The sequence below is a fragment of the Sapajus apella genome, unplaced genomic scaffold (genome assembly GCF_009761245.1).
Source record: "Sapajus apella isolate SASKATOON/1434 unplaced genomic scaffold, GSC_monkey_1.0 scaffold37, whole genome shotgun sequence".
NCBI classification, from domain to species: domain Eukaryota; kingdom Metazoa; phylum Chordata; class Mammalia; order Primates; family Cebidae; genus Sapajus; species Sapajus apella.
Genome location: NW_022436977.1, coordinates 3305990 through 3366937, shown reverse-complemented (window position 1 = coordinate 3366937; position 60948 = coordinate 3305990). Strand labels below are relative to the sequence as shown.

The following is a 60948-nucleotide window of genomic DNA, read 5'->3' as shown; positions in this document are numbered from 1 at the left end:
CACACCATTTTGGCATATTATCAAATTTTAAGAGGATTTCAAATGTGTTTTGTGCTTTCAGAATGTTCTATAATTTACAGTTTTTACAATCATCGTAACATTTAATCTCATAATAATCTGAGAGGTAGGCATCACTGGCCCTATCTGATAAATGAGGAGCCTCAAGTTTAGTAAAGTTAAGTGACTTCTTCAAGAAATGTCACAAAGTTAATAAGGAGTATTGTTTGAAAAACCTAGAGTCCAAACCTAGACTAAAGTAAGTCTATCAGTCAGGATTGAACATGAAAACCAAATGTCCACTAACTTAGAAAGACTAATTGTTATATAACCATGCTAACAAGAAGTCACCAAAACTGGTTTTAAAACTGTTCCATTGATCAACAACTTGTTTCAGTGACTGTTTTTGCAAGCCAACCAATCATGTCAACCCTCACTTCTACAAGTCAGCCAGGCAGGGTGGACTCATTTCAATAAACATGCCTGTGAGTGCCAATCAACAACAGTCTCAGAGAGTGCTTCTACAGATGTTGTCAACACATGTATGTCTCTAAATGTCCTCCAATCCCTGAAACCCATGCTTCCCCAGAGCCTTAACAAATATTACCAGACGGTTCTGCTCAGAGGGAATGTGCCTAACACAGCTCTCCCTTTCAAAGGTAAGCAGTAAATTCACTTCCCACTCGCCCCAGACATTGAGTGCTGGTCTCATCACCCTTTGACGAGGTGGAGTCATGAAAGCAGATACCACTCTGTTATTTCAAACAAAGTTAATAGAATGAATTGTTTACCCAGGGTTGGAAGGACTGTGACAGCCCAAAGGGGACGGAGAGGAAACCCAGAGATAAATAGCTCTAGACGAGCAAAAAGCTTACAAACTACTGGTGAAATGAAAATGTGTACTCAACTCATGACAAGCCTTCTTCCAGGCACTGCTATAGAGCAAGGAACAAGACAAATGAGGTCCTAGCTTTCATGGAGTCTACATTCTAGGTGGGGTTAAAGATAGTCCAGGCTGGGCACGGGGCTCACGCCTGTAATCCCAGCACTATGGGAGGCCAAGGCGGCAGATCACCTGAAGTCAGGAGTTTGAGACCAGCCTGGTCAACACAGTGAAACCTTGTCTCTACTAAAAATACAAAAATTTTCTAGGTGTGGTTGTCCATGCCTGTAATCCCAGCTACCCAGGCTGAGGCAGTAGAATTGCTTGAATCCAGGAGGTGGAGGCTGCAGTGAGCCGAGATCATGCCATTGCACTCCAGCCTGGGTGACAAGAATGAAACTCCATCTCAACAACAACAACAAAAAGATAGTCTAAAAAATTAGATGAGGTAAATTCACATGCAATCACATGACGACAATACAAGAGAGTGAGGTGATGGAGATTGGGGGTCAAGTAAGGCCTATTTCAGCAGATGGAGCTCATGCTGAGGCAGCTGAGAGCCACCCTGCCAGGCCTGAGGGAAGAGCTTCTGGGCAGAGGAAACCATTGCTATGAATGCCCTGATCACTGGTACCAGAAAAGGGTTTGTGCTCTTCCGTCACCAGTCCTTCTGTGTCAAACTGTTAAGCCAACAGTTTCCCTTCGGGGCTTTGAAATAACATCACCCACGGTCTTACGCTGAAGTATGTTTCAGGGCCGGTGCATATGAGTACATATGAGTGGACAACACTTAGTAGGTCTGGAGGAAGATACAGAGTCAGAAGATGAAGAAGAGAAGGATTTTGCATTTTGGGTTAAAATACTTCCTATAGACTTCTTCGCTCAACATTTTTCTTCAATTTCCTCCTCAGCAAAATCATCACTAATCTCCCTTAAATAAACATTAGCTACATCTTTGTGGAAGTTTTTCTTTTTTACTTCAAATACTGGGTTTATTCCACTTGTTAATTTTGTCTTCTCACCATATCCATGTCTGACCATCACTACTGCTACAGTAACATTTCATACATACTTAAAGCCCTGAAGTGAATCAAGGGGTAAACATCACCGTTTGTTCTCTATTTTCCTCCCCAGTTTTCAGTACTAAACAGGCATTTTGGACAACACATTCTTGGCAATGGAATCCAGACATTTCTCAAACATGGTGGGGAAAGTTCTCACTCTGCATTATAAAAAAGACAGCCAGATATCAACTGTTACAGAAATGAAATAAGATGAAAAATTCTAACAACCTCTTTAAACTGTTCTCACAGAGGCTTCCCCCACTGCCAGAGACCTCGAAGTCAGTCACCTGGAAGCATTCTTCACATAATTGATGAACTTGGCTTCCACTTTGGGAAGAAAACCCCTTTATCTATTCTTGCTTGCATTTTTGCTTTAATGTCTTCTACAGAACTAGGTTCTTCTGGTGTTTTAAAAGTTTTTTTTTTTTTCTTGTTTTGAAGGATCTTGACCTTTTAATCTTGTGTTGATGGTTTGGAGTCTTTTCCAAATACTTCCTATAGATTTCTTCGCTGAAGATTTTTCTTCAGTTTCTTCCTCAGCAAAATCATCGGCATTACCACCTTCTTCTTCATCGCCATCTTCATCAGCAGCACGTTTTACTTTTTTCTGTGGAGGCTTGCTATCACCTCCGGGGGCAGATCGCTTGCCAAATATACTTAAGAGTTTCCCATCCTCCTCCTCTTCATCTTCTGACTCTGCATCTTCTTCCACAGCTGCTAAGTGTTGCGCACGCAAGTGCACTGGCCCTGAAACATACTTCAACGGTAAGACCATGGGTGGTGTTATTTCAAAGCCCCCAAGGGAAACTGTTGGCTATACAGATGTTTTCCAAGTTGCCAGTGTTACCTGAATTGGACTGCCTTCAATATTCATTGTCTCTGCTTCAGCAACATGGAATGAATCCTTTGCACCAGCCCCTAAACTGGCGGTTCTTAAAGCCAACTGGTGCTCATTTGTATCATTATCCATCTTACAGTGACAATCTCTGTCGTCCTTTAGTTCACAAGCAAAAGGATGGTTCTGGGCTTTAGGAGGCTCAAGTACACGTCTGTCAAATCTTCCATGGGGTGGCGGCACACACTCAGATGGGAGAGGAGGTGGGTGGAGTTAAAAGATTACAGCTCCAGAGAACAGCTGCACAGGTTGGAATCACACCAGTCTCTTCTTCTTTCTTGTTTAAATCCGGAAACAGGACAAAGTTCATAAAGTGTGTCTGTGACTCTGGCTGGATGATTGGCCAACTGTTTTCCCATAACATACCATAAAGGGGGAAAGAAAAGGGGAGAAAACACCTGCTGGGGAGGAAAATAGAGAACAGATGGTGATGTTTACCCCCACATTCACCTTTGCATATGTGAGAAATGCTTGCGCACTTCTAGGAACTGGGTGTTGCCAGAAGACAGAAAACACACATAAAAACTAATTAGTAGGAATAACAGCATCAATAAGCCTAATCACACCTGGGGTGGTTGAGCTGGAAATAGAAAACCCAGCTTATCACATTCTTACAAACCTGTCACTTGTGGTAAATGGAACTTAAAAAGGGAGATGGGCTTTTCCGGGTACAGTTCCTATTATTATTTCTTAACAGTGATGGTCTCGATTAGGCTAATTGTGAAATACTGCTTCTTTAAAAGCAGATGTAAAACTTTATGGCAGGAATCAGGAAAGATGTTTAGGTAAGGAGGATGAGTACGCAACAGACTGAAGAAGGCTGGACATATCAATCAGGAGAGATAGGTTATCTTTGAGTTCTGCCTTAACCAGATGTGTGTATCCTCTGGGTCCGGGCTCTCCCCATCTGCAAAAAGGGAGGATTGGACCAGAGTGGTGGTTTATAGTGATTTCCAATTTGTTACTAAATCTTTTCTTTAAGTGGTATCTTATGCAGAAGCCCTACATCAAAGATAATTTTATTTTGTTAAAGGTGGTGTCTTGCAATATTGTCCAGGCTGGGGTGCATTGTCTACTCACAGACCTGATCACAGCTCACTGCAGTCTCGACCTTCCTGGGCTTAAGCGACCTTCCTGCCTCAGGTCTCCTGAGTAGCTGGGATTGCCTGTGTGTCACTGCACCACATTCAATCTAATAGATGAAGTTGCTCTGATTGATGATGACGTGGCAGGCCCAGAAACCTATTTATTCATTCATAGATACGCCAAGACAACAATTTTTTTTGAAAATTTTTTAGTGTTCTTACTACCTAGGAAACATGCTGGGGGACAGATGATAATTAAACATAAGTCAACAAATTCTTTGACATGTTAGGAGGCAATATATATATATCAGAATAAAGAAAGTAAGCTGGGGAAGGGAAGTCCACAGTGTCCAGTTGATATTGTGACATGGTAAAAGCCCCATAAAACTGCATACCTCAATCATACCTCGGCTTTCTGCTGAAACTGCTCTCTGCAACCCTAATGTGACAGGCAAGCAGTCCAAACCCACGCCGTCTTGGCCCCTGTGACTTGTAATAAGTAATTAAGGTCTGTAATTTCCACCCTACCCAGGCAATGTGTAAACTAATGCTTATCTTGACTTCTGTGAACCACTTAAGTAACCATCGGAATGTCCAAAGTTCCCTGGCCCTTGGAATGTCCGGAGCCCCTCACCCTCATCTCTGTCCAGGAAGTGATTTATAGAATCCACTGGCCCTCAGAATGTCTGAAGCCCCTCACCCCCCCCCCCGCCCCTCACCCCCACCACCGAGATAGTTTTACAGGTATGAAAGGTCTTGACACCCTCCTTTCGGTGCCATGGGTTGAAGAGACATGAGTCCTCCATGGCCACTGGCAATAAAGACCCTGCAATTTGGCATACTTTTGTCTTGGTGTTGACTTTCTATGCTCGCTCCAGTACAACAGTATGAAGGTAAATGCTGTGGACAAGGAAGTCAGGGAGCCCTCAGGGAGAAAGTGAGGTCTGAGCAAAGACCTGGAAAGTTGGGAATGGAACTACCAAGCGCATACCTGGAAGATGACTGTCCCAGGCAGAGGATGCAGCTACAGCAAAGGCTCTCCACGTGAACACACCTGTGCACTGGAGAACAGCGGGGAAGGCAGGACGGTGGAAGTGCAATGAGCCAGGAAGTCAGTCATGGGAGATGAGTAGAGGGTCCTGGGGGCTGGATGATGCAAGGCCTTGCAGAACCTTCTCAGGGATTTGGCTTTTACTCTCAGTGACGTGGAGAACAATGCAGAGTTGTGAGCAGGGTAGAGACCTGATGTGACTTCTGTTTCACAGGCTCACTCTTGCTGCTGTATTGAGAATAGACCAGATAGTTATGAGAATGAAAGCAAAGAGGCCAGTTAGGAGGATAGCGTCTGATTCAGGACAGAAATGAGATTGTTCAGACTGGGGTAGTAGCAGTAACAGGCAGTGAGAAATGTGTCCAGGGTCTGGATATAGTTTCAAGGCCTACCCCTCAACCTCTTCCTCATTCCCATAGCTGCTTCTGGGGGCCTCCTGGAATCCCTGAGAATTCCAGGAGCACAGTTCGCAAATCCGTAGGTCTGATGACCCGCAAGTCTCCCGTCTGGTTTTGTACTCCAGTTCCAGGGGAGCCAGAGCACTAATGTTCAAGGAGCTACATGAGGGATGGTGTGATCTGCTGGGCCTAGTTTTCTTTTCCAGCCAAAACATTTACATTTTGAATAATGAGAAATAGTTTGGCTTATAAATCATCATTAGTTTCTAGACCAAGCCCACTGCCACACCAGCCATTCTGACTTCAAGTGTTTTGACTGCAGGCAAGAAGTCTAGGCCTCAAATGTGCAGTAATTTCCTTATGTGCATGTTCCACTCTATTCTCTGGATGACAGAAAGAGATCAGCATCCACTTGGAATCCCAAGACCCAAATCCCTCCACAAGATGACCTCTGTGCTATCTGCACTATGATATTCATATATTGGTATATTACACACAGTGGGTTGGTTCTCAAAGGAAATACGTAGTGTTGATTCAAATCCACGACAATAAGTCCACATAAAAACAATATTATAAACAGCAAAGTTGCAAAGAGTTGCAAGGTGGATGTATGTTTTTGTTCACTTTAGCCAAACTTTATAGGCAGCTGCTTGTGATATGATCTGATGGGAACAGAGGGCCCACCTGCATAAATTATCTCCTCCCATAATCTTCTGTTTCTGGACTCATCCAAATTTAAGCCAGGATGCTGAACGGGATTTATCTCAAATACCAAATGTAATCAGTTAGTAAAGGTTGTCTGGAACAATGTGTGGAGGATGGAAAAGCCACATCCAAATTCAGCATCAACAAAAAAGAAGTGTATTTGATTAGTAATGTCTGCTATGGGCACAGAATAAGAAAATATTGTTATACGTTTTATCCCTCTTTTAAGCTTTTATTTTATGTTAAAAGTCCCTGTATTCAGAAGGCACTAGTTAAAATACAAACATGAACAGCAAGAGTTACCCAGAATGAAGCAAGTGGAATATCCATTCACATGTTCTGTATGTCTCAAAGAGAAAACTGTTTCTTACATATGTATCTGAATCTTTCGTTGGAGGTAGCCTGGCCCAAAGCTGCTTTGTTAGGAAATAATTGTTATATGCAAATCTAGTAATATTCAACCCAACTGTTTTGTTTGCTGCCTTTCGGCATCATACAAGTTGTTTTTGAGCACCCACTATTTGCAAGGCACAATTAGGGGCTTTCCATATATTATCTCCAATTCTCACCACAATCCAGCAAGTAGGTATGATTCATCTCCATTTTCCAGAGAAGGAACTGAGATGTCACACTGCTACACGTGATAGACAGAGGTTCTGAATCCAATGCTGCCCACCTTCAACACCTGGCTCTTCTTTCCCTCTTTTGAAAATTTGCAATGGGCCATCTGAGCTCAAGCACAGCCTCCGGTAGATGGCAGATTACCTGCAAATGGATGTCACCAGCTGACGAATGATGAAGCTGTTCATCTCAAAGATTATTCTAGTCGCCTAAGCCTGGTGATCTTTGTGATTTCACTAAGTAAAGCCCTAGGGCAATTAACACTGATTCAATAAAGGCCAAAGCCCTTACCCAATCATTTGTTTGCATCTTTTCAATAAAATAGAAATGTCAGCTGGACGTGACGTGCCTCATACTGCCAGCGATATTTTGAAAGAAATGACTGTTTTCTCAGAGCTCACATTTCCTCTCCAGCCTCCTCCCTTCCCTGTTGCTCCCCAAGCCACCTCCTGTCAGAGTGGTTGCTGGGAAAAATATCAGGTTTCTAAATGCTGATTCAGCAGTGAGATGTTACCCCAGAAAACATATCAAATTTTTAGATTTGCATTTCTGATCTTTATAGGAAAGGAATATTTAGTTGCCAGTTTCCACTGGCACACATGTGATGAACTTAGGGTGTAAGGCAAAATTTCAAATAAGCATTTTTGCCTGATACAGCATTTGTAAAGCTCGCAAGAGGAGACACTGACAGGTTTCACCCACAAGTCTGTAACCCACAGTGCCTACTGTGCACACAGGGAGATCAATACAGCCTGTGTAATGAAGGAGGGCTCTATGGAGGAGGCACGAATTCCTGTGTTTGCATCTCTCTCTCACTGAAAGTTTAGAAACCTGACAAAGGCTCTCAAGTCAGACTTCCTCAGCTTGAATCCCAGCTGTACCTCTTGCTAGCTTTGTGACCTTGGACATATTTTTTTAATCTCTCTGCACTTCAGTTTCGTCAGCTATAAACTGGGCATTGTAATTGAGCCTAGAAAAATCTTGGTGTGGTTGTGAGAACAAAATATGACACTGGAGATAAAAGGTTTAGCATAGCTTAGGATTATATTGTATAAGCTCAATAAGTAGTCACTGTTATTTTTTACATTATTTACATTTGGGTATAGGATATGAACAACCGTCACCTTCACACTTGCAAGAGGGGTCCACAAGGGTATGGTCAAGCAGGACCAGAAGTTGGATTTTTCTTTTTCAGATGGAATGTCGCTCTGTCTCCAGGCTGGAATGCAGTGGTGCAATCTCGGCTTATTGCAACATCTGCCTCCCATGTTCAAGTGATTCTCCTGCCTCAGCCTCCTGAATAGCTGGGATTACAGGCATGCACCATGACACCCAGCTTATTTTTGTATTTTTAGTAGAGATGGGGCTTCACCATGTTGGCCAGGATGGTCTTGATATCTTGACCTCATGGTCCGCCCACCTCAGCCTCCCATAGTGCTGAGATTACAGGTGTGAGCCACTACACCCGGCCGGAAGTTGGATCTTGCAAACACGCTTGGCCATAGCAATTGCAGTCCCTGGTCCTCTCTATCTCCAGTCTACTATCATCAGACGTCTTCTATGAAGTGGAGGGACTAAGAGGCAGAGGCTATGCTGCAAACATTTCCAACTTATACCAAACTAGGCTAAGCAACCTCAGAGGAAAGAAAAGCAACAGAATCTCTAGGGAAGCCTCAACTGGCCCAGCTTAATCATGGGACCCTCCCAGGGCCAATCACGGTGGCAAAGGGAAGGGGGTACTTCTGTTGGCTATGCAACAGAACCTCATGGGGCAATGGAGGGTAGCCCCTCAGGGGATGGGGGTGCTGTCCTGGAAGAGAGAGGACAGGGATGCTGCCAGGACAAAAACAACAGATGTTGGTCCTCCAACACTCACCCTCAGTACATAAAAATAAGCTTCCTTGGCCACACATGAGTACATAACTTTATTAATAACCAAATAACATTCTTTGTGATTAAAAAAATTGTTACATAAACCAGCTTGGAAGCTTAAAACCAAAAGCAATGAAAAAGCATATATATATGCTTTATATATATTATGTGTATATATATATATTTTGCCAATAGGTATGAAACAAATTATATTTTAAAATGTTAATCAGATCATTGCTAATTTTCCTAGGCTTTTATTCTAAGCTTCCTAAGCTTTTATTCTAAGTTGTGGTAATGTTAAATGTTCTTGTCCTGTGGAGTTGCTCAAGTTGTTTTGTTCTTATGTGGGAAGGGAAAAAACATTCTGCTATAGATACAGGGATGCAAGTTGTCAGAAACAAAATTTGTAAAGAATATACTTCCCAAAACTCATTTCTTGGTGTATAATGCTTTCATAGCAAATTTACAAATAATTTATCTTTTTGATGATTTGGTGTAAGGTGGTAATGAAATGGAGGTGACTTGAGAGTATTTCTTGTACCCTCTGTCAAGTTTTTATTAACTGATTCCCTAAATAGTTCTTGAGGTTTTACTATGTTATTTTTACCAATTTGAATGAAAGCTGTTGGGGTAGGAAGCACAAACAAGTCAGCACTGCTCCCAGCCCTGGAACTCTGATGACTTGTTGGGTGGTCTCTTGACTTAAAACATTCCAGACCCCTGATGGCAATCAGATTGGATTTAAGCATGTCAGTAAGCCAAACAGGTGAAGTAAGACATTTAAACTGTTGATGAATAAATGACGACCTCTTCAGGGAGAGGAGAGGTAGTGTCTGGGAGGGGGAAGAGCAAGGCTTTGGGGTCCTAGCCATGTTCTATTTCTTTTCTTTTAATTTAATTAAAAAAATTATCTTACAGGCAAATTGACTTTTTTTCCTTCTTTTCTCCTTACTCTCCTTACAGTTCTATGAATTTCAACACATTTATTGATATGGTCTGGATCTGTGTCCCCGCCAAAAACTCACATCAAATAGAATCCCCAGTGTCAGAGGTAGGGTCTGGTGGGAGGTGATTGGATCATAGCAGTGGTTTTTCATGAACAGTTTAGCGCTATCCCTCTTGGTGCTATTCTTGGGATAGTGAGTGAGCTCTCATAAGATCTGGTTTTTTAAAAGTGTGTAGCACCTTGTAGGTCATTAAGAACTTGCTTTATGTATCTGAGTGCTCCTGCATTGGGTGCATATATATTTAGGACAGTTAGTTCTTCTCGTTGCATTGATCCCTTTACCATTGGCAATGCCCTTGTCTCTTTTCATCTATGTTGGTTTAAAGTGTGTTTTATCAGAGACTAGGATTGCAACCCCTGCTTTTTTTTTGCTCTCCATTTGCTTGGTAAATCTTCCTCCATCCCTTTATTTTGAGCCTATGTGTGTCTTTGCACATGAGATGGGTCTCCTGCATACAGCACACCAATGGGTCTTGACTCTTTATCCAATTTGCCAGTCTGTGTCTTTTGATTGGGGCATTTAGCCCATTTACATTTAACGTTAATATTGTTATGTGTGAATTTGATTCTGCCATTTTGATGCTAGCTGATTGTTTTGCCCATTAGTTGATGGCAGTTTCTTCACAGTGTTGATGGACTTTACAATTTGGTATGTTTTTGCAGTGGCTGGTACTGGTTGTTCCTTTCCATGTTTGGTGCTTCCTTCAGGAGCTGTTGTAAGGTAGGCCTGGTGATGATGAAATCTCTCAGTTTTGTTTGTCCATAAAGGATTTTATTTCTCCTTCACTTTTGAAGCTTAGTTTGGCTGGATATGAAATTCCAAGTTGTTGAAAATTCTTTTCTTTAAGGATATTGAGTATTGGCCCCCACTCTATTCTGGCTTGTAGGGTTTCTGCAGAGAGATCTGCTATGAGTCTGATGGGCTTCCCTTTGTGGGTAACCTGACCTTTCTCTCTGGCTTCCCTTAGCATTTTTTCCTTCATTTCAACCCTGGTGAATCTGATGATTATGTGCCTTGGGATTACTCTTCTCTAGGAATATCCTTGCGATGTTCTCTATGTTTCCTGAATTTGAATGTTGGCCTGCCTTGCTAGGTTGGGAAAGCTCCCCTGGATAATATCCTGAAGAGTGTTTTCCAACTTGGTTTCATTCTCCCCATCACATTCAGGTATGCCGATCATTTTTAGTAGATACAGGGTTTCACCATGTTGGCCAGGCTGGTCTCAAACTCCTGACCTCAGCTGATCCACTTACCTCAGCCTCCCAAAGTGCTGGGGTTACAGGTGTGAGCCACCACACCCAGCTGATCAAAGCTCTTTTGTAGCAGTTCTGGACTTACTGATGAAACTGATGTATGATCTCTTTGAGCATTATAAGTACCCAGGTGGGCTACATTCTATTCCATAACCTGAGAAATAATTAATAAAAGAGGGGCAGCCTTTGGCAGAAGTAGAGTAAATATGAATTGCATAAAGTAATACAGTGACCCATGTCCATATTAACTTTTTGATCAGTGGTGTATAATTGATCTTACAACTGCTCAGCCATTTAGGAATCAGGGAGGAAGGACTTAGGTTACCATGCAACTGACTGGATAATGTGTTTCCTGTAGGCCACTGGAGTAGAGCATAGATGTCCTTTGACATTTATGGTATTCCCCGCCTCCATTGTCATAAAAGAACAATTGGGAGGCTGAGGCAGGTGGATCATGAGGTCAGGAGATTGAGACCATCCTGACTAACACAGTGAAACCCTGTCTCTACTAAACATACAAAAAATTAGCTGGGCATGGTGGTACACCCCTGTAATCCCAGCTACTCAGAAGGCTAAGGCAGGAGAGTCCCTTGAACCAGGGAGGTAGAGGTTGCAGAGAGCCAAGGTCACACCATTGCACTCTAGCCTGGGCGACAGAGCAAGACTCCATCTCAAAAAAAAAAAAAAAAAAAGAAAAGAAAAGAAAATCTAACTAAAGTTTTTATCTATTTAAGTATGATTTTGTTTCTGAACTAATATAATGAATACCATACTTACCTCAAAATGCAAAATGAATACCATACTCACCCCAAAACGCAAAATGAATATCAAACTCATCCCAAAATGCAACAGCCTATTGAGTGGCTGTGATTTATTCAATTGAAACATCCAGATCACCTTTCTCAGCCTGCAGGCCAATGCCTACATGTTGGCTACACTAGCTTCAACTCACTTCTGTGGCCAGCCTTCTTTTGGGGATATGCAGAGGAAAGCTAATGGAGAGCACCCTAAAGAAGTCACCTCTTCAGCATCTGAAGATTGGTTTAATAGGGCAAGAGTCACTGATAGACTGGCAAGCTTCCATTCATTTGGGGGCAGGGTGGCCTGTTAGGACTGGGAGCTCATTACAAAGAGATGGAGGGAGGTGAGACACTGTTGGTGGCAACATGGGTCACTTTAAGCTCTTGACCAAGGGGAATAAAGTGATGAAAGACATAGAATGTCAATAAGAAATCCTTTGTCTCAAGTACATCTTGGCTTCTTAAGCAAGGAAAAAAAGATATTTGTTTCCAAACACAAACTCTTGGGGAAACATAGTGAAATGCACTTGGATTGTTTTCTTTTCTTTTCTTTTCTTTTTTTAAAAAAAAGGTGATGAAGATTTTAAAAGTGAGATATTAGTTAAGTAAGATAAAATATGTTTTATTTGTCTTCCTTAGTCATTCCATGAAAGAAATGAATGTTTGCCTGTCTGTAACTGCTTGGCATCTAAACTGTATTTTTATGTTTCAGAATTGCCTTGAGTCTGAGATTTAATAGGACTCAAAGCCCAGCTCTCCTCACAGAAGCTGAAAAGGCCAAATTCATTTCCCTGTTAGTAGCGCAGGAGCCCAGAACCAAGTTTGGCCAATCAAATGTCCACAGATATAAACTTAGAGAAGTAGGGACAAGGTGACAGCAGCACTGGCTCCCCATGGCAGTAGGCTCGGTGGCAGTGACACCAGGCTTAGTGCTTAATGTTAGCTGCTTCAGCATCCTCCATTCAGCAGTCAGTCACCCATGGTACTGGCTGACTGCGAAATGTGCTCTTGTTCTGACTACGTAGACTCCCTTGGTTTGCCCCATTTTCCAAGCCTGGTCCTCAAAACTTATTAGAGATTCCCATAAGAAACCAAAATCTTGTCAAGAAATTTCTTTTGTGCTTAAATGACTAGAATCAGTTTCAATTGCTTACAACCAAGAACCTTGGCCAGTACAGTTAAAGATCCCACACCAATGCTCCTAAGGGCTTTACCATGTTTTGCTCATCTTTCTATGATGGGGACAACTTTATTAGTGTACTTTAATCATGAGACTAGTGAAATGATTAAAGAGCTCCTAGAGAAAAATACGATTATTGCATTTATGTTAAAAGACTAATTAAAGCTATCCATTTTTTTCTTATTACAAGTTCATAGTCTTCCCCTGAGAAGGGCACATCCTATGTGCATTATCAGCTGAAAAATAAAAGGAGCTCACCAGGAAATTACTTGGAGAAAATGCTCAGTAGACACTCTAAAAAGTAATGTCTCTGCCAAATGGCCTCCAGACAAAATTGAGTCTCTTAAATGCAAGAGGTTACAATATCCCAGAAAGAAGCAGATTCCGAAGATGTTACGTTTTGTAGAAGGAAATAATGTAAACCTGTATTTTTTAAATGTCTAACTAAGTTGCCTGTGTCTTTCTTCAAATCCTCCTACCTCATACAATTACTGTGATACCGGTAGAAGAACAGTTAAATCCCTGTTGTAAAACCTTCTGCATTAAGGTTAGACAAGTTATCTATCCTTAAATTGTTGATGCAAAAGCAGAAATCTGGCGAACTTAAATTATGAGTTTGTCAAGTGGTCATTTCTCGATCCTTTTATATTTCCCTCTCAGTGAGGAACATAGAACCCTACATGTAATAGATGATCAATGAGTGCTCATTAATTTAATTCAGAGTTAAAATGATTAGTCCTCACTGACCAGGAGATAGCATTGGCCTAAATTATGTCATATGAACAGACATGGTCAGGGCTGTTTACGGTTGGGCAGATTGTGCAGTGGGGGAAGAGGAGTGGGGCAAGGATACTCACAGTACAGGCAGGAAAAATCTGTAGATTTCTTATGACAATATCAGTGTATTGTGGCATTTTTCTGCAGAAGTGTCTAGGATGGGATACCTTATAGTAATTCACATGAAGACACTGTCACCGCGTATGGGCCAGCAGGAACCTGGATAGCACCAAGGTAGAGGAACTGATGGACAGGCACTGAATCTTTTTTTTTTTTTTTTTTTTTTTTTAGACAGAGTCTCGCTCTGTTGCCAGGCTGGAGTGCAGTGGCATGACCTCGGCTCACTGCAACCTCCGTTCACATGACTCTCCTGCCTCAGCCTACTGAGTAGCCAGGACTACAGGCACGCATCACCACCCCTGGCTAATTTTATTTTTAGTAGAGACGGGGTTTCAACATGTTGGCCAGGATGGTCTCAATCTTTTGACCTCATGATCCACCCGCCTTGGCCTCCCAAAGTGCTGGAATTACAGGCATGAGCCACTGCGCCCAGCCCAGGCACTGAATCTTAAAGAGATCTCGAGCCCTTAAATTACTGGGAGGGGGACAGAGTAGCAAGAAAACTCCTGCTTTAAGAAACTTGTATGCTTGTGATAAAAGGTTTAGGCGTCAACATGTTACATTCAATATGTTACATCAGCTCAATGGGATACATGATAAAAACAAAACAAAAACCCCTGCTTCTTACTCTAGCTCCCATTCTTGTCAGTGGACTGGGTGCTACTTGCTACTAGGGGGAGCGGCTGGGGAGCAAGTAGACTGGTAAGGACATGCAGAACCACAGCAGCCGAGTCACGTCCCAGGAAAGCCACATCAGCAAGGCGCAGGGCAACAGCTCAGCCCCCGGGGTTGCACCTGGCCTGAGAGAATGGAGCGGAGAGGGACTCTGTATGGAACAACTGATTAGATAATGTTGTGGCTTAAAGCAATGGTTCTCAGTGGGCTGATATCCTATCTCAGAGGGCCTCTTGGCAATTTGAGGGGGAGTTTTTGGTCAGCACAGTGATTGTAGGAAGACTGCGCACATTTGGTGGGTAGACTAAGGATGCTGAACAACCTGCCATGGGTAGGTCAGTTCCATAGAGCAAAGGATTTTCTCAAGTCTGGCCTGACTTTTGAATGTTCCAGGAGGTATTCACATGGTAGAAAACCTTTTTTATAACTATTTATGAGCCTAGAATCGAACTCTGTTTTACGGATCACACAAAGCAGTTTTTGCATTGTTTTAATATAGATGCTACATTTCCAAGAATATAACTGCTATGCAAATCTAGGCAAGTAGGCTCTTTGTTCGAAAATGTATGAAGAGTTGAATCATGCTGCGTACTTTGGGCTGAACACAGCTGTGTTAGTCTGTACTTTAACTGTCCCTTGTAAAAATGTAGCACATATTTGAGACCCTTTTGGCAAATTTTTGGAGCAGATTTAGATCCAGTTATTATTAAAGTACAGACATATATTAAGTGTAAGAATCTTATTGCATTTCATTGATAAAAGCTTTTTTGGCTGGGTTCCGTGGCTCACACCTGTAATCCCAGCACTTTGGGAGGCCGAGGCGAGTGGATCACATGAGGCTAGGAGTTCAAGACCAGCCTTATCAACATGGCGAAACCCCATCTCTACTAAAAATACAAAAATTAGTCAGGTGTGGTGGTGCATGCCTGTAATCCCAGCTACTCTGCGGCTGAGGCATGAGAATTACTTGAACCTGGGAGGCAGAGGTTGTAGTGAGCCGAGGTTGCACCACTGCCCTCCAGTCCAGGACAGTCTCGTTCTGTCTCAAAAAAGAAAGCTTTTTTTATATCTAAATTTTTGCTATCACTTATTTCCAATTTTTAGAACAATGATAAGAAATCTAGCATTGAAGTCATACAGTTATTTAAGGATCGCCTGTCGTTTTTGCGTCTTATTCTACTAACAATGCCTGATGTCTACTCCATGGCCTTCTGAGTGATTGTTCTTTTCTAGCCCATCTCTAATTCTGCATAATGTACTAAAATATATATATCTGTGTATTTCAACATAGGAAGTGTGTTTTTCATAAAATTTTGTTGTTCCTTAGTCTATGTCATAATAAAGGCAATAATGGACCCTCCACTTATAAATCAGTCCCAGCTCATCAGTGAGAATATGTCATGCTTTCTATTTTCTCCACTATATCAGTATGTAGCTTATCTTGGTATGTTATCTCTCCATCAATTAAGTACTTCCCACTTTCTTGTATGATGCATAAAATAACTCTGCTTATTACTCATTTTAACACGAGTTTTCACTTTGGTGTCCTGCCTGAGTACCAGTGATGTTTCATGTTTCTCATCCTTTTTTGTTTGTTTGTTTAAAGCCCAGCTTATTTATTATGCACAGCTGCAACCATCTGACCAATGCATCATGTCTTCTAGCGAAATCATACCTTATCATTTAAATGTTGGGTTAAACTTTATCATTATTACCTTTATCTTATTTCTCCATTACGTTATAGTTGTGGTATAATATTGATTTTTAAAAAGTTGCATGTGCGTGTAGGTTTTGTTATCTATGAATTTTATTTCAGGATATGTTTCATTTGCTATAAAATAGAGACAAACTGCCAAAGGCCAGGTGAAAAATAAGACTTGGGGTGGAAACCCTGGCTGCCCTGGGTCTTTGTGCTTATCTTTCTGAGAGCCACAGCAAGACAAGACTCTTTATTTGGCCTACAGTCACTGGACAGGAATTTTTGAATATGCTGAGTGGTGGTAGAGGTTTTTCTTCCTTCCACATTTTAGTGAGGTGCAGCTAGCCCTGTGCGCTAGGCAGAGCCTGAGTTCACTGCACAGAGTCAGACCTGGAAAAGAGTCATGATGCTGCCTGAAGAAACAGATCACTCGAGATCCAGAGCCTTTATTCTATATCACAGCTGCCTGTCAGTAGCTTCTCACTGTATTGATTGTTACCCTTGCACTCCACCATAGGTATCTGTCTTCAGGTAAACACGTAGGAAGGTGTTCAGCTGCACCTAACTGGGATTCAGAAAATGGCTCTCGGCAGGTGTCCCACCACCTCACTGTATTAACCAGAGTCTAACCAGGAAAATAAAAATGACTCTGAGTCTTTAAAACCAAGAGACCTTACTGCAAGGGACAAATTACTTAGGTGTTGGGAAAGCAAGCAGCCAATAGGGTGAGAGGAGGCAACTCAGAGATTAGCAACAGCAGACAACCACTATTCTCCCTAGACCATGGACAAACTGGAAAAATCAGAACTGTGGGGGGACCTGTGCCACAGGAGCTGGAGCCATAGAGGAAATACAGCTGCTGCTGGAGATGCCCACTGACCCATCAGTAGCAACCAGCAGACGTGGAAGCCTGGGAAACACATCCTGTAGGGTCAGCTTCCCTTCCCAGTCCCCCTACGCTGATCCCTACACCCCTTCTCCCTGATACAGAGCTGTGAAGAAGAGGACCATCATGTCCAGGAAGGGTACACCTACTCTGCTATCCCGCTGCACTTGCTGATAACCATTGGGTGAAGGAGTTCTAGGAGGAGGAGGAAGAGAGGAGAATACAGTTGGATATGGCAAGTTATCAACCCTTTAATTTTCTTAATTTTTTTTGAGGCATGCATGGTCTTGCTACATTGCCCAGGCTGGCCTTGAACTCCTGGCCTTCAGCAATCCTCCCACTTCGGCCTCCCAAGTAGCTAGGACTACAGGTGTGAGCCACTGCACTCAGGAGTTTACCAGCTCTTTATGAAATGTATAAGCCAGGGAGCGGTATTTGGCTTGGGTTTTCCATGACTTGGTATTACTTTCTCAGAAAATAGAGCTATGGATTGGCCCTTTGTGAGTATATTTAACAGAATTTCCTCCAAGCCTGCAAAACAGAGGACACCTTTCTCTGGTTTGAGAGCTGGTGCAGATGGTCTGCTATTTTTGTCTTCCTTAGATCATTTGAGTTCGCTTCTGGGCAGCATGGGCAGTGGCATATCTATTCTTTTACATCTGTCTTTCCTAGTTTTCTTCCAGAAGATCCAGATCTTTGTGTGTGTAGGACAAATTTCCAAACAACTACGCTCAAAGGGCTCAAATCTCTTGCAAACCTAAATCAACAGATTTCCAAGAGCACTTTAACTATCCTTTTGTTAAAATGCTGTGCTTTTACTTTGCTAGTAAAATGCTTGGAAAAGATAGTTAGGTCTAGAGTTAGATATTTGCAACATATTTGGTATGATGATGAACATACCGATGAACAGTTTTAAACTTTAGATTCCCTGGTGCTAAAATAGAGATATTAAAGCTTACCTTGAAACAAACTATGTGAAGCCTCTTCCACCCCGTCAGGGATGTAATAAGTATCCAACAAATAGTAAGCGTTATTACCAAAATGAGCCATGAACTGTATTTAATTTTCATTGGAATATTTATGACAATTGATGAAGACACATATAGCAAAGCCTTCTTAAAAACAGAGGAGTTCTCAAACCCAGTAGCTTTTTATTTTTGTTCTTACTGTGATCCACAGTAAGTATTGCATCACAATACATCTCATATGTGAACCTAAAAAGTTACTAAAAACATTCCTTACCACTCGATAAGATGGACACTTTTTTTTTTCCTATGCCATTATGCTCCCTTTTACTTAAAAAAAATTTGGGTCATGATCCAATATACTCCATGTGAGTGGAAAATTCTAATTCATTGGTTTCTTTTTATAAAATGTGTTTAGGAGAAAGTCTGCCTAATTCATTGATGTCAGAGGAAGTCAGGCAGCCATGGGCAGCTCAAAAAGAAGTGATTGCTCTCCAGGAGCTTAAGATGAATGTAAACCCCAAACGTGGCTACATTTACGGTGTTTGACGACCAGAGCACATGTTCTAAATCATGTTTTACAACTGCTTCTCATGTGGTGACGTTTGGGAAACCTCTGAGGAGTTCCACTGACACGGACTTGTCTCTGACTGAGTCATTAAAAGTGGCATATGTCCCAACTTCTCTACTTACGACATCCGGGAGAGCATTAGTGATTTTTCTATTTTAAGCCATGAAGGATGTGCCTTTGCATTCTGAGGCTATTTCTGAGCCATCTAATTGCCGATAGGTTTGGTGCAATAGGTAGACACTTAGTGAAATTGTATTATAAAGTAAGTTACTCAAATATTTAATCAGCTGTGCATACAGTCCAGCCACATGGTTCCTCCTGTGTAGAGTTTTATCCCCCATGGCTAGGAGTTGCTATGTGTTACAGCTTTTCTGTCAAACGTGAAAAAAAACTGGGTTTGGGAGACGAAAATGGGTTCCAGAAATGGCTTCCTCTTGACATAAGACAAATTGACACATAAGATTCTTGGGCCAAGAGTTCAAAAGCCATGAATTCTTGCCATACCTGTCCTGAACAGTTTGCTGGGAAATACCATTCTTTTCCTTAGCATTATTTATTCAGAGGGAAGAGCACATACTTTGCACCAAGCATGTGCTAAGAGCTTTCATAAAGAGTAAAATAATTTTTCCAGAGACATCCAGTCGGTCAGTGAAAGAACTGAGATTCCAAACAGAAGTCTGTCTAGCTTACTTTGAGTGCCCATTATATGCCAGGCGTTGTTCGAAGAAATGCAATATAGCAAGACCTTTTGAAGTAGTTCAGTCTATTTAGGAAATAGATGTATTAATATACTCTGACAGAGACTGAGCAAAGGGTTATTGTGATTGGAATGTATAAAGTACCAAGAGAGCTCATAAGGCTGAATGGTCAAGCCTCTTTTCATGATGTCTATACATAGATGGGGATTTCATAAAGGTTTCACAAAGGTTGAAGAAGCAGAATCTATAAAAATCATAAGTCAAACACCCATCGAATATAAAATGTATTTTTTTGGTAATGAGACCCTGGTATTTTAAAACCTTGCCTTTTAAGAAGAATCTTCCTAACTCAAATATTTTATGCATTAAATGTGACTTCGAGTAGATGGGCCATTGGTTAATGTTTCTAAGTCTTTTTTATTATAGGGAGACCTAGTTGTTTTACCCTTGACTGGACCTATAATGTATTCTTAAAGGCCAAGAAACCAGATGCTTCCCCTTTCTAAGAGAATCAAACTCTGTTTTTCATGCATCTTCCTTAGTTCTCCTCTATTTCCTTTGGGGCTAAGCTTGACATCTGTCAACCTAATAATGGGACATAAATTCCTTTTCCACAAACATTACAAAGACAGCTAAATGTAGCCCAATTTTCTTCTTCTCTTCAAACCAGCTCTCATAGTCCCTTAAACACTTTTTATACTGTATCAGATCTCACATATTCTCAGGAGAGGGCAAGTATCTCTTCTCCAAAAATTTCAACAAAAGACGAATTGACTATCCTGGACTCTAAATGGATCTCATGGCCATTCTAGAACCAACTGTGGTAGCCAGCAGGGGTGCAATATATCACTGGTCTTAGGTATGGGACATGCGCTCCCACCCTGAATTTCAGAGGTCAGTCCCACTCAACTGTCTGGACTAATAATGGAGGATAAGAGGAAAGACTGAAAATACTGTCCCTTGAAATAGAATGAATAGATGCTCCAAAGTAACTATCATGAGAATAGAAGACCCTTCCTAGGAATCACAGAAATCTTGTGGAGGGTATTTTTTACATGACCTAGAGTAGGAATTTGAGCCAAAATCTCATATAGACCTTGAGAGGCATGGAGGTATCATCTAATATATAGTTTACCTAGGGGAACTACATGAAATGAGAATGAGATAAGTAGATTTATCATGAAAGTCATGAAGTCTACACTTCCCTTATTTGACAGCAATCCTAAAAATGTTACATGAAATTATCGTAAGTCATGATGCTGAGAGTTTTCTAAAGTCTAAATAACAAAAAATTTTCAATCATTCATACCAAAGGAAAGACTATCTTTTGATCCTCTCTTTAAGAAACAACATTACAAAATCATTGTCTCATAAGAATGTAAGCAAATAATACGCAGCAAAAAACATGGGAAAAGTACCACAGAGATGCGTCAGGTATTAATGTGCCATTTACCTAAATATTGTGACTTTTGTGTTATTTTTCAGCTCTTTCTAATTTGCAATTTGTTTATGACCTCTTTTCTCATTCTAATCAAATATTCACATCTGTACCTAATTTTGTATGTGTAATTCTGTGTGTTTCATTGTTGCTGTTATTTTTAGAGAGAGAACCAAAATTGTATAAGCCATAGGCCTTACAAAACCTGCATGCATCCCTGAATTCTACCTTTTTGGCAGTGCCCAGGAGGTGGCCTGAATCTTGAAGCTTACTCCTAGTGGTCTCAGCAGTTCCCAGCCATACATCCTCACACCACAAACCCAGGGTGGAGAAAGCGTCTGCGGCGCAGCATTCACAGCTTAAGTCTCAAGTTGACTCTCCTTGGACCAGCTTCATTGCTTAGCCCTTGAATCAGCCATCCTGTTAGGGAAGGGATATTTTGGAACAGATGAGCCAGTCAGGGAACTGGAGTGGGGTTGCTCCCGCAGAAGCCACATAACTAAGGAAAAAGATAGAGGGATAGTTTTCAAAGGCAACTTGGTGTACTTGGTGTACTGGGACCAGAGGGGAGCACCAGTGCTGGGTGGAAAGAATAGGTGTCTCGGAGATGGGGCTAGGGTGGGTCAAGTGAGGCTCTTGCCTCAGGTGCGGAATTTAAGAGGGCACCAAAACCTCAGCCACAAGATGAATAATATGTTGATATAATACTTCAAAAAAAACTGAAGTGACAAACTACAGCCTGCAGGTCAGCTGCCTATTTTTATAACTCATAAATTGTTATAACTTTTGTGACAATGGCTGGACTACCTCCTTTGGGAGACAGGTTCCACCCCGTCACTGTCTACAAAATTGTTGATGTTTCAGAAGAATCTGGGCCCCAAGACCTCTTTTAAGCCAGGAATTGTGACATTTTCTTATCTTATGACTCAGCTCTACATTGGCCTCCTGATCCTGTGAGGTGTGGAGAGGGCAGAGGAAGCCCCATTTCACTAACAATTAAGATCTACCATATCAATAGCACAACAGCTGACTAACAAATGATTTAGAATAGATAAGAATAGTGGCAGTCCCTGGACTCAGGCTAAGCCTCTGCCATTATGGCCAGCCTCCCATTCATGCAGCTCCACTGCAAGCTGATGAGGCCTTGCCTAGCCAACTTGCTGGGGAGGACACATGAGACCCACTGGGGACAGAGGGATGAAGAGGCAGCCCCCAGCAGTTTGCTGCCAGCCCAAGACAGCCCTTGCTATCCTGCAAGGATGTATTCTGGCTTCAGTTACTGAGCCAGGCTTTACCCTCTGTGGCAGCTGCTAAAATGTTTCAGCCTATTCTCATGCGATCAGGGGTTTGCAGTGCCTGGAAATAGCCCCAGGCATTGGTGAAAGGTGAAAGGCATCTTTCCAACTCACCTACGTGACCAGATAGCCATTATTTCATTAACAGGAGCCAGAGATAACCAAAAAAGGTGACTAGTAACTCACAGGTTATCCAAACACATTATCACATTCTTTCAATTAACAGTTTCTATATCCTTCTAAGTAGTGCATCCCTGGATTGCCAGTAAGAGCACTTGTTGGCTCTGTGACCCTGGGTGAGTCACTTGGACACCTAACTATTTGGGAGTTCAGTCTCCCCATGTGTGAGGTGAGGGGGTGGTCTTGAGTGACCATCTCTGAGGTCCTTTCCAGCTCTGGCAGGCTATTATTCCACCAACAGGGGTGGCATTTCGTCTTCTCCCATTCAGCCCCAAGACAGCTGTAGAGGGCCCAGAGGGGCAGAGCAAGGAACACATCACCCGTCTATACTGGCAAGTGGAAAATAAATCCAAAATAAATTTGGGCTTACTTCTAAAGAACTCTGTCACCTAGTATTAGAATTTATTTTTTAATAATCTCAGAAATAAATTGCATCTCCAAGTAAAATTGTTTCTTCATATTTGTGTTAGTATGGGTCCTCTGAGATGTAGATGCCAAAAGAGATTAGCACACAAGAGATTTTTGGGGGGAAACACCTGTGAGGGAGAAGGAGCAGGTATCGGGGATGCAGAGGAGGTGAAGAGACCCTTTGGATCACAATGCAGGTCGGCCACCTGTGATGGGAGAGGTGGAAGAATGGAGGGCTGCACAGGAAGAACCTCAGACTGAAGCACAGCTCTAAGATCAGTTCCATTAGGCAGTGCGTTACCCGGCTAGGGCTGCCGTAACATGGGTACACAGACTGGGTGGCCTCAACAACAGAAATGTACTTCATCGCTGTTTCAGAGGCTACACGTTCAGATCAAAGTGCTGGCAGGGCTGGTTTCCTCTCCTTGGGTGCTTCTCTCCTTGGCTTGTAGGTGGCCGTATTCTCCCTGTGTGTCTTCACATGGTCTTCCTTTTGTCTATGTCTGTGTCCCAATCCCCTTTTCTGATTAGGACACAAGTCAACTGGATTACGACCCATCTTAATGACCTTATTTTCACTTCGTCATCTCTTTAATGGCTCTATCTGTGAATCCAGGGCAGGCATACCTCATCTTACTGTGCTTCGCTTTATTGCAATTCACAGACATTGTGTTTTTGTTTTTGTTTTTTAATCCATTGAAGGTTTGTGGCAATTCTGTGTCAAGCAAATCTTTCAGCGTCATTTTTTTCCAACAGCATGTGCTCATTTCATGTCTATGTATTCAGAGCTGCAGATTAATCCTACTTTCCTTCATTTCCTCCTTGCTAGGAACTTAGTCTACACTTCTTCAGGCTAAAACAAGAGACATGACTCAGCTCAGATTGCACTAGAATACTCTGCAAAGGCCAAACCTACGTACTAAAGAGTCCAGTCTTCTAGGTCACACCTGCTGACCTCCAGGTTCCCCTGGTAACTCTCCCTCTTGGCTGAGCACACAAACCTTGTACACCATGGCAAGCACTATCCCCTTCTCCTTGTAGCAAAAGGAAGAAAGGCTATAGGCTCTGTCCTCCCCACAAGTGTGACTGTGAAGGAAAGACCAGGCTTCCAATATCAATTTGCCTTTTACTAGCCATATTGCTTTGAGTAAATAATTTAATATCTCAATGTCTCAATTTTCCTATCTTTAATTTGTAAATAAGACGAACCACCTTGCAAAGTTGTTGTGAAGACTGAGAGATCACAATGTGAGAATGTTTCCTAGCATGGCGATTTCACAGTTGGTAATCTACAGACACTGAGCCCTCCACCCCACCTCCAATTGCTAGAATATTCTTTTTCCTTACAGTCAGAACAAAAATTTTATTGTCAAAACCATTGAAGAAATTAACAAATTCCTGTTTCCATTGTCCTTGAAATTCCTCATTTCCATCCCATTTATATGCCCAGAGCCTGCCACTGAGGCCAAAACCTACTGTCTGGGAAGGTTCTACTATCAGTCTTTCCCACTTCAATATGAATTTCTACATCTCTAGACATTTCTCCCGGAAGCATGACATGGTAACTGTCCAACCTCATTGAGGAAAGAAAGACTTTACCTCTTGGTAAAGTAAACCACATCAATAGCAAGGATTCCTCTGGTGTCCCTAAATCACACCAAATAGCTATCCCCCTTTCACAAGAGTGGCTCCAGCTGAAACAGCATCTACCCAGGGGACTGCAAACATTTTCAGTAGGAGACATCTCTTCTTTCAAATTGAATTTTGTCCTGGATCCCAGTATTTATAAAATAGATAAAAATTTTATTAATATAAATTCATTTTAGTTGAAATTTATAAAGTTTGCCCATTATAACCTGAAAAAGCATAAATAAGAGATAAATAAGACAGTCTCTTGAAAATGAAACTTTACTATTTAAAAAATATAGATGATGGAATTGTTAATTAGCCTGGTTTAACCATTCTACATTGTAAACGTATATCAAAACATCACATGATACTCCAGAAATTATAATTTGTCAATTAGAAATAAAAAAGAAATGTTGACATTAGATGATGGTTAAATTTTGTATCATCTTTAGTAACATATTAAGTTGTTGCTATTGTTTCGGCAACTCAGTGTCAGGAAAAAGTTACCATACAGATAAGTAGTTCTTCCTGGTTCCCAGATTTCTAAAAAGTCTCTGTCAACGTCAGGGGACATATTGATAAAACTCATTTAAACTTGAGAGATTATATTATATGCACACACACACACACACACACACACAAAGATAATATCATATATTTGTATAAAAACACATATGTGTGTATGCATATAAATATCTGGCAATAAATCACCCAGAAAAAATACAATAATTGCTTAAATGATCTATAACATGATATTTTCACATTACAATATGTTTGGCATTTATTAGTTATTGCACAAATGAGAACTGCTCTGTAATGAGAGTGTGTGCCAAGCAGATGCCTCTGAGCTTGGCACAGCCTTTAATCTGGTGTGGCCCCAGGTACCATGCTAATGCATATGCACTACCCCGATTTTAAGACAAGACCAGTGGCAACCTTCCAGGTCAATGCACACCTATAAAAGATTTAAATATATACACAAGAGGTAACCAGATAATTTTTTTCCAAGACCACAGAATAAACTCACAAAAAATATGCTCATGTATTCTAACAGTTAAAATTGAAATACAATCTATTTGATTATTCTTGCTGTCTTTTATCAAAAATGCTTTACTTTTTCAATAAAATGCGACCCAAGAGTTTGCAGATGCCCTGAAGCATCTCTGCAGAACAGTTTGAAAGCCTGATTCCTGCTGAATTCTAGTCCAATACAGATGGAGAAACCAGGTCTAGAGAATTACAGCGTCTTGTCCTGACTCATGTAGCCCAATAGTGACAGAACCACAGTAAGAACCTTAAACCTCAGCCTCCCAGGTCAGTGCTCTGACCAGTGCCCCAGAGTGCTGGGAGACTCCTGGGCCCCACAGTATGGGTCATGACAGACATCACTTGGTAGTCTAGCATGAAATCCTTTTCCTACATGGGAGAGAAAAGTCCCGAAATGACCAGTGACCTTTATGACTCAGCCCGTGCTGAAGAGCTTGGAAAAATAATGTTTTGTTAGATTTGGTTTGGTTTTTGAGAAAGAGAGAAACCAAGGTACATCACAGTTAAGTGTTGAGGTGTTGGGCCTGCACTGGGGAAGCCCCTCAATAAACATGAGGAAAGGAGGGATGCCTGCCATGGACTAGGGTCAAAAGGAGTGGGTTTGGGGCTGGGTATGAATCTGGGCCAACAGAAGAAGGGTGAGCCAGGAGGCCTGCAACAGCAATCTCTCCATCTGCCAGACGATTGCAACAGCTATTCTAAGCACTGGCCTGGGGCCAGACTTTATTGATTTCAGCAATAAAATTACATGTTCCAGAGCTCATCTGTTTTGGACCATAAATGACAAAAAGAGCTATTACAGAATGTCAGATTTGTCCCTCTGTTTGGGATGATGTCTCCTACGTTAATACTTGCTTGGCCTCTACAAATGATTCATTTAGGGCAGCAGAATTTCTGAGTCACTGGCAGAATAATTTACTCTCGTTTCTCTCATCGTTATTGTGTGTTCTTCCTTGCTACAGCCAAATACTTATTCATGTTTCCCTTTGTTCATGTTAATATTAATGTCACCAGTGGGCTGTGCTTTCTTTCTGCCAAACAAAGACATAGTAAACATGATAATAAAATAAAAGGCATTTACAATGATGGTGAAGTCTTGTTTTGAAAGGCTACAACCACATTTTCTGATCATGGAACAACAGAATAATTATCCAACTTTGAATTAACAAACGGCTCCTCCTCCCATCCTAACGCTTACTTAAATCCCTATTTAAAACGTCTTCCTAGTGTTGCCTCAGTGAAGCCGATTTCCCCTTCCTATCCGTAGGCACTTACCTTCTGTCTAGGGCTCAGGAAGCAATGCTCTTTGCTCGAGCTCCTTCCTGCAGACTAATGCTGTCATTTTATTCCTATGTAATGTGCGGGTCTTTTTCAGGGAGAAAAGAACAGAAACCCTTCAAACTAGCTCAACAAATCACAGGGACTGTGTTGGAAGAACACGAGTGTATCTCAGAGTAAGCAAGGAAGGGCAGAAAGCGGGGCTGAGCTCACGAGGAGATGGGCATACCTGTAGGAAAAGAGTGGGTGGTCACACCCCTTGGGCTCCTTCTCTAAAGAGGTTCATTTTCTTTTTTTTTTTTCTTTTTCTCGTTTTTAATTTTTTTGATACAAGGTCTTGCGCTGTCACTCATGCTGGAGTGCAATGGTGTGATCATGGCTCACTGTAGCCTCTACCTCCTGGGCTCAAGTGATCTACCTCATCCCCCGAAGTAGATGGGACTATGGGCACAAACCATCCTGTCTGGGTAATTATTTTGTTTGTAGAGACGGGGTCTCCCTATATTGCCTAGGCTGGTCTCAAACTGCTGGGCTCAAGCAAACTTCCCACTTCGGCCTCCCAAAGCGCTAGGATTACAGGCACGAGCAACCATACCCAGCCAAGTGGTGCATTTTCAATAATTTAGGAGACAGGTTGTTAAGAAAGTTATGCCCCCTGTGTTGTAAAGTCAGAGGAAAAAGTGCAATACAGGAGTGAATGTGTCCAGCCACAACTGATATATCAAAGGTCAAACGTATGGCTTATAAAGAAGGTATGACTTACAGAGAAGGTGGTCAAACACTGGCACACACAATGTACATACACCTATCAACTAGTGTTCAGCTAATTCAGGTCCCACCCTTGGCCCGGCCCAAACTCATCCTCAGACAATGAGGGTGAGGCTCACTGATTTGTGAGGGCTCCCCAGAGTTAGACCATGGCTACAGTTTTGGCTCCGGGAACTCCCAAACAGCCTGAAATCCAATCAGCTTCTCTCTTTCCTTTTCTAAATATCTTTTCAAGTCCTGATCATTTGGGATGGGGGAAATTTTATGTCTTCGTGTACAAGTAATCTCTGCTCTACATTGCCCCCAAATGGAAGACCTGAAGGCTTGTGTAAGATGAGAAGGAAGCTTTCTGTCATTAACGCAGTGCAGATCTGTGCTGGGTTGGTGTGTTCCCTCATGCTGGCCGGATGACAACCCTTAAGTGTACCTTTTGATTTAAGGTTTTATTTCTTCATCATTTAAAAGGAGCGTTTATTTATTTTGAAAAGGGGTATATATTTTTGCAGCACCTTCCTAAAAATATAAACCTTGGATGTTTGTGAATGGAGGAGGGCAGAGCAGATCACTGCCTGTCTACTGAGCAAGAATATTCTCAGAAGAAAGGGAACACAGGAAGTACAGGGAAGTTGGTCTGCATAGTTGCTTCATAAGGAAGAGAGTCTGAAGATGCATTGGCATGGGAATAGAAAAGACAAGCAAATCTCACGGAAACTAACTCCCCTGGAGCTACAGGCGGTTTTTCCTGAGGGACAGAGTTATGAACTACAACCACGATGTTGCTGGAGACTGCATTCCATCCTTGGACAAGGGGATATGATATTCAACCCTGGAAAGAGATGGCCCTGGAAGGACAACACTAGTGGCACTGACCTGCCTGCCATGGAGCTACTGACTCCAGCCTCCCCCTCATTGTCAGGTTTTTCTACAGGAGTGTTTGCATCGACCCTGCTTAGAAACAGGGCATGGTGCCAGCTTCTGCCAGCCTATCACAGTTGAAAAAATAAGAGAAAAAGAAGAAAGGAAAACGTGAAAACAAAGGAAGGGAAAAGAGCCCATTCTAACTTCCTTTGCTGGGCACATGTTTCCCACGGGGCACCCAAGAGCCAGTTACTCCTCCCTACCACATGAGAGTTTGTATTGTTGTCCCCTTTAGACTGGAGAGGACACAGAGACTTAAGAAGTTAAATGCCTGAGGATACCTGGTTGATGAGTGACAGAGCCAGGATTTAAACCTGAGTCACTTTGGCTTCAAGGCTTATGTGCACCAGGCACTGCCTCTACGCCCCAAGGTGATCACATTTCACTTGTCTGACTGTGGAGGAGTAATGAAAATCCAACCCTTTTCCATTACTGTCATTCACACACATTAACACAAACCAAGGCCCTGCTGTCCTTTGGTCAGCAGCACTGTCTCCCTGCAGAAGTCTGTCCCCCTATTGGCCCTGTAGTACAACCCCGGACCCCGTCCATGTATCCTACCCATTCAGCCCATAAAGATGGCCAGGCCATCCCTAACATCCTGTCGTCTCCCACCCCTCTTCCTCTGGTCCCATCTTTTCTAGACTCCCAACTCTTGGCTCTACAGCCTGCCCCACAGCCTCTCACTGGCAAAACCCTCCAGACTTGGTACTTTTTCTGATCTCCCTGGAGTTCAGAGCCAATGTCTTCTCCAGACTTCAGCTTGGTCCATGCTTCTGGTCTTTGATCCTCTGCTGCCATGGAACCTGATCCTGTCATGGTTCCTGGCCAGCTCCCTGCCCTGGGAGGAGCAATGCTGCTCAGCTAAGACTCCTGGCATGCAAGCAAGTCCTCACTTCCCTGACACTCACTGTTCTCTCTTAGGTTCAGGAATCAATGGGTCCAAGAACAGATAAGCAGGCAGTAGCAAACACTAGGAGAGCCAAGGAGGCCCAGTGTTTCTACAGATGGCCAAAGAAGACAGCTGCAGGGACAAGAGATGAGCAGTGAGCAAAGCCATCAGCCTCCCCTCACCCCAGAAATCCATGGGAACTCAGGCGCAAGCCCATGGCAGGCTGGAGGAGAGCACGCAGTGAGGCAGGAGAATCACTTGAACCCAGGAGATGGATAACCAAGATCGCACCATTGCTCTCCAGCCTGGGCAACAAGAGTGTAACTCCATCTCAAAAAAAAAAAAAAAAAGAGAGAGAGAGAAAGAAATAAAGGGTATGATTTACAGTGAACTGCTGTTGGCTTCTGATGAATTTCTACTCACTGGACTGAGAGTTCAGAAAACTTTCATTTAACAGTTAGTTGTTTCTAGATTCCACCTTCTCTCTTTTTTGACAATTGGGACAGTGTTTTCCTCTCTTCTTTCCTGTTTCCCACAATTCCTTAGAAGACTGACAGGCATGCCAATCTCATTTACATGCAATTTGCCTGAACCAGGATATGAAACTATTCAAAACAATTAGGTGTTTTGTTTTATATCGTTTTGTTTGTTTTTTAGGTTTTTTGTTTGGATTTTTTGTCATTCCTTCCCATATCTTGAGCTTCAATTTCCTGGTCTCCAGGTTTTTCTCATTCTGCAAATCATTAACCTTGATAGGTAAATAAAGTTAATAAACAGTTGCGCTTTTTCTTTGTCATCCATAAACATTAATTACACCACCTACCCCAAACAATAGGCTTGCACGTTTGCAGTTCCTCCTGCTCTGAACCAAATAAAAACAGTTCTTACTACAGTTATTTTTTAAATTTGTTTTCATTTTTTAATTTTTTTGAGACAGAGTTTCACTCTTACTGCCCAGGCTGGAGTGCAATGGCGTGATCTCAGCTCACTGCAACCTCTGCCTTCTGGGGTTCAAGAGATTCTCCTTATCTCTGCCTCCCCTGTAGCTGGGATTACAGGCACCCACCACCACAACCGGCTAATTTTTGTATTTTTAGTAGAGACAGGGATTTGCCATGTTGGCCAGGCTGGTCTCGAACTCCTGACCTCAGGTGATCCACCCGCCTTGGCCTCCCAAAGTTCTGGGATTACAGCTGTGAGCCACCTTACTACAGTTTTTACAATTGTCTTTAAGTCTAAGTTTATCCTGGACTTTGGTCATCCTGACTCCATCTTTACCTATTCATTCATCCATTGGGCAAACTTTCTGTTTTTTGAGATAAAGTTTTTTAAAAAAAGAGAGAAAGACAGAGTTTCACTCTTGTTGCCCAGGCTGGAGTCTAATGGCGCAATCTCGGCTCACTGCAACCTCCGCCTCTCGGGTTCAAGAAATTCTCCTGTCTCCCAAGCCTCCCGAGTAGATGGGATTACAGGCATGTGCCACCACAACCAGCTAATTTAATATTTTTAGTAGAGATGGGGTTTCACCATGTTAGTCAGGCTGATCTCAAACTCCTGACCTCAGGTGATCCACTTGCCTTGGCCTCCCAAAGTGCTGGGATTATAGGCAGGAGCCTCTACGACCGGCCCTGGGCAAACTTGTATTAGAGAATCGGCAATGACGGCACTGGGGGTACAGAGCTGGATTAATTATAGCCCTGTTCTCAAAAAGCAAACACCTCATGGGGCGGGAAATAGATTCTTATATCTAACTTTCTCATAATTCAATCAGCATTTCCCTATCTTGTCCCCAATTAAGACAAGGAAATTGCATTCTAGTCATGTCTTCTCTTTGTGCTAAATTCTGGGTGTTTGTATATTTGCTTCCACACACCTTCTTAGCAAGCAGAGCATCACATGTCACTCCTTTGAATATGTAGTCATGCAGTGAATGACAATGTTTCGGTCAACAATGGACCACATATGCAGCAGTGGTCTCATAAGATTTTAATATGTAATTTCACTATACGTTTTCTATGTTTAGATACAGAAATACTTACTATTGTGTTACAATAGCCTATAATATTTAGCACAGTAACATGTTGTACAGTTTTGTAGCCTAGGAGCAATAGGCTATACTCTACAGCCTAGGTGTGTGGTAGGCTATACCATCTAGGCTTCTTATGCAAATACACTCTGTGTGTGCATATGTATAGGCAACAGGCTATACTATTAATATACAGCCTAGGTGTATAGTAGGCATACTACACACCTGCACTGGTGAAATCATCCAATAAAACATGTATCCAAAGCAACACGACTTTAATTAGAAAAAAAAAAGGTAGCATCCCAAGATGGCCGTTTAGGAACAGCTCGGAGTTACAGCTCCCAGTGAAAGTGCAGAGGGTGAGTGGACGCCACATTTTTATTGCCCACGGACCAGGAGATTCCGAGGCGGAGAAGCCCCATGGGTCACCAGCGCGGCTGTTTTAGCTGGCGTGGTTCTTTTGGTCGGCGCGGCTGCTTTGCCCCGGCCGGCTGCTTTGCCCCGGCCGGCTGCTTTGTCCCGGACGGCGGTTCTCCGTACAAAATACACTGGTCCAGGGGCCCTTTTGGCTGGCGACTGGAGGCCCAAGAAGTCGCCCATTCATCTGATTAAAGAGGGGTCTGAACAGGGAGCCAGGCCAGGAGATTCCTGGGCAAAAACAAGTGCCACAAATCCTAGTGCCGCTGTTTAAGCCTGCGCAGTGAGTCGCCACATGGGAAAACACACAGATCATGGCACCTCTTCAACAGGACTGGAACACCTGGGATAGAGTCAAAAGGCTCTGAGGCAGGGAGCCAGGAGATCAGGCTCGGCTGGCCCCACCCCTACAAAAGAACAGCAATCAGAAACTCTCTGGACTGAGAGCTTCACAGCAAGTGCAGCTGAACCCGGGACGGTCCAGCTCTGTGGGGGAGGGGTGTCCGCCATTACTGAGGCACTCCACCGCTACGGAGGTAGTTCACCATTGCTGAGGCACCCTGCCATTGCCAAGGCAGCCTGCCATTACAGAGAGGGTCTGCCAATACAGAGGCAGGCCACCATTGCCAAGGCAGTTCTAACTACACCCATATAAACAGGACTTCAGGGAAGTTCACAAGGCAGCTGGGTGGAGCCCACAGCAGCTCAGCAAAGCCGCTGAAGGCAGACAGTGACTAGGCTGCCTCCTTGTTGGGCAGGGCAGCCCTGAAAAAAAAAAAAAAAGCTGAGTTGCTATAAAGGACAGACTGTCTCCTCAAGCAGCTCCCTGACCTCTGTATATCCAAAGAGTAACCTCATAAAGGAGAGATCAGACTGACATTTGGCAGGTATCCTTCGGGACAAAGATAGCAGAAGAAGAAACTGGTAGCAACCCTTACTGTTCTGCAGCTACTGCAGGTGATCCCCAGGCAAGCAGGGCCTGAAGTGGACCTCAGCAGTCCTACAGCAGAGGGGCCAGACTGTTAGAAGGAAAACTAAGAAACAGAAATAACTTCATCATCAACAAACAGAACATCCACTCAGAGACCCAATCTGAAAGTCAGCAACTACAAAGACGACAGGCAGATAAATCCATAAAGATGGGAAGAAACCAGCACAAAATGGATGAAAACACCCAAAACCAAAACACCTCTCCTCCTACAAGGGATCACAACTCCTCACCAGCAAGGGAACAAGGTTGGATGGAGAATGAGTGTGATGAAATGACTGAATCAGGCTTCAGAAGGTGGGTAGTAAGAAACTTCTGTGAGCTAAAAGAACATGTTTCTAACCCAATGCAAAGAATCTAAGAACCTTGAAAAAAGATTTGATGAAATGCTAATGAGAATGGATAACTAGAAAGGAATGTAAGTGAATTGATGGAGCTGAAAAATACAACACAAGAACTTCGCGAAGCATGCACAAGTTTCAACAGCCGAATTGACCAAGCAGAAGAAAGGATATCAGAGGCCGAAGATCAACTCAATGAAATAAAATGAGAAGGCATGATTAGAGAAAAAAGGGGAAAAAGGAATGCACAAAGTCTCCAAGAAATGTGGGACTATGTGAAAAGACCTAATCTACGTTTGATAGGTGTACCTGAATGCGACGAAGAGAATTAATCCAAGCTGGAAAATACTCTTCAGGATATTATCCAGGAAAACTTCCCCAAGCTAGCAAGGCAGGCCAATATTCAAGTCTAGGAAATACAGAGAACACCACAAAGATATTCCTCACGAAGAGCAACCCCAAGGCACATAATCGTCAGATTCACCAGGGTTGAAATGAAGGAGAAAATGCTAAGGGCGGCCAGAGAGAAAGGTCGGGTTACCCACAAAGGGAAGCCCATCAGACTCACAGCAGATCTCTCAGCAGAAACCCTACAAGCCAGAAGAGAGTGGGGGCCAATATTCAACATCCTTAAAGAAAAGAACTTTCAACCCAGAATATCATATCCAGCCAAACTAAGCTTCATAAGTGAAGGAAAAATAAAATCCTTTGCGAACAAGCAAGTACTCAGAGATTTCATCACCACCAGGCCTGCTTTACAAGAGCTCCTGAAAGAGGCTCTACACATAGAAAGGAACAACCAGTACCAGCCACCCCAAAAGTATACCAAATGGTAAAGGGCATCAACACAATGAAGAATCTGCATCAACTACTGGGCAAAACAGCCAGCTAGCACCAAAATGGCAGTATCAAATTCACACATAACAATATTAACCTTAAATGTAAATGGGCTAAATGCCCCAATCAAAAGACACAGACTAGCAAATTGGATAAAAAGCCAAAACTCATCGGTGTGCTGTATCCAGGAAACCCATCTCACATGCAAGGATACACAAAGGCTCAAAATAAAGGGATGGAGGAAGATTTACCAAGCAAATGGAGAGCAAAAAAAAGCAGGAGTTGCAATTCTCGTCTCTGATAAAATAGACTTTAAAGGAACAAAGATCAAAAGAGACAAAGAAGGACATTACATAATGGTAAAAGGATCAATGCAACAAGAAGAGTTAATGATCCTAAATATATACGCATCCAATACAGGAGCACTCAGATACATAAGGCAAGTTCTTAATGGCCTACAGAGCGACTTAGATTCCCACACAATAATAGTGGGAGACTTTAACACCCCATTGTCAATATTAGACAGATCAACCAGACAGAAAATTAACAAGGATATCCAGGACTTGAACTCAAATCCGGAACAAGCAAACCTAATAGACATTTACAGAACTCTCCACCCCAAATCCACAGAATATACATTCTTCTCAGCACCACGTCACACCTACTCTAAAATTGACCACATAATTGGAAGTAAATCACTCCTCAGCAAATTCCAAAGAACGGAAATCATAACAAACATTTTCTCAGACCACAGTGCAGTCAAGTTAGAACTCAGAATTCAAAAACTAACTCAGAACCGCACAGCCTCATGGAAACTGAACAACTTGCTGTTGAATGTTGACTGGATAAAAAAATGACATGAAGGCAGAAATAAAGGTGTTCTTCGAAACCAACGAGAATGAAGACACAACATACCAGAATCTCTGGGACACATTTAAAGTAGTCTGTAGAGGAAAAGATATAGCAATAAGTACCCACATGAGAAGCAAGGAGAGATCTAAAATTGACACCCTATTGTCAAAATTGAAAGAGCTAGAGGAGCGAGATCAAAAATACTCAAAACCTACCAGAAGACAAGAAATAACTAAGATCAGAGCAGAACTGAAGGAGAGAGAGACACAAAAAACCCTTCAAAAAATCAATAAATCCAGGAGTTGGTTTTTCGAAAAGATCAACAAAATAGACCACTAGCCAGATTAATATAAAAGAAAAGAGAGAATAACCAAATTGATGCAATAAAAAACGATAAAGGGAATATCACGACAGATTCCACAGAAATTCAAACCATCATCAGAGATTATTACAAACCACTCTATGCACATAAACTAGTAAACCTGGAAGAAATGGATAAATTCCTGGACACTTGCTTCCTCCCAAGCCTAAACCAGGAAGAAGCCAAAACCCTGAACAGACCCATAACAAGGTCTGAAGTTGAGGCAGCAATTAAGAGCCTACCACCCAAAAAAAAGCCCAGGTCCAGACGGGTTCACAGCCGAATTCTACCAGACATACAAAGAGGAGCTGGTACCATTCCTTCTGAAACTATTCCAAATAATCCAAAAAGAGGGAATCCTTCCCAAATCATTTTATGAGACCAACATCATCCTGATACCAAAACTCGGCAGAGACTCAACAAAAAAAGAAAACTTCAGGCCAATATCCATGATGAACATAGACGCAAAAATCTTCAATAAAATACCGGCAAGCTGATTGCTCAGCACTTCAAAAAGCTTATCCATCATGATCAAGTAGGCTTCATCCTGGGGATGCAAGGCTGGTTCAACTTACGCAAGTCTATGAACGTAATTCATCACGTAAACAGAACCAGAGACAAAAACCACATGATTATCTCAATAGATGCAGAGAAGGCTTTCAACAAAATTCGACAGCCCTTTATGCTAAAAACCCTCAATAAACTAGGTATTGACAGAACGTATCACAAAATAATAAAAGCTATCTTGACAAACCAACAGCCAATATCATACTGAATGGGCAAAAACTGGAAGCATTCCCTGTGAAATCTGGCACTAGACAAGGATGCCCCCTCTCACCACTCCTATTCAATATAGTACTGGAAGTTCTAGCCAGAGCAGTCAGGCAAGAAAAAGAAATAAAGGGTATTCAAACAGGAAAGGAGGAAGTCAAATTGTCTCTATTTGCAGATGACATGATTGTATATCTAGAAGACCCCATCATCTCAGCCCAAAAGCTCCTGAAACTGATAAGCAACTTCAACAAAGTCTCAGGATACAAAATCAATGTGCAAAAATCACAACCATTCCTATACACCAATAACAGACTTAAAGAGAGCCAAATCAAGAACGAACTGCCATTCACAATTGCCACAAAGAGAACAAAACAAAACACAATTGCCACAAAGAGAACAAAATAGTTAGGAATGCAATTAACAAGGAACGTAAAGGAACTCTTCAAGGAGAACTACAAGCCACTGCTCAACGAAATAAGAGAGGACACAAACAGATGGAGAAACATTCCATGTTCATGGTTAGGTAGAATCAATATCGTGAAAATGGCCATACTGCCCAAAGTAATTTACAGATTCAATGCTATCCCCATCAAGCTACCAATGACCTTCTTCACAGAACTGGAAAAAAACACCTTAACTTCATATGGAACCAAAAGAGAGCCCACATAGCTGAGTCAATTCTCAGCAAAAAAAAAAACAAAGCAGAAGGCATCACACTACCGGACTTCAAACTATACTACAAGGCTACAGTAATCAAAACAGCATGGTACTGGTACCAAAACAGAGATATAGACCAATGGAATAGAACAGAGGCCTCGGAGGCAACACAACACATCTACAACCATCATGTCTTTGACAAACCTGACAAAAACAAGCAATGGGGAAAGGATTCCCTGTTTAATAAATGGTGTTGGGAAAACAGGCTAGCCATGTGCAGAAAGTGGAAACTGGACCCCTGCCTGACACCTTACACTAAAATTAAGTTCAGATGGCTTAAAGACTTAAACATAAGACCTAACACCATAAAAACCCTAGAAGAAAATCTAGGCAAAACCATTCAGGACATAGGTGTAGGCAAGGACTTCATGACCAAAACACCAAAAGCATTGGCAACAAAAGCCAAAATAGACCAATGGGACCTAATCAAACTCCACAGCTTCTGCACGGCAAAAGAAACAGTCATTAGAGTGAATCGGCAACCAACAGAATGGGAAAAATTTTTGCAGTCTACCCATCTGACAAAGGGCTGATATCCAGAATTTACAAAGAACTAAAACAGGTTTACAAGAAAAAAACAAACAAGCCCATTCAAAAGTGTGCAAAGGATATGAACAGATACTTTACAAAGGAGGACATACATGAGGCCAACAAACATGAAAAAATGCTCATCATCACTGGTCATCAGAGAAATGCAAATCAAAACTATATTGAAATACCATCTCACGCCAGTTAGAATGGCGATCATTAAAAAATCTGGAGACAACAGATGGTGGAGAGGATGTGGAGAAATAGGAACACTTTTACACTGTTGGTGGGAGTGTAAATTAGTTCAACCATTGTGGAAGACAGTGTGGCTCTTCCTCAAGGACCTATAAATAGAAATTCCATTTGACCCAGCAATCCCATTACTGGGTATATATCCAAAGAATTATAAATCGTTCTACTATAAGGACACATACACATGAATGTTCATTGCAGCACAGTTTACAATAGCAAAGGCCTGGAACCAACCCAAATGCCCATCAATGATAGACCAGACAGGGAAAATGTGGCATATATACACCATGGAATATTACGCAGCCATCAAAAACAATGAGTTCGTGTCTTTTGCAGGGACATGGATGAACCTGGAAACCATCATTCTCAGCAAACTGACACAAGAACAGAAAATCAAACACCACATGTTCTCACTCATAGGCGGGTGTTGAACAATGAGAACACATGGACACAGGGAGGGGAGCACTACACACTCGGGTCTGTTAGGGGGAAATAGGGGAGGGACAGTGGAGGGTGGGGAGTTGGGGAGAGATAGCATGGGGAGAAATGCCAGATATAGGTGATGGGGAAGAAGGCAGCAAATCACACTGCCACGTGTGTACCTATGCAACCATCTTGCATGTTCTTCACATGTACCCCAAAACCTAAAATGCAATTAAAAAAAAAAGAAAAAAAAAGGTAGCTAGGGGGAAAAAATGGTAGCTGGTAGCCAAAATGTCAGGGCAGGAGTAAAGGTATTTGCAGTGCATGCTGGAGAAGAGAAAGAACAAGGAACAGAAAACCTTGGCATTATAATTGCATTCCCCTATTGGTGAAAAGGAAGAGAGTTAAGGCATGCTTGTAAGTAGGTTTTTGGGACAAGGTGCAAGTGGCAGACAAGAGTCACCAGCTTCCAGTCACAAAATTGGCAAGACAAGCAGAATACCTCTTGGCATACATCTAAACAGCAATAAAATAAATGTATATACAAGCCTATCATTGAAATTGCAGTGGAGGCAGATTCTGAAACATGTCTAAGGGATTACACTGACTTAATACTCACAAAAAGAAAGTTTAAACGTAAAAATAAGGAATTCTGCATATCTGTGACCTCAGTCTCCAATTTTGTGTTTCTCATAAGCCTTTGAGTTATTTAACTGCAAAATTCTCCATCCCAGGGGTTTCAGGGCTTAAGAAGGAATCAGTGATGTGTTAAACTACAGGAGCTGTGTAGCAGGGCTGGCTGAGTGCAGAAGCTTCTGGGGCAGCAGCGTTTGAAGGGGACTTTTGACGATGAGCGGGCAATGACAGGTTAGAGGTCAGGGTCATCTGGGCAGAGGACCAGGAGCTGACCAAGGAAAAGAGCAGCAGGACGGGAGGCCAGCAGTGGTCAGGCCAATCTCTGAAGGGCCTCACCTATTACAGCAGGGAGCCTGGGATTCTCCTGAAAGGAAAGGGGAACTAATACAATGTGTGAGCCGGGTGGTGCGTCATAAGCCAGCTTGTGACTTTAGGACAAGGCAGGAGACAGGTCACAACAGGGGCTCCCTATAGAGCAGCTCTGGGAGCTTCCATACTCTGCTTTGGTTTTATGTGCCTCTTTTGTATATTATCCTTAAGAGAATTAACAGTCTATTAGCCAGGTGATAAAACAGGGATTTATTCCGTTCTTCCCTAAGAAACTGTGAAACGTATTTTCTGGCTGCTAGTTCTCTGTTAAATCAGGACCAAGTACCTCCCCTAGCTGCCTGATAGCCACAAAGAGCTACCATATTTGCACATCTTACTGTGAACCAGGCACTGTGCATATGCATTCTCTCATGTAATCCTCATAACATCCTTACCGGGAATGAACTATTAATATTCTCACGGCACAGATGAAGACACAGAGGGTTAGGAAGTGGATGTGACTCTCTTTAGATCTTGTAAGTCATGTAGCCAGGAGATTCCTTTGCCAAATTTCTCAGTAATTCCAGAGGTCAACCATATGAGGCTCCAACTGGATTCTAGGTATTACTGAGGTAATAGGAAGTAGTGGGAAAACCCTTTCATACCGCTGAACTCAAGTTTCACTTTCCACACAATGTGCTTCCTTTCCCTCTCCTATCAAGCTGGTGCTGCCAACCTGGTTTTAGAATATGAGGTTACTGCTTTTAATTGCAGTCCCACTCAGGCCTTTACGAAAGACAGCGGTTAGGGCAACTGGATTCAGCTCTCAGCTTCAGCAATACAGTGACCCCGGTTGCCTTCTTTCACTTACGCATCACACCACGATTCAGAAGCCTGTTGTTCTCAGGGTAAGTCACGCTCATGCTCTTGCATACAGGCGTTGGTCCTGATTTCTGTTAGTGCATCACTCTTATTTTGAACTGCACTGGGATTAGATGACTAAGCCTAAAGTGAAAAGTAGAGCCAGAAATTCCCAGAAACTCTGGGGCAGAATTGGTCACATGGTTTTGATTTTATGGTGTTTTCCTTTGAAGGAAGATAAGGTTACCATAAATAATATAATTAAAGTGGCTGGAGTGTGATGAAAAGAATCTAAGCACTGAAGTCAGAAGAACAATTTTCCATTTCCTTTTTTCTGCTGAATTTAGAGTTGTTTTTGTTAATTGAGACATAATTCACATACTGCAAAATTCCCCCTTGTAAAGGGTACCATTCAATGGTTTTTAGTATGTTCCCAAAGTTGTACAACTATAACTCTAATTTCATCACCCCCCAAAAGTGACACTGTCCCCATAAGCAGCCTCTCCCATGCCCCTTTACTGTGTGCCAACATCATCTAAATGGTTGGCTCCTTCTCATCTTTCTCTCTCCTCTCCCTGGAATCCTCCAGCTGTCACCAGCGTGGTCACCAGCAGTGAAGTCCCTCTGGCTGAGCACAGGGCCAGGGTCACCGCCATTTCACTGACCATAAAAGGATGGCTCTGCCATACTACACAATATTGTCTCTGACAATGAAGGAACCCCATTAACTTGCTATAACTGATACAGTGAGCGAAAGGGTATATATGCAGTCAGAGAGGGAGGGGAAGCTGGGTCTCTGGGATCCAACCGTGCTTGAGAAATGGGCCCTGCAGAATACACAAAATCAGACTGATGGATTAGGAACACTGCAGCGTACTCTGAAATCACCCACATACTTCCTGACTCTCACCTAGCGACGTTGAAAGAACGCATATTCCTCACCCTAAGTTTTCCGGGAGAAGAGAGACTTCATTCTCTGAACCCCAAAAGGTGAAATGTGTAAGAGACACTCCTTTCTAGCCCCTCATTCCCTCCTCCCCAAGGGAGGGAGACTTATCACCACTTTATGTAATATGCAGTTTTGTCTTAATTACTGTCTGATCCTCCACTAGAACTTAGTGCCCCAGAAAGACAGACTGTTGCTTTATCCTTCACACTGCTGCACCTCCAGTGCCAACAACTGTGCCCTGACACAGAGTAGATGCTCTGGAAACGTGAATGAAGGAGAGGGTCAGAAAGTGCCAAAGTGGCACGAAGTCAGCAGTCAAACCTGAGCATGGCAGTCTGTCTGCACTAATGTGAAAAGCTCTGAATGTTGAGGCTCACATTGCTTTAAAAACTGTATTTAATCATATTTTAAAATGTCGGGCTTCACAGGCACTTAGCAAAACATGCCCATTGTTTGGCAAGCACAGGCCCATAGCTAGAGTTGGCTACTACAACTTCCTGGCCACTCTTCTGTTCTCAGGCCTCAACTTTCAGCCCTGCCCATCCATACTCCGCTGGAATCCTGGCACAGGGGCTGCATGGACACGCATACTCAGGGCAGGCTGCTGGTTTTCCTCTCCCGGCGTGACTGTCCCTCCCCTTAGCACAGCCCTGAAGCCCACTAGAAATGCAGTGATGTGGAGAACATCCTAGTTAAGGCAACACCTCTCAGAGCCGTACGTAGTCATGTTATCAAAAAGAGGTCCCGATCCAGACCCCAAGAGAGGGTTCTTGGATCTCAACAAAAAAGAATTTGGGGCAAGTCCACAGAATACAGTGAAAGCGAGTTTATCAGAGAAGTAAAGAAACCAAAGACTGGCTACTCCACAGGCAGCACAGCCCTGAGGCCTGCCAGTTGACTACGTTTATGGTTATTTCTCGATCATATGCCAGACAAGCGGTGGATTATTCCTGAGTTTTACAGGAAAGGGGTGGGGATTTCTGGGAACTGAGGGTTCCTCTCGTTTCAGACTATATAGAAAGTTGCCCTGACATTTGAAAGCTGTCATGGTACTGGAGGGAGTGTCTTTTAGCATGCTAATATGTTGTAATTATCGTATAATGAGCAGCGAGGATGACCAGAGGTTGCCATCTTGGTTTTGGTGGGTTTTGGCTGGCTTTTTTACTACATCTCTTTTTATCAACAGGGTCTTCGTGACCTGTAGTTTGCAAAACCAATCCTGCAGATTCCTATCTCACCTATTCAAGATGGAGTCACTCTGGTTCGAACACCTGTGACAATTAAGCTGCTTGACTTGGGGTGTAAAACTCAAAGGATGTGCTCTGGTAACAACAGGTAATAGATACATTGGCTGCCTTTGGAGTTTCACTTTGCTGAGTGGCATGTATGTATTTGGATCCAGAGCTGAATTGCCCAGATCAGAAAGAGGACAGGCTCTTAGTGGTGGCCTGCCTGTCACGCTGCTCTTCCCCCAGGGAGGTGCTCCTCTAAATAAATGTGCTGTATTTCTTTGAAGGGCTCTAAACTGTTATCCTGCCCAGGTTGTCCCTGCATGTCCACCCACTCCCCACAACCCCATGCTGTACCCCACAATTTACCATTCCTACCAATCCATTTTACCTTGCAGCCTTGCCTCCACCGCATGGTGGCCTCAGCCACCACCACTAGACATTAAGAGTTACCACTGGGTTAAAATGACAAATGTTTTCACCAAGTTTCCTTAAAATAAAAGGAGTCCAACCTGTGTCCACTGCTATCCAAGATCATCCTAGACCCACTCCTAAATTTCATTTCAATGGTCTTCTAACGGAGCTTCAAGACAATTCACACCAAGTCTTTTACCCAATGAAACGGTTGTGCCTTAGCTTCGGCAGTAACCTAGCAATCCAAGTTCAAAAAGATAAAATGAAGGGCATGTGGAAACTGGGTCAGCTATCTCTTAATGGTGTTGATTCAGCAGAGAATCTAGGCCAGTAACATTTTGTCATGGTTTACACTATGGTAGAACCTTTCATTATACGTGGAACTTGAGGCAAGTTTGATTATCTTGGCTTGTAAATGAAGACACTTCCCCCTCATTCTTGCCAATGAGAGTGGAAACACAAAACATTTTTAAAAGTCAGTCTATCAACTTTAGCCTTGACATATTGGGTAACCTACTTGGCTCTGGGTTTCAATAACTACCAGTTGCCCGAGGGCATCTGGATGGCTGCTCTGCAGCCACTGTGGGTTTGTTTATAACCTGGGTTTTCAGGATAGAGGCTTCTTATCTTCCTCCCTAAGCAGAGAACAATAACCAGAGTGTTTAACCACTAACGAATAAGGGTAAGCAAATTTGACTTTAAGGCCCTGACGTCAAACGAGGTTTTGCAGATAGTTTCACGTGGGTTTGGGTCATATGAGGTTCACCCAGGGTCAGACCGTGAACTCCCTGACATCAGTCGTACAGACACAAGACACACAAGGACAGCCTGTTAGACCAGGAAGTATATTTGTGCCTCAGGCACATACACAAAATAACCTGCTCCCAAAAATGTGATTATGGCAAATACTACTTTATTCTGTTAGTCTTAGAGTAGGCAGCAACATTTTCTATGCCCTGCCATTAACAAAACCATATGGCCTACCAAGAGCAATTTTTAGTGAAGTAAATTCAAGTCCACAAATATTTTATCATAAAAAATACGATTCCTGACTTACCAGTAATGGTTACTAACGTTTTCTAGACTCTCTTGATTGTAAGGTTAATTTTCATTGAAGGTTTCAAGCTCAAGCAGCCTTCACTGCTTCTTGTCTCTGGGTAGAATGAACCACTTTGTTCCCACAGTCCCCTATACATGCCTTTACTGAAGTGCACATTGCTGATGCTTACAGTTTTGTTTATGTGTGTCTTCCTATTGTTTCTTGATGTTATTAAGGGTCAAGGTCATATTTCGATCATCCATATCTTCTCAGTGCTAAGTATAGTACCTGGTACAAAGCTGACATCAAATATACATCTGTTGAATAAGTAAACGGATGAAATCTCTTGCAATAGTGCAAAATGTATGGTTTCTACAGTCAACTTAATTTCTTTCGTTAGCCAAAGTGTGACCAATAAGCAAGACTGAAGAGTTAAAACATGGATAAGAATAATTTCTCATTTTCCATTTTCTTCAGCCCACAAAGTTTTCTCCCAAATAACCTTTTTCTTCAAAATCGGATATTTGCATTTTAAGGATATTTTTATTTCTTTTAAGAGTTCATGTTATGTAAAGCTGTAAATTCTACACAAAGAAGAGTATAATCCACTATGCAACAAGAGACTGGATTTTTGTCCAGGGACTAACAATAATCAACTGTGTCACATTAGGAAAGTCATTTCCTTCTCTGTTGAGAACAGCTAGAGGTGGCAGATGAGTTTCATCTCAAGGATCAACTCCAATCAATTGGTAGAGACCAGATAAAATACTGTACTGGGGATTCTAAAATCCTATTGACATCAGTGGGAAAGAATGCTGGAATCAATTAGTGATGTCCATAATGAATATGGTGGGAAAGAATGACGGGAAATAAGCTAGATATTAGCCATGCTAGTATAAACAATCTCAACTGTCCCCTTCAAGCTTTAAAATGCTAAACCTAAAATGCAATAAATAAATAAATAAATAAATAATGCTGATTTGTCTTTTATTAGTTCACAGATAACCCAGAATATTTTTAACATTTATAACATATGTATATATATATATATATATATATGGCCAGGATATATTCAGTGTTTACTAAATCCTGGCACTATGCAAAGTCCTTTGCATAGGTTGTCTCATTTCCTCCTCACAACACTGCTATGAGGCCCACACTATTATTATTCACACCATACAGGATGAGGAAACTGAATCCAGAGACGTTGAATGGCTTGCAAGTTCACACTGCTATCACAGTGAAACGGAACTCACATCCTCAGCACCTTTCTCCAGGAACTATGTTCTTAATCATTATGTTGGGTTAGATTGTCTACTTTTGCTTCCTTCTAAACAAACAAACAAAAAACCTAAGATAATGTCTGCAATAGAAAAAAGAAACATATTCAAGTGACAGGAAATTGCTTGTATTTCACTCTGACAGACAATGATTTCCAACGTTAAGTAATAAAGGGCAGTACAAATATTGACTGTTCCTGAATCACTGATACTGTAAGCAAGCTGTTTGAAATACACATGTTCTTGGGAAAATTCAGAAGCGTAATCATTTTTCAGTAGTACTATAGAGTTAATGAAATTGAGATATTTTATGTAAAATAAAACAGGAAATTAAGAGGTTAAGAATATCATTTGAGGCCTTTATGATACTCTTTCAGATAGTTGGTCCGTAACTTTTCCTATCACATACCATCCTCAGCCCCCTCTCAGTTCCGCACTCCCTGACTTCCCTGACACTCAGCAGATGGCCTCCTCTCTCAGTTTTCTAATCAGTTCCAAGTCTTTTAGGCCAAGTAGACTTATATTATATAAAGCTGTAAAGTCTGCACAACGATGAGTATAATCCACTATGCACCCCTGCCAGGCCACAATGGCAAGTTACCCTGCGAAAACTTTTCTAGGCTCAGATTAGAAGAGGTTCTCTAATTCACAGATTGTAGCATGACAGCTTCCTAGAAATGGCTACATACAGCCAGAAATGGCTAAACGAATTTAATTTACCAATAGGTGGAGCATGAGAACTGGCCACATTTCCTTTCACCAAAACCTGAAAAGCACTTCCAACTCTCAAAGTTAGAAAAGGTCATTTACACTGATGCCCAGAGGGTGGGAGAATATGTACACTACTTCACAGAGAAGAAAGCTACATATTGCTGCATTTTGTATATGCATTTTCTTGTATCTTTACTCTCATTTCCCTACTCACTCCTCTCTATTCAAGACTGTTCTTAATGTCATCCAGGTTCTGATCTCATCATTTATAACTTTCTTCTTTCCTACATTGGGTTTAAATTAATTTCCAATTACTCATTAAATGCACGAATGGATTCTCCTTTTAAGAAATTCAGACATTACAGATAAAGCCAAAGTTCCATAGACAGTGAAAAATATAAATCTTGAAGCACAGGTCTAAGATGATCAGCTCGTATGGTAACTGAGGCTGTGGTCATCATGACGTTGTGGAGAGAATTTTCTCCTCTGTATTAAACTTTTTAAAAAAGTAGTTTCTTCCTCCTCAGCATAAGTTGCCTCAAATTATTTTTACCTTCAGAAACAAACAAACAAAACAAAACAAAAAAAACTCCCTTTTTCCTAAATCTTCTAGCTAGGATCTCTTTTTCCTCCCCTCCTCCCAGTCACTTCTTTTAAGGTTTTCTCTGTATCCTTCCTTTTATGCAGTTTCACTACAATGTATCTTCTTTCTATTTACATTGAGTTAGACCTAATGATAAAGAACAGAAACCTATACCAAGAGTTAAGAAAAAAAAACACCCAAGTTTACTTAAGTGCTGCCTTCTGCTACCCCTTGGCCCAGAGAGCTGGGAGTGGGGATGGGGAAGCCAGAAGACAGTGCACAATTAGACCCATCTGCTATATTCTCAGCCAGACAGACTGAGGGCCCCCTAACGGTAAGCAGCAGCTTCTTCCAGTTACGGAACAGTATTTGCATCCTGGGGTTCCCAGCACTCCTTTAAGCACTTGGCACAGCTGGAGAGCAGGTGATTGCTAAGTTAAGTACTTCCTTTCACAAGAGCTTATCTGGGTGTAACTGATTATTACCAGAAGTGCCCAGCTCACTTCTTTACTTCATCCCTGTCAATCAATCATACTCATGTGTCTACTTTTACGTCATCCCATATCATCATAATAAATTTATTTTTGCTTTTAAGCCTAAGGTCCTTCTAATTTCTTCTGGTGACCCTCCAAAAGGAGTCTCAATGTATGAGGTATTAAGCTAGTAAATCTACAGAGTGAAAGGGAAGGCCCAAAATTTCCTCTGACTATAACATTTCATATGAACACAAACAAACCAGAAATAAGCTCTCTTTATAAAAGGACAGCTAGTTGTCTTGATAAAATTTAATAAGTACTATCGATTCTTTCCCCAATGATTTAAAACCACTTTTACCATATGTATTAGTCTATATTCATGCTGTTGATAAAGACATATCCAAATATCTGAGACTGGGCAATTTACAAATGGAAAGTTTATTGGACTTACAGTTCCACATGGCTGGGGAGGCCTCACGATCACGGCAGTAGGCAAGGAGGGGCAAGTCATACCTTATGTGGATGGCAGAAGGCTAAGAGAGAGCTTGTGCAGGGAAGCTCCCCCTTCTAATACCGTCAGATCTCGTGAGGCCCATTCACGATCATGAGGCCAGCACGGAAGAGATCTGCCCCCACGATTCAATTACCTTTCACCAGGTCCCTCCCACAACACGTGGGAATTCAAGATGAGATTTGGATGGGAACACAGCCAAACCATATCATTCCACTCCTGGCCCCTCCCAAATCTCATGTTCTCTCATTTCAAAACCAATCATGCCTTTCCAACAGTCCTGAAAAGTCTTAATTCATTTCACTCTTAAAAGTCTACAGTCCAATGTCTCATCTGAGACAAGGCAAGTCCCTTCCGCCTATGACCTATAAAATCAAAAGCAAGTTAGTTACTTCCTAGATACAATGGGGATACAGACGTTGCCCAAATACAACTGTTCCAAATGGGAGAAATTGGACAAAACAAAGGGGCCACAAGCCCCATGCAACTTCAAAATCAAGCAGGGTAGTCAAATCTTAAAGCTCCAAAAAGATCTCCTTTGACTCCATTTCTCACATCCAGGTCACACTGATGCAAGAGGTGGGTTCCCATGGTCTTGGGCAGCTCTGCCCCTGTGGCATGGCAGGGTACAGCCTCCGTCCTGGATGCTTTCATGGGCTGGTATTGAGTATCTGCAGATTTTCCAGGTGAACAGTGCAAGCTGTTGGTGGATCTACCATTCTGGGGTCTGGAGGACAATGGTCGTCTTCTTACAGCTCACTAGGCAGTACCTGAGTAGGGACTCTGTGTGGGGGCTCCAACCCCCTATTTCCTTTCTGCACTGCCCTAGCAGAGGTTCTCCATGAGGACCCCACCTCTGCAGCAAACTTCTGCCTGGGCATCCAGGCATTTCCATACATCTTCTGAAATCTAGGCAGAGGTACCGAAACCCCAGTTCTTGGCTTCTGTGCATTTGCAGGCTCAACACCATGTGGAAGCTGCCAATGTTTGGGGCTGGCACCCTCTACATTGGCCCCTTTCAGCCACAGCTGCAGCAGCTGAGACACAGGCACCAAGCCCCTAGACTACACACAGCATGGGGATCCTGGGCCCAGCCAATGAAACCACTTTTTCCTTCTAGGCCTCTAGGCCTGATGGGAGGGGCTACCATGAAAACATCTGACATGCCCTGGAGACATTTTCCTTATTGTCTTGAGGATTAACATTCAGTTCCTTGTTACTTTTGAAAATTTCTGCAGCTGGCATGAATTTCTCCTCAGAAAATGGGATTTTTTTCTATTGCATTGCCAGGCTGCAAATTTTCTGAACTTTATGCTGTTTCCCTTTTAAAACTGAACACCTTTAACAGCACCTAAGTCACATCATGAATGCTTTGCTGCTTAGAAATTTCTTCTGCCAGATACCTTAAATCATCTCTCTCAAGTTCAAAGTTCCACAAATCTCTAAAGCAGAGGCAAAATGCCACTAGTCTGTTTGCTAAACCATAACAAGAGTCACCTTTGCTTCAATTTGCAGCAAGTTCCTCAGCTCTATCTGAGACCACCTCAGCGTGGATTGTATTGTCCATATCATTATCAGCATTTTGGTCAAAGCCATACAAGTCTCTCGGAAGTTCCAAACTTTCCCACATTTTCCTGTCTTCTTCTGAGCCCTCCGAACTGTTCCAACCTCTGCCTGCTACTCAGTTCCAAAGTGACTTCCACATTTTCAGGTATTTCTTCAGTAGCACTCCACTCCTCATACCAATTTTCTGTATTAATCCATTTTTATGCTATTGATAAAGACCTACTTGAGACTGGGCAATTTACAAAAGAAAAAGGTTTATTGGATTTACAGTTCCACATGGCCGGGAAGGCTTCACAATCATGGCAGAAGGCCAGGAGGAGCAAGTCATGTCTTAGGTGGATGGCAGCAGGCAAAGGGAGATCTTGTGCAGGGAAATTCCCCTTTTTAATACCATCAGATCTTGTGACACTCATTTGCTAGGACACACCTGCCCCCATGATTCAATAACCTTTCACTGGGTCCCTCCCACAACACATGGGAATTCAAGATGAAATTTACATGGGAACACAGCAAACTCATATCACCATAAACCTAATTTTTAATTTTGCAGGGCCCTGTTTTCTTTCTTTTTTTTTTTAGAGTTCTTTGATCTTTAATTCTAGTCCAATGTCAACACCATGCTCCTCTAACTACTGGAGTTTTTCATTATATTTTGATATTTGGTAGGGTAAGTGGGCATTGTTATTTTTGGCAAAAATATTTTTGAGGGGTCTCTAGTCCACACACCTGGTCTTCCATATGAACTCTAGAATCAGCTTGTTATTTTCTATTATATATTATTTTTGAATTGTTATATGGACATGTCAAATCAGTGAGAATGAGCTGGACTTTATAATAATTCAGTATTGGAAATAACCAGATAACTACATGGGAAAAAGATAAAATTATATTTATTACTGTCACAATTTATCAAGATACTTTCAATATAGATAAGATATTAATGCAAAAGTAAAACCACATAAATACCTAAAGAAAATGCGGGTGAATTCCTCTATAAACTGTGAATGCAGAGAATCTTACTATGACTCAACATCCAGACAAGGTAAGGAAGATTGGTAAAGTTGAGTACATTTTAAAAAATGAATAGTAAAAAGCTCCAGCAAATGACAAAGTAGACACATGATAACTGGAAAAATATTAGCAACTTGTATCATAGGTAAAGAGTTGATACCCTTAATATACAAAGGATTTCTAAAAATAACCAATAGGCCTACAGAAAAAATAGGTTAGAGATAAAAGCAAAATAATAAGAGAAAAGCAACTTAAAAGTTTTTTTCAAATCGGCTCTCCAAATATCACCAACTGATAATTCAAAGCCAAGTTTCTTGCTTCCATTGGCAAGGGAGAGTATCACTTCAACAGAGCTTTCATAGTGTCTTGGAGGGAAAAGTAATGTGGGATTTTATTGAGAATGGGAAGGTTGGATTCAGGTAGGTCTTTCAAAGCAGGATGGGGGAAAGACTTGATTAAAATTGGGGAAGGATCCTGACAGACAATTTAGGATCATGACATATTGGTGGAAACCACAAGGTGAGGATTTTGAGGTGAGGGATTCAGAATCTTAGGGCATCAACTATCTTTCAGTTCTTCCTAGTGAAGAGTTGATGGAACTTTCAGGAAGTTCCCGTGATGAAAAATCAAGTTATTTGTCTGGGCAAGAGTATTTTGAAATAATAAAGTTATGCTAATAAAGACAATAAAATAATATAAAGTCATGTTCATGTAGACAATAGGCTATGCAGAGGATAAATAGCTTCAGTCATCAGTCTCCACACTATGTAGGGGGGCGGGGAGTAGATTGTTTCAATTCTTACAACACTAAGACCTCCAGTTTCAGCTTAGAGATATAGAAAACTAAAACATATAAAAGGTGTTCTCCCTTTTACTAACTAGGAAAAAGATGGACACGCTGCAAATTAATGACTTTTCTTGACCCAGCAGAGAATTAATATTGCAAGGCAAATAATTAACTCCAAAACCACAAAAACAATCACCTGTAGGGAGAAACAAGACGTAAGCATCTGTTACCTGGAATATATGCTGTCAAACGTCATATAAAACAGAGAACATTCAACTAGAAATTTTTAACAAATTGTGGGCCGGTATAAGTGTGCAGCCCTTGGGGACAAAGATGGTGTAAAAGTTTGCTATTTCTCCACAGCCTCGCCAGCATCTGCTGTTACCTGACTTTTTAATAATAGCCATTCTAACTGGCATGAGATGGTATCTCAATGTGGTTTTGATTTGTATTTCTCCAATGACCAGCGATAATGAGCTTTTTTCATATGTTTGTTGGCTGCATAAATGCCTTATTTTGAGAAGTGTCTGTTCATATCCTTCATCCACTCTTTGATTGTTTTGTTTTTTTCTTGAAAATGTGTTTAAGTTCCTCGTAGATTCTGGGTATTAGACCTTTGTCAGATGGGTAGATTGCAAAAATTTTCTCCCGTTCTATAGGTTGTCTATTCACTCTGATGATAGTTTCTTTTGCTGTGTAGAAGCTCTTTAATTAGACCCCATTTGTCAGTTTTGGCTTTTGTTGCAATTGCTTTTGATATTTTAGTTATGAAGTCTTTGCCCATTACTATGTCCTGAATGGTACTGGCTAGGTTTTCTTCTAGGGTTTTTATGGTTTTGGATTTTACATTTAAGTCTTTAATCCATCTTGAGTTAATTTTTGTATAAGGTATAAGGAAGTGATCCAGTTTCTGCTTTCTGCATATGGCTAGCCAGTTTTCCCAGTACCATTTATTGAATAGGGAATCCTTTCCCCATTGCTTGTTTTTGTCAGGTTTGTCGAAGATCAGATCATTCTAGATGTGTGGTGTTATTTCCAAGGTCTCTGCTCTGTTCCTTTGATTTATATATCTGTTTTGGTACCAGTACCATGCTGTTTTGGTTACTGTGTTGGCTCTCTTTTAACACATGTTCCACAATTGTAATTCTATATCTCCATTAGAACCTTCTCCAGTTCTTAACTTTTCAGTTTGTTTGGCTTACATGAGGCAAAAACACCTTCTTCCAACCTGCCACACACCTCTGCTCCTGATCTCACTCATTTATTCTTCTGAGTTTTTGACCATCTTTTCTTTTCATTTCTATTGCTATCATCTTGATTTCCCTTCTCCACTCTTCTGCACCCTGTAGTGCACATGATGCAAAGAACATTGATTAAAAAAGAAAAGACCTAGTGAGTTCTAGTGCTGCTTTAGTTATTTGATATCTATGTAATCTTAGTAAATCATGCACCTCTCTGAAATTCAGTTTATCAACTGAAAAATGGGCTAATACTATGTCTGCCTATTTCACTGGATTGTAGTGAGAATCAAATAAGGTAACACATGTCCAAGTGTTTCCTAAAACACTATTTTTTTCTTCCCAACCTTTATTTTAGGTTCAAGGGTTACATGTGCAGGGAGTAAGAAGAGGGGCACAGAGTCTGCATGTTGGGGTTCCCTCTCCAGGCCTTGGGGCCGTAGGAAATTCTTCCCTATTCTGATGATTAATTAATGCAACTGGTTCTTTCCAGACCAGAGAGAGGAACAGACCTCCACATTGACAATCCCAGGGCTCCTCTTGGTTTTATTTTAGCAGAAGCCAAATAGAAGTGGCAGCACCTTTGCAGCCTCCCTGTGACCTCTCCGATTGGGTCCAATCTTGTCTGAGAGTTTGCTCTGCCAACTTGAGCACTATAGCAAGAATCAGGGATTTTCCACTGTGTTGAAAACACTTCAGTTTTGCTTAGTGCCAGCAATGCCAGGTCTCAAAGTCTGGAGCCATCTATAAACAAGTTCTGGCCAGATAACTGCCATGAGCCCTTACCCCTCTTAAACTAACAAAAACACTCTTATCTCCCAGCCAGAAAAGAAAAAAATCCCCATCATCATCCAAATGCACCAACTTCCTATTTTTCCTGGCTGGTTGCCCTTTGTTTTGCATTGCCTCCTCCTGGTTTCCCAGCAGCAGCCAACGTTCCCTGCAACTTGATCAGCAGGGGAGGGCAGGTTCTACCCAGAATGTACAGGACACAATGTGTGGGAGGAGACACTGGAGGAGACATAGCTGGGCTCCTCTAGCTCTCCAAGAGCCAGAGGCATTTACAAGGCTAGCCTGGGGAAAGAGCCCCTGGCCTACTCTAAGTAAACACTTGAAACCCTGTATGGAGTCATTGCAAGTCACATGTGTTCAGTGCTTCAGAGTTTACAAAGCTATTTCATACACATTACCCGGCCCGGTGAGGTCAGATCTCATCTTCAATTCAAGGATGAGGAAACTGAAGCTCAGATAATTTAAATGGCTTTTCTAAGATTATCTAACAGAGTTTAGAACTGAATTTCAGACTTCTGAGTAAACCCCATACGCTTGGCCTTACATTTGGCATCACAAAAAGGAGAGACGGTTTTGAGAAGTCCCAGGAGACAGGTGTTAGTGATCACGCGCGTGAGAGTGCGCGTGCGCATGCGCACGCACGCGCACACACACACACACACACACACACACACACACAACTCATGGTGTCAATTCCACTTTAAGAAACTTATATTGAATAAGACAAAGTACTTAACAACATCAGTTTGTATCAACATCAGTTTGTATCAATGAGCCTGACAGCAGCTTATCACACGGAATGACAATTGTTTATTTACAGACTACTGTCAGGTTCATTTCCCCTAGGAAAGTCAGAGCCCTCATCAGTCTGTGAATTACTCAGGAGACCACAGAGAGCCTACTGCATCATTCATCCTAAACACGCTTTTTGTGTGTTTGTAAATTATGAGAAACATGAGGACAGATAAACTGCCACTTCAGTCACCTTGCTCAGAATATTATGCTATTATTAATTATGCTCATGACTCCCCAGGTCAGGCCCAACAGGATGAGGGTGCATGGAGCAGGTGGGCCAGAGACACAGTGAGGTGTGTCGGGTGTAACACGGGACCAGTGCAACTTGGCTAGATGCGAGGCTAGCATTGAAACACGTAGCTCAACAGGAGATGTCTTGGAGTGAACAGACGAAAGAAAGCCCAGACTAAAAACTGGCAGAACTGATGGGCAATGTGAAGCAGGCAGTGGTGTGACAGCACCTATCCTGGAAAAGGATCCACTAGGTGGTTGGCCTCAGTTCGCTACATTCCCCGGCATGCTCCTTATGGGCAGGGGTAGTTCTATCTGCCCCTTTTTACTGTGCATCATCTTGAAGGTGCCCTGCTACCTCCAGCGCACAGATGCAAGAGCAAATGTGTATGTGCAATGCAGATAATTCCTTTAAGTTACCCTTTGTATTAGGGACTGTCCTATCTCCTCACTGAAGTTGTGGCAGCAACAAGTCACTGGGAAACAAAACAATTTTTAAAAAATCCACTGAGAGCAAGTAGAACAGCAATTAGTGCCAACCTACTGGGCAACTAGGAAACTCGTTGCTTTTTTCTTGGGCTCTGAGTTTTTGTTGTTGGTGGGGGTGGTGGTTGTTATTTGTTTTGTTCTGTTTTTGTCTCTGCAGTTAAAAAGTCTTGGAGACACTTGCAATAAACACCTCAGAAAAGGGCCCCCTGTCAGAATCCAGGACCCAGCAGGGCATAACCTGTGAGAACATCCCCCCGAGCACTGAAGGGAGGCATCGTTTTGGTAAGCAGGCATGTTGTTCGTCTGGCACAAACCAGGCAATTGTTGGCAGTGGAGGAGATGTGAGGATGCTTGTGTGAAACTCTCAGGGCATCGCAACTAGTGAGAAGAGCCTGGGGACAGGTGGAGGCCCAAATCTGAGACAAGCAGAAGAGGTCTCTCCTCAAGTTCTGGGCCAGAGCCCCTTGAAGACAATGAGAATCTGGGCAGGTCACTAAAAGAGGGGTTCAGAGGTCCAAGGGCAATGTTAAGTGGTAAGAACAGAAAGCACCAGAGGGGGAAGGCACTTTCTCAGCAAAAAAAATTTCAATGCCCAGAACAGGGCTGAAGCTGATTGAAAACCAACTATATCCACCTAGATTGGACTAGGTCATTAGGAGTGTGTGATTCTTACCTGTGGGTAAGAATCAAGTGACACCCCCACCCCACCCACCAGCCATGGAAGAAGAAGGAATTACAGAGACTGGAACCCAGGTAGGACCTGACTATTGAATGATCTCATAGTTAACCACTGAGCTAAAACTCATTTGTAAAACAAGGTTCATGATGACTTATTTTTCTTTCCAGAATTAAATGTCTTCCATGTCCACACTCACGCCAGGATTATACAGACACTGGAACAACCTCCTCCCACAACCAGCCTCCTGCCCTGACGTCACCTAGGGGAAATGAAGGCATTTGCAGCAGTACTTTCCATCACACCAGAAGAGATGAGTCTAAACACCATTAGACTGAGAAGAGAAACTTGGGGCATTTAACTTCAGGACAACCAGGGAACCACACTGTGGTAGAAATGGAACTTGCTTCAAATTTCCTGGCTTTGAATTCCAGTTCTGCACCTGACTTGTGAGTCAGCACTGACGATGTAATAATTTCAGCCTGTTTTGGCTGAAGACTCCAAAACAATAAGTGCCCATCACGCCCACATACCAAAGTGATATACTAGACTGCTTATGCCGGCTTTGAGAGCTGAAGGTTTCAGAGAAAAAAGCACTTAGGAAAGAAAGTAAATTTACTTTCAAAAGATCTCACACGAGTTAGACTTCAGACAGCTTGGCTTACCAATAAATAAATAAGTAAATAAATAAAAACATAAGTAAGTCTATGATAGTTATTGAAAGGCAAAAATCCTTTAACATTAACAAGGTTAGCTGGTTTACATTAGCCTGTTCTGGGGGATTTTCTCATATGATTATGATATCCTCAAAAGTCATAACATATGGTCAGATATCAGCATTATAAAAGCCAGGATAAAGGTTTTTGTTATGGTCAGATAAGAATCAAATGACACCCCAACCCCATTAGGAAAGGAAGAGGTTACAGAGGCCAGAGACCTAGCTTTACTGCAGAAGCTAAAGCCTTGCTTATTTCAGAGACCAGAAGCAGAAACGATGAGTTTATCATTTTTGGTTTATCTCCCAGGGCAACTTGGTTTTATTTTGTTTTCCTCCCTGGTTGTCAAAAATGATGTTCAGATTATTTATGCCAAATAAAAATTATAGGAGGCCATTGTTTTGGACTAAGCTCTTGCAGTAGGCCCCAACAGATCAGACTAAAAACCAAATGGAGTCACCCATGCTGACGTCCCACATCACCAAGCTGAAACCGAGTGGTCATCTGGGCTTCTAAGAAATCAGGAGAGAAAGGTAACAACCAAATTTCTGAGCCAAGGTGGACCACAGCTGCTTTGCTTCCGCTGCAGGTCCTCGGCTGGAGAAAGGGAAATGCTTTATGATTGAAGTTTAGGGATTTTTTTTGTTTAAAAAAATTAAATTACATAGCATTGGATGTATTAATTATTCAGCTGAGACTATTCTGAGGATGAAAATAACTGGGGACTTTTGTTATTATACATGGGAGAGGCTTCGAGGTCTCCAGTGAGATAAAGCCGGAGGAGAACAAGCCCCACAGCAGGAGCGCAGAGGCGGTGTAAGAAAAGACTAGGTTATGTAAGATTGTTCCTATGAGTCCCGCCCTTTCAAATACCAGTTATGGGAATATACTGGTTCTGTCTGTAGCTGCTGTAACAAATGACAGCAAATTTAGTGGCTTACAACAGCATAGATTTGCTGCAAATTTGCTCTCTTACCATTCTGGAGGTCAGAAGTCCGAAGTGGGTTTTACAGGCTGCAGTCAAGATGTGGGCAGGATTGCCTTCCACCTGGCAGCTGTGGGGAATAATCCATTACCCGTGCCTTTTCCAACTTCTGGAGGCCACCTGCATTAATTCCTCCCCTGAGCGTTTGTCATCACCTCGCCTTCCTCTATCCAGCTGACACCTGTGCCTCACTTCTATCAGAACCCTCATGATTACATTGGGTTCACCACAATAATCCAGGATAATCGTCCCATCTCAACAGCCTTAATTTACCACACCTGCAAAAGTCCTTTTGCCACATAAGGTAATATATCTATGGGTTCTAGAGATTAAGATGTGGATGTCATTGGTGGAGGTGGGGGGATATGGATCATACAGGCCACCACAAGTGGATAGGTAAACCTGAAAAAAGTCACTGTGTTCCCTGAGCCTTCATTTTTTTCCTCTGTAAAATGGGATTAATAACACCTACCTTGCGACATTATGGGATTTAAAGGAAGTCTGATGTGAAACACTTTCTATAGATCTCAGTAAGTTGTTTTATAAGAATTCATTCTTTTCATCCATTCACTTGATAAAGTAATTGAATGCCTAATATGGACCAGGCTAGTGTTCAGAGAGCTGAACTATGTATTGCCAAAAAGAGGGAAGACAGATGAAAGCAAGAACTTTGACCACCCTAAAGAGGGAAGGAAGGAGTGAATGGCAAAGTTGAAGACGTGGTTTAGAAAAGTGAAGCGACCGTCTAGTTGATTCTGTCAAGTTCTGACAGTGCTTTATCTGAAAGGTGGAGGGACCTAGTTAAAATACTTTAGTCATGTCTGCTTTTTTGCTTAAGTAATATATGTCTACTAATATGATGCAGAAATTAAAAATAATAATCATGGCTCAGATAGTTGAAATTAATTCAGAGACCTAAAGGAATTCAGGCAGACCAGTAACTACAGTATGGAAGCCATTTAGTATATACAAGTATAGTACTAAGAATGAGTTCTGGGTTCAGGTCTAAGGCGTGTATCAATCCTTCCTTGGGTACTGTACATGGGTAGCTATTAGATGTTGAACTAGAAAGTCAGCTATGATTTCACATATCTGACCCCTAGAGCAGAACACAAAAGTAATTTTTTATTAGATTAAGAGATATGGAGAAGACAAGAGTGCTTGGGGGAGAGAGAAAGCTGCCAATGAATTGCTAAAAAGATCACAAAAGCTTTGCTGTTGATAGGATGACAACCTTTCCTAACTAGAGGAGACTCAAAAATCAATACTTGCTCTAATCAAAGAAGGTATCTAACTTCTAAGGGGCAAGTATCATTCCACACACTTTTCCCCTCTGAGTCTTGCTTTTTTTTCACTTGGCAATGTAGATCAAATCCTTCTATTTAAAATAAAGAGGTAAGAAATATATTTTTTTTTAATAAAGAAGAATTCTGAATACATTGTGGGACAAGAGGAAGATGCCAGTGAAGAAACAAGAAAGCCAAAGCTATGCATTAAAAGCCATTATTATGGCCAGGCAGAGTGGCTCATACCTGTAACCCCAGTGCTTTGGGAGGTCGAGGCAGGAAGACTGCGTGAGGCCAGGAGTGCAAGGCTGCAGTGAGCTATGATCACACCACTGCACTCTAGACTGGGGGACAAAGCAAGACACTCTCTTAAAAAAAAAAAAAGTGAACAAACCCCCCCCACTTGATTAAATAGACTGTAAAAATATGAAAATGCATATCACTGTATGAAGTATATGGTTTTAAATTTGAAAAGTAAATATATATATATAACAAGAGTAAAATAAACCAAAGTTTATGAGCATGTATGTTTCATACATACATTGGAGATGCCCAGGAAATGAGTATTTCTCTAAGAGTGGGCTTCAAATTCAGCTCATGTAGCATCTTCAACAAAGAACAGTAAAATTTTAGAGAAGTGATAAGACAAAGGAAAAGGACTTTGAATCCCTATGTGCAGCATCTTGGAGGAAGGCAAGTAGCTGGCAGACATTAAAAGAAAAACTTAGACAAATTAAATTTAACAGAATTTAATTGGGCAAAGAATGATTCGTGAACTGGGCAGCCCCCAAACCAAAACAAGTTCCGAGAGGCTCTGGTCTGGCTCAAGGTAGAAAAAGATTTATTGACAGAAAAAGGAAAGTGATGTAAAGAAGACAGAAGTGAGGTATAGAAACAGCTGAATTGGTTACTGCTTGGTGTTTGCTTTTTTTAAAAAATATGGTTTTAACAGTTGGCTGTAACTCAGTGCCTGGCATGAGTAGATGGATTACAGTCTGTTCACACATCCAGTTAGGTTATGGTTCACTAAGTGTGGAGTTCAGCCTGTAGGCTGAACTTAAAATATGTAAGGAGGCAGCATTAGGCTAAATTTAACACAGATAAAGGCTAGTTAGCAAAGCGTGTTCATTAGCTTCCTCTGGTACCATCTCCAGGCCTGCACCTGCTTCTTTACTGTCTTCAGCTCAACAATCCTTCATATTTGGGGGCAGCCTATTCTGGGCTCCCGCATAGACAAAGATGGCAGAGAATATGAAAAGATTTTAACAGTTGAGATCAGGTGGTAGGATTGTGTCTTCTCCTTTTGAGTTTCTAACCATCTGAAATGTTAGCATAGTCTTCATACTAAAATAATTTCTGTAAGTTGTTCTGATAAAATAGTACAAATATAGGCATATTGTTTACAAGTGGAGACCCTGAAACTTCCAATTCCAATTCGGAAGCTTTCCTGCTGGATGCCACACCCACTATTGCTCTCTTAATGCTTTAAAATTTTTCTAGGACTCCTGCTGCTTTTATCAGATCTCCCCCCGGTGTCACCTTTAAAAACTTTTGTCATTCAGGTTACTCTTTAGGAACTATTTTTATTTTAATTAACAGACATCTCCTTTCACTCTTTTTAGCATTTTGACAGTTTATGAGGAAACCCTGAAACCCCTATTCAGCCACAAAACCCCACTTGGAAACAAGGCCACCCTGTTACTACTGCTGTGGAAACATGCCATCAGAATTCTTTGAAACATTTATAGTTCAAAATATCCCATGAAGACACTATCATATTTACAAAACACTAAAAGAAGTGGAATTGTGATAGGATTATCAAGGGAATTTAGCAAAAACCAATAGCAACAGAGACCTTGTTTCTCTGGGTAAGCAAAAATACAGTTTGTTAAGAAATGTAGTTCAAGTAGCCTGTTATCAAGACCCGGTAAGCCTTTTCTATCCATTTTATATCCAGTCTTACATCAGTGTTTACTCTTAGTGTCAACAGTAAGTGGAAATGTAAATATCTTATCGGGAGACTAGGTTCTGCACACAATCTAGCAGACATTTTATTTATTTATCTATCTATCTATTTTGAGCCAGAGTCTCACTTTGTAGCCCACTGGTGCAATCTTGGCTCACTGCAATCTCTGCGTCCCAGGTTCAAGTGGTTCTCTTGCCTCGGCCTCCCGAGTAGCTGGGATTACAAGCTCCTGCCACCACGCCTGGCTAGTTTTTGTATTTTTAGTAGAGACAGGGTTTCACCATGTTGCCCAGGCTGGTCTTGAAATCCTGACTGCAGGTGGTCCACCCACCTTGGCCTCCCAAAGTGCTGGGATTACAGGCATGAGCCACCGTGCCCAGCCTAGCAGACATTTTATTGATGTCTTCCTTTAGCTTTCTCAACTTGGCTTCAAATCCCCTATTATTTGAAGCAAAAGAGAAAAAAACAAAAAAACAAAAACAAACGTGAAATAAGTTATCAGTGTTTTGTACAAAAATCTCAGTGCATAACAACCCCTCCTGTAGCTAGGGAAATAAAGAATGATGACTCATTCTCTTAAATGTTTTTGGCTCTTAAGCTTCTAAAAAAAAATCTTTAAATACATTGTTTCATCCAATTCTCACAAGCACATTTAGGGCATTGGTATTGTCCTATTTGACAGATAAGTATACTGAGGCTCAGAGAGACAAGTGTCTTTCCAGTGAAGACCCCAGGGGCCCCTCAAATCCTAGCTAGGACTCTTTCCATGTTGCCACACTAGGCATAGACAGGTATCATCACTGTAATAACATGGCAGCTACAAAGATTAAAAGAGCTATGCAGGTGTGAATCTCAGCCATTTCTTCAGATCCGCCACTGGAACTTTCAATAGGCTTTTTCTACCTTCTAAGGACATAACTACTTCAAAGGTGAACTGTGATCTTGTCAGAGCTTTGGTGTCTCTTTGGACTTTATGCCTTGGAATTCAGCCAACTCACCCGACCAATTCCACCCTCCTTTCCTACCCTCACCCTGATTTTGTTCTTGCCTCAGGCTCTTTTTAGGATCTACATCCCTTCTCTGATTCCCTCTGCCTCTAGCACTTGGGTGCCCATCAGCTCCTCTTGACATCCTCCTGCTGCTCAGGACCTCCTACCTGTGACCTCCACAGAGCTTCAGAGTGGAGGCCAGCACCACATCCTTTGGCCTTCCTAGGCACAAGTGAAGAATCTCTACTTCTCTCCCATTATCTCTGAATCATCCCAAGCCAAAGTCCAGCCCTCCCTCACAATGACAACCATGGAGAACCAAGAAGGAGACCTGGCCTGGTCCTATGCATTCAAACTGGTAGGACTCAGGAGTTCAAGAGGTAGATTCAGGTGAAGACAGGAGTTCCTTGAGCATAACATATCTGGGAACAGAGGACATGGAGTATTTGGTGAGCAAAACCTAAAGTGTCATATGCATAACTATAAATGTTGGTGGCCTGAGAGGTGGTGCAAAGCCTGGAGTCCAGCCCTTACCTTTAGGTCCATCTTGCAGAGAAATCCAAACCCATAGGAGTCAGTGGCAGTGAAGAGCAAGAGCATCTCTACAATGCTCCTCATGCTTCCTGACTTAGCCATGACCCCTGAACCCACACATCTTCCCTCCCCAGTGAGACCCCCTAGATCCTGCTTCCAGCTGCAGGATTCTTCTTTTGTCATTTTCCTTGCAGGAAAATACCTGGAAGATGCATTTAAATTCTAATGCTTCATGACATACAAAAACAGATTCATATTTCACAACAAAACCTGAACTTATTTTGGTTATCACAGGCAGGGAACCAGGACAATAACTTT

General features: G+C 42.0%; 1 pseudogene; it reads right to left on the bottom strand.

The window, feature by feature from the left end:
- Positions 1-547: 547 nt before the first annotated feature.
- Positions 548-28982, bottom strand: LOC116564588 (annotated as a pseudogene).
- Positions 28983-60948: the final 31966 nt, after the last annotated feature.